General features: G+C 44.7%; 2 protein-coding genes across 6 annotated transcripts; both read left to right on the top strand.

The window, feature by feature from the left end:
* The first annotated feature begins 15906 nt into the window (after window positions 1-15906).
* Window positions 15907-36513, top strand: LOC123608006 (myosin regulatory light chain interacting protein). Its single transcript, XM_045497325.1, has 7 exons — window positions 15907-16162; window positions 17296-17486; window positions 28885-29070; window positions 30800-30997; window positions 31499-31663; window positions 32595-33015; window positions 34961-36513. The coding sequence occupies exons 1-7, from the start codon at window positions 16076-16078 to the stop codon at window positions 35048-35050; spliced, it is 1338 nt and encodes a 445-aa protein (XP_045353281.1). The 5' UTR covers window positions 15907-16075; the 3' UTR covers window positions 35051-36513.
* A 1075-nt stretch (window positions 36514-37588) lies between these two features.
* On the top strand, window positions 37589-42349 carry LOC123608005. 5 transcript variants are annotated; one of them, XR_006717033.1, is made up of 4 exons: window positions 37589-39843; window positions 40140-40164; window positions 40436-40497; window positions 40697-41180. XR_006717033.1 is itself a non-coding variant. In XM_045497324.1 (4 exons), exons 1-4 carry the CDS (start codon window positions 39969-39971, stop codon window positions 42192-42194), a joined length of 477 nt encoding a protein of 158 aa, XP_045353280.1. In that variant the 5' UTR covers window positions 39856-39968; the 3' UTR covers window positions 42195-42349. The 5 variants fall into 5 exon arrangements, 3 of the variants coding, with proteins under 3 accessions (XP_045353280.1, XP_045353279.1, XP_045353278.1); XM_045497324.1 differs by lacking the exon at window positions 37589-39843 and adding an exon at window positions 42054-42349 and having other exon boundaries at window positions 39856-40164; window positions 40697-40774; XM_045497323.1 differs by lacking the exon at window positions 37589-39843 and adding an exon at window positions 42054-42349 and having other exon boundaries at window positions 39856-40164; window positions 40697-40834.
* The last annotated feature ends 28453 nt before the right edge of the window (window positions 42350-70802 follow it).

Genomic DNA, 70802 nt, shown 5'->3' with positions numbered 1-70802 from the left:
CTATGGTGTGATGCCAAAAACATTTTAAAATATTGTCTTTGGAAAAGCAGAGGATAATTATACATATCCACTAAATTATTGCAACTGAAGTGACTTGCTATAGTCTGGGCATTCTTAATATGTTTCTTCAACATTATCGTGAAGGTGATTTGACATTTTTATTTGTATGAAGTTTTTTACTTTAATATGGAAAAGGAAACGCAGAAATAATCTTAATGCACATTCTCATGCAGTCTCTGCACAGACATTTTAAGATAAGTAATACATTTAATAATTCATTTAAAGGAGAGAAGGAAATATCACTGAAATAAGGGCGCAGCGTTATCTGAATGTTTTATGCAATTATTGTAATTAATATTTAATTCTTTGTATGTGTGAAGTTCATGCTGGCAAATATGTAACTTTGCTATCTCTGGAGTCTGTGTTGATAGTTTTATTTTTTTTCCATTAAAAATAATTACATTAACTTGGTATACATGATCATAGTCAAGGGATTAAGGTTATCAGTAAGCCACGTTGGTATCTTGTATCTCCTGATGTGATACAATGAGACTGGCACTTCACCTCTGTACATCAGACAAACTCCCACTGAGGGGCATTCGACAAAATACCCAACCAGCACCCTTCAAAACTGTCAAGGTCATGAAAAATGAAGAGAGTCAGAAAAACTCTCACAGATCAGGGGAGACTAAGGGTACATGACAACTAAATGCAATGTGGCATTGTGAAGGCATTCCTGGCAGAGAAAAAGAACATTAGTGGGAAAACTGGTGAAAAAAAAAATGTCTACAGTTTCATGAATAGAAACGTACCAATGTCAGTTTCTTAGTTGTGACAAACATACCATGCTAACATTCGGGGGAATGGGTAAAGGGTATACGGAAACTCTCTGTACTATCTTTGCAAATTATTCTAAAATAACAAGTTTATTTTAAAATGATTCCATTAGTAGGAATCTATTCATGAGGTTGCTAGAATATAACTTGCTTTGCAAATTGAACATTTAATAACTCAAAAATAATTTAATGTGCCCCTACTATTTGTCGAATAGTTCTGAAAGGACTAATTTAGCCTGCTGAATGCATTACGAAACAATGAGAACTCAGATTACATTAGCCCAGATGACATCCCATTCTCTACATTCTAGACCAGAGGAGAAAAATTTTTGTAAGCTTTGGTTAGAGGTGGAGGAAACCGGATAATGAAACTACAGATGTAAAATAACAATCAGTAATGATTCTATTCACTAAGAGTTTTGAAGAATATCAACTATTCAGAGTTGGATTGGTGGCCCAGAAAATAACCTCTGATTGAGGGGGAAAAGGCCAGGCTATTAGATTCTTTTTCACAAAGAGAGGGGAAAGCTGTTCTTTTTTTTAACCACACGTAAAGGTCACAAAGATAAGATGCTCTGCTTCCTCACATCTGTATAACTTTAGAATGTGCATCGGCTCACCCTTTAGAAAACCTGTATAATGTACAATTTAAGTCACAATCAGGACTGAAAAAGGAATGACGGGCTTTTACTGATAGGAAAAGATAAAATAGGAGGGGAAAATTCTGGGAATGGAATAAGTTTAAAGAATTATGTAATTATAGAACCCTGCGTTTACCCTTAAGGTCCGTAGTGCTAGCTCAAAGAAACCATTTAGCCTACGTCCGTCTTGCTATAGGTCCTTTTTTTGTTTGTTAAAGTTAAAAGTCTAGCTGAGTCCCCAAATAATGAGACTGCCATCATAACGGTTTAGTGATTTCTTTTAAGTAATTATATAGTAGAAATAGCCTTGATATAGAACTACAGTCCATGTTTGATCATCTAGATTTATCTAGATTGAGTTATAGTTTCTACATATGGCCTGAAAGTGCTTTTCTGCTGTTTAGCTAACATGCCACCTACTTGGATTACATTAGTAGCCGTGACTTTGCTGAATGAACTGGGGTCCCCATGGAGGATACCTTTGACAGACCCCCTTTCCAAGAGCCCAAGGCAGAAGTTCTTTAGGACAGATGCATCACATTCAATCAAATGACAAATCAAATCCAATAAGAACAAATGTAGCCCAGGTTTAATGTTGTCTCACATGGTAATAAAAAATGAAACGAAAATATGACAACACCACAGCCCCAAACCTCTGGGACGCAGCAAAGGCGGTCATAAGAGGAAAGTATATAGCAATCCAGGCCTTCCTAAAGAAGGAAGAAAGGTCTCAGATACACAACCTAACCTTACACCTTAAAGAGCTGGAAAAAGAACAGCAAATAAAACCCCACACCAGCAGAAGACAGGAAATAATAAAGATTAGAGCAGAAATCAATGCTACTGAAAAAAAAAAAAACCAAAACCAAAACAAAACAAAACAAAACAAAATGGTAGAACAGATCAATGACACCAGGAGCTGGTTCTTTGAAAGAATTAACAAAATTGATCAACCCCTAGTCAGTTTGATCAAAAAGAAAAAGGAAAGGACCCAAATAAATAAAATCAAGAATGAAAGAGGAGAGATCACCACCAACACTGCAGAAACACAAACAACAATGAGGGAATATTATGAGCAATTATATGTCAATAAATTGGGCAATCTGGAAGAAATGGGTAAATTCCTAGAAACATATAAACTACAAAAACTGAAGCAGGAAGAAAGCTGGATGGCTCTCCAAGGGAATTCTACCAAACAGATAAGGAAGAGTTAACACTCATTCTTTCGAAGCTGTTTCAAAAACTAGAAATGGAAGGAAAATGGGCTAAACGGGCAAGGGGCATTAAGGAGGACACTTGCTGGGATGCGCACTGGGCATGATATACAGGGGATGAATCACTGGATTGTACTCCTGAAAGCATTATTGCACCATACATTAACTAACTTGGATATAAATTTAAAAATAAGTAAATATATAAATGATTTTTAAAAACGAAAGGAAAATATAAATGTGAAACCAGCAGAGTTCAAGGGAAGGGAACACAGAGTGAGATCGGAAGATTATGGTCTACCCATAGCCCGCTGGGAAGACGGGCCTGAAGATCCCCGACGTCTAGAAAGATCTGCTGTGGTCTGGAGTAGCTCCTTTCTTGAAAAGAAGCCACTGCTGTGTGCTTACCCCACTCTGCGAGCAGGCCAGATGTTGGCTGTAATGAAATGTAGGAAGACTTGGGACCTTGGCCTTGGTTAGGGAAGAAATTAGCGCTCCACTGGTGACTTCTAGCAAACATTTAGGGAAGAACTAATACCAATTCTACCAAGGGGAGGGGACAATACTCATCTCATTCTATGAGGCCAGTGTCATCCTGATGCCAAAACCAGACAAAGATATTACAAGAAAAGACAACTGTAAACCAATCTTCCTGATGAGCATAGACGCAAAAATCTTTTACGTGACATTATAAAATCAAATCCAGCAATATGGCAAAGAGAATTAGGTCTGTTTGTAATTTCTTTAAAATTAAAAAAAAAAAAAAGATGGTAATTTATTGCCAACATCAAAACAAGTCTTATTTATGCCTCGTACATTGTTATGTAATTCATTCTTCTGAAAGGAAATATTGTCACTTTTCCTTTGTGCGGGATGGTGGAGCTTCCTTTAAAGGCCACCGATGCCTCTATGGTGGTCACTCAGAGACTTGGCAGAAAGAACCTGGCATCCTTTATGACGCTTGAAGAGGATATGCGCATGGCATATGATATCATCCAGAGCATATTTTATAATTTTATATCATTTTATCACATTCCGTTATGTACTTTAATCCTCTGAACTTTTAGTGGGTGCCTGGGTGGCTCAGTCGGTGAAGCATCCAACTCTGGATCTCGGCTCAGGTTATGATCTCATGGTTCGTGAGTTTGAGCCCTGCGTCCGGCCCCTCGCTGACAGCATGGAGCCTGCTTGGGACTCTCTCTCCCTCTCTCCCTGACCCTTCCCTGCTTGCGCTCTTACTCTCTCTCTCTCTCTCAAAATAAATAAATACACTTAAAAATAAAAGAAACAGAATCTTAAGTATATCTTCTGCTGTACCTTAAGGAAAACATGTCTGCTTTATATGTCAATAGCGCTTTCATGTAACTTATCTCATTTAAATCTTATAACAACCCAGTATCAACAGAGGACAGGTATGACTCCATTTACAGCTCTGAAAACTGAGCTTCAGGTTGTGACACTGGTACCTCTTGCAAGGTCAGCACTAAAATCCACATGAGTGCATCTTCCTCGCCCATCAAGCTGAAAGTTAGCAATCTACACTGAACATGTTTCCATTTTACCTGTGTGGGTGTTGCATAAAAGACTCTAAGTGAGAACTTGCCGCAGAATGATCTTCCAGTCAAGGAACAGGAACTATAGCAGGCTAGATTACAAATGACCTACTGCTTATCTTAGCTCGTAAGTCCTTAGAGAAAGCATCATTTTATTTCTCTCCGAAGAAATGGGAGGCATTGCCATATTAAGATATATACTTGGCGTATGTGTATATATAACGACACATCCTTCAACGTGAAAGTCTCTTTGGCCTGATCGAGCTTGGTCCTGCCTTTTTAGCTGAAACTACATGTGGGTGTTATAGGAGTAACCCCCAAATGTCCTGCTTTAATATCTGTCCTGGGGCACTGAGATGATATTATTATAATTAACAGGGTTCAAAGGATTTTCAGGTAATTAGAATGTATAGTGGTTAAAAAAAAAAAAAAAAGAAACCTGAGTTTAGTAGAGTTTAAAGACTGTAAGAACTCCCTAGTACTTTTTCAGTAACCTACTTGTCCAAGTATAAATACCTGTTAGGCATTATTTGGGGAAATAACCTGAATACTTAATTAGTACCTTTAGTTGACAGATCAGGTAGAATAATATTAATATTTATCCTTTGAAGTGCAAGTAATGGAGTTTGAGTCTATGCATAGTGGAGGCCCATATCCAAGTTTTATTTCTTTGGTTCGTTTAAAATACCTCATTAAGAGGCACCTGGACGGCTCAGTCGGCTGGGCGTCCAGCTTCGGCTCAGGTCATGGCCTGGCTCTTCGTGAGTTCTAGCCCCGCATCGGGCTCTGTGCTGACAGCTCGGAGCCTGGAGCCTGCTTGGGATTCTGTGTCTCCCTCTCTCGGCCCCTCCCCTGCTCACACTCTGTCTCTCTCTTTCTCCGTGTGTGTGTCTCTCTCAAAGATAAATAAACATTAAAAAGAAAACAAATTTTTATTTTTATTTTTATTTTTTCAACATTTATTTATTTTTGGGACAGAGAGAGACAGAGCATGAACGGGGGAGGGGCAGAGAGAGAGGGAGACACAGAATCGGAAACAGGCTCCAGGCTCTGAGCCATCAGCCCAGAGCCCGACGCGGGGCTCGAACTCACGGACCGCGAGATCGTGACCTGGCTGAAGTCGGACGCTTAACCGACTGCGCCACCCAGGCGCCCCGAAAACAAATTTTTAAAACCTCATTAATTATTTAAGTAATGCTATGGAAGTATAACACTCCACTATCTTTAAGTATTATTTCTAGATAACAGAAGCAATGGCCACTCATTTAAATCAAGTTCTAAAATAAAGACTATTAGGTAGCTCTTTTCTATTATAATTTCTTCTTATAAATTCCTGCCAGTCAAGACAATCACAGCCCACATTTGGGTGTATTTCCTCCCGGGTTATGTTCCTGCGTGGATTTGGTGTGTGTTTTACATTCTACTGATATTATTGGTTCTTGACCTTGGATGCGCAGTGAAGAAAGGAGGGAGAAAGGAGCATCCTAAAGAAAGAGTCCTAAAGAGAAAGGTCATCCTAAAAGTCTCTGTCAGCTCCATTGGCAACTCGGAGCCAGTCCTGTCTGGGCATCCTGTCTGTTCTCTTCTTACGTTACTCTGGTTGACTCTGGAGGTTGCTGAGCCCCCCACCCCGTACTGTTGACTCTCGAGAGGCTTGCAGGAGAATCTTCGTCTTTGTGCAACATGGAAGCAAAGGCTGAGAGCGCCTGCGAGTCAGCCCGGGCTGAGGTTTTCAAAACCACCTACACAGGACTTGCCTACTCTGGGCCAGTGATGCTGGCAAACTTTTCCTGCTTCTGAGGCAGACGTGACACTTCCTTTTCCATGGCCACAATGAGGGGAAGGAGAGCTGAAAACAGGAATGCAAGCAGATTGCCGAGGGGCAGCAAAGCATTGCTTTCAACTGGCCACAGTCTTGTGAGCAGGGAAGGTGGAAAAGTTCCTGAGACCACAGGATCTGTATAGTCCCAGTGATGAGAGAAGCAACGGTGAGCAATGAAGTCTTTTCCTGGTTTGATTTCTTTTTTTTTTTCTTTAATTTTTTTTAAATGCTTATTTATTTTTGAGAGAGAGAGAGACAGACAGACAGAATGTGAGCAGGGGAGGGGCAGAGAGAGAGAGAGAGGGAGACACAGAATCGGAAGCAGGCTCCAGGCTCTGAGCTGTCAGCACAGAGCCCAACGCAAGGGCTGGAACTCACAAACCTTGAGATCTGACTCGAGCGGAAGTCGGATGCTTAACCCACTGAGCCACCCAGGCGCTCCTGGTTGGATTTCGTTTAATCACAGTATCCGGTGAGGGCTTGTGTAGCTCTGAAAATGCTGTGTCTTGAAGGTTAGGCCAGTGAGGAATGGCCAACCCCTAACAACGTTGACTTTCAACCCATCTGATTGGAATTTGATCACAGCCATCAAATTGTCACTGCAATTAAAGGCACAAATCTTAATCTCTTTCCTTAGGGACTCCAAGTAAGAGTCCAAGCCTGAAAGCCTCTTACATGACAAGTGATTTAGAAAACATCAAAAGCATGTAAAACACCATGGGCTTTTATAAAATGTTTACCCTTCTTTTGAATGCATGTTATATGGTGTTACATACGTTACATGGTGTTATATGGTTACATGCTGGGTTTTGTTGTTGTTTGTTTGTTCTTTGGAATTTTTTTTTTCTTTTTTTTTGCTTTTACCTAAAAAATGATCATTCTTAAATTGAGGGATATTCTACAAGATCTGTACTCTTCACAATGCCCATGAGACACTGACAAACTGTTCCAGGTCAGAGGAAGGTAAGGAGACTTGACATCTGAACCCAATGCATTATCCGGAGTTTTTCTTTTGCCAGAAAAGACAGTAATGGAACAATTGCTGAAATATGAATAAGGTCTGGGTGTTAAACCATAGATATGCACCCATGTGAACTTCCTGGTTAGGATAATCACATGTGATTCTGTAAGATAATATCCTTATTTGGGGATATAGATAAAATTTTTTCAGGAATAAAACCTAATTTTTAAAACCTTAAAAAATGTGTTAAAGGGTCTTGTTAACATTACCTATGAATTGCAAGGCACCGCTGCGAATACTAAAGATAGTTTTAATTATTGATAATATATGTTTTGCTATCCATGACATACACCAAAATCCTAATGGCAAAACAATTTTACATTTTTAATATGTAACAATCTAACTCGTCTGACTCTATGAATGTCTCCAATCTGCTCAGTGATCCGGTAGCAGGAATTATACCCCAAGAGAACTGATTTACACATCAGGACACCAAATGGATGCTAAAGACACACAACATAGGTGAGAATTTAAAGGGATATCATTTTCCCACTGTACATTTGAATATCACTTTTTCTCTTCTGAGTATTTTTGCCTATATTATTTCATTTTATACCTTGCATTCATGTTCTATCTTAGGCTTGCAGTTTTTCCAGTAAGTGTTTTTACAGCTGGATGAAATTTAAAAAATAAAATAAAATATATAGATATAGATATATGAAGCTGCTTAAGAATAACTACAGATGAGATTATACACACACACACACACACACACACACTCACACACACATATGTATATTTAAAGTTGGTTAAAAATAACTACAATCTGAGAAAGACCTCTGACTGATGGGGGCTGGCAAAGGGAGAGGAGAATTGTATGATTCTCAAAGCACCCAGAAGTACTCCTGATTCTTCATCTATCACAATCCTCAGATCTGACACCTGCCTTGGGCAATCTGTCTATGATAAATCAAAATGTCTTTTAGCCACAACAAGAACAGTGATATCAACCCAAGTGGAATCTTGTTTTTATGAGTACTATTTGCCCTAATCTATTACAATGAAGCTAATTAGAGTTTTGTATTACAAGTCTCCATCTAAACTATACCCTGAGATAAAGAGATTTGGTGTTTAAACATTTTCTTCCTTGTATTTACCATTGGTGGCCAGATTCTGAGAAAAAGATGGGGAAAAAAAGGGTTTTTTAGGTTGATAGAAAAGAAAGAAAGTAACAATGGATTTTAATTTTCAGTATATGGAAGGGAAAATGGTTCATATGTAAGGGTTTCGAACTGAGATAATCTGACAATTATTTGTATGTTTAAGTCTACTGGACTTTATTTTTAAAATCTGAGGGAAATACGTGCAGTGATTTTTAACAATGGATGTAATTCAGATTCCGATGTCACTTGTCTGGTTAACTCCCTCCTTACCCCCAAGTTCATCTCCTCTCCCCCTGCTGTGTCCACACCCCCTTCAAAGGCTTTTGTGCTGACACTTCCTTTCCCCACAGATATTTGTCCATCTGACCATCCCTGGGATTCTTTTTTTTTTTTTCAAGTAATCTCTACAACCCAAAGTGGGGCTCAAACTCACAACCCCCAGATCAAGAGATGAACCCACTATACTGACTAAGCCAGCCAGGCACCCCTTGCATTCTTTAAGTTTTGCTTCTGTAACTTTCTCCATGAGCCTTTCATGGCCAATCTATCCACAATTGCAAACCATACCCCATCCTTCACCTTCCTGCTTCCTGTCTCCCTTCCCTGCTTCACTTTTTTATTCAGCATTTACAGTTTACTTGCTTATCCTGTTTATGGCCTGTTTCCTGGAATGTAAGTTTCATGAGGTAGCTTTGTTCTTTGCTCTATCATCAATGCCTGGCATATCATTCATTTGTTGAATACATGAGTGAATGTTGAAGACCAAATGAAGATTTGTAGCAATGAGTAGTAATAATAATGATAATAATAAGCAAATTTATGAACCTGGCACTGCCCAAGCTATCAGTTATAGGTATCTTGTTGGCCGGTTTGCTTATCTTGACCCTTTTACTGCTCTTAGTGTGGACAAATACAATTCACAGTAGTGAATTCCAGAGCATACTTGCCCCTCGACACTTGCATATCCTGTAAACATGTGCTAGAAAGAATTGTACTTTAGCTCACAAGTTACTACACTGCTCAGTGAAAATCTGAACCAAACCTCCATTGATGAGCTCTTCATAGCTGGTTCCCCAAGTCAACATTAATAGACGTATATTTGAGTTTACTCATTATATGCAAATAGATTAAGGTGGGAAATGCATGTGGGGATAAACAGAGTTGCTGTATTTCTGAATGCTATGGATTTTATTCCACAGTAGTTATAGTGCCCCCCAAATTTCACACGTTGAAGCCCTACACCTCAATGTGACGGTATTTGGAGGTGAGGCCTTTGGAGGTGATTAGATTTACATGAGGTCAGATGGGTGCGACCTTCATCATGGGATTAGTGTCTTTATGAGAAGACACATCAGAAAGCTTGCTTCTCTCTCTCTCTCTCTCTCTCTCTCTCTCTCTCTCTACCATGTGGATACAGGAAGAGAGCAAACCAGAAACTGACCATGCTGTCACCTTGACCTTGGACTTCCCAGCCTCCAGAACTGTGAGAGGATGCATTTCTGTCACTTAAACCACCCAATCTACAGTGTGTTGTTATGGCCTGAGGGGACTAAGACATTGACCAAAATTACAAACAACACCGTGCAAGATGAGAAATAAGGAGTAAACATCCCACGTAGTGAGGGCAGCTGGAATTTTCACCTTTGTCTAGAATTATTCCCTTATAATTACTATTATTGCCACCACACTGGCCCTGTGGGCGTTCTATTTACTTTAGAACTCAGACCCAAGTGAAGTCCTGAGGCCATTCTCACCATAATCTGCATAAAGCTAGCACAGGGCTGGGCTGGCTGTTTGGGCAAGTTTTACAAATGAGCAAGAGATAACCAAGCGTGACTACGCAAAAACTAGGTAGGTCAGTTCAAGGCCTGGTTTGCTCTCTGGGCCTCACGGTACCCATTAGGCATAGCTCTTGGTGACACCAAGCATCAGACCAACCACTGAGGAGCACACGCGTGGATGCCTCTTCTCCCAGAAGCCTGGAAGCAAGGAAGGGCAGGATCTCCAGCTTGTGCCGGTCTGGGCAATGCTTACAACTCCCGCCTAATCACTGCTGGGTTTCGGAGCTCCTGTACTGAAATGTCTGTTGGGGAGGGAAACGTAGGGCGAGGGACTGAAGTCCAGATCCCTTGTGGGAGAAACGGGACTTCTTCCCCTCACTCTGGCCGGCCATGGCTTCCCGTTCCCAGGAATTCTGAACAGAGAAGAGAGGAGAAGGCAATGCTGGAGCGTGCTTGTTATAGCCACTGAGGGGCCGCCAGGGAGGAATTAGACCTGTTTTCAAGTCATTTTCAAAGAATCACCATCTCTGAGGACACCGCAAGAACAAAATATTGAATAACTGAAAGGGGGGGGGGGGAAGATTTGGATATCAAGCGATATAAACAATGCAAATGTCCTGGGAGGAGCTGGTGGAATTGAGGTTTCCTAAGAAGTTGCCTCTTTCCAAAGCACTCATCGTTTTCATTACCTTGTTTTCAATATTGTTGGTTCCTCCGACAGATGTAGGTGATTTTCCTGTTCTTCTGGAGTTCCTATAGCATTTCTAACAGTCGTCACTTTTTCTCTGGAAAGTTGGTGCTCTCTAAACGTGCCACCGAATCTTGGGAATGGCCACCCCCACCAAGTTCTGTGTCACATCCACGCACACAATGCATCATGGTGACCCCTCTGTCTTTTACAGCAAGGCATGCCCAGATGGTACGAGGGACAGAGGAGAGGTGTCATTACGGATCAGCTGGTTAGAACGCCACCAGTTGGGATAGCTTTGCGAGTTTGAGCCTTGGGCTGATTGGGTCTGTTCTGTTTCCTGGCTCCCAACTGTGTCCCCAGTATCCACCCAGTTTCATTCAAGGTCAGAATGATGGCGAACCCTCCTGTTGTGGGAGAACCAGCACCTGCGTGTCACCGGACTTGAGAGGCAACCGTAAAAGCGCACTTCTGACCATTGACCGTCCCCATAAATAAGAGTTAGGTATTAAAATATTAAACATTTTTGTGGTTACCCAAATTGTACCGGGTTGGAAACGATTTCCCAGCTCTGAGCATCTCTCAGCTAAATGATCCATGCCACGGAAGTAAGCATGATCACAAAACGTGACATTTCAGGGCACACCAGCAGTGAGAAGGAAAACACATAGAAGAAGGAGGAGTATTTCGGGGGGAAAAAAGACAGCTGAGACACGTTAATAGTTGGAATTTTTTCCACGAAGTTTTTTCTTTCTGTTTATGATTGTCGTGACATTCATAATATTAGCTTTAGATGGGGAACTTCCCATCCCACGCACCCCTTGCTCTCTTGATACACCTCCAGGAGTTCATGGGCAGTATTTGATGACATCATAATCAAGATTTACAGCACATTGCATGCAGAGAATGAAGGTAAAACATCAAGGGGTGGGGGTGCCTGGGTGGCTCAGTCGGTTGAGCGTCGGACTCCGGCTCAGGTCATGATCTCACAGCTCGTGAGTTCGAGCCCCGAGTCGGGCTCTGTGCTGACAGCTCGGAGCCTGGAGCCTGCTTCGGATTCTGTGTCTCCCTCTCTCTCTGCCCCTTCCCTTCTCATGCTCTCTCTCTCTCTCTCTCTCTCTCTCTCTTTCCTTCAAAAATAAACATTAAAAAAAAGAAAGAAAGTGAAACATCAGTACTAACCGGAAATGCCTGACAAAGTTATAGGCGCCTCCTTTCTTTTCTCCCTTCTATTCTTCTGTCTTTTCCAAGTAATCTTCCATGAACATGAACCATTCTCACAACTAAAATAAAATCATGTAAACTGCACGGTAACGAAGACGGAACCATTATATACGTTCCAGATTTTGTAATACAGGGCGTTGCCTCTTCTGTCTCCGGTTTTTCCTCTACTCAAACAGACAGTTTTGGAAACGAGACGCTCCGCTTTGATGGTAGGCCAGGATCAAATTAAACCACTCCTGATTTTACAAGCCTAATATTTCAAATGGGAGAGACTTCAGCTCACTCAACACATTCTAACCCCCTTGTGCTTGACGAAGCATTGCTTATGAGAATACTCAGCTTGAATAATGTGTGAGAGCAGAAAGACAGCTTTTTAGGAAGCCACTAATTGTTCTTCCCTCGACGCTCCCGCAGACGAAGGTGGAAAGGTAAAGAGAAGGGCCTTTCCTCTGACCCAGCGGAGGGTGTCTGCAGCTGCATGGGCAGTGTTGGGGTAGGAATAAGCACAGGTATCCAGTGGGCCAGATCAGACCTCACGCCCAACCAGAAGAAAAATTTTGCAGCCAGTCAACCATCACATCACATCCTTCAAATATTATCTAGTGTTCAGTCTTGAGCCCTAGTGTAGGAGACAGAAAAACTGTAGTGCTTGGGTGTGTTCCAACAGCCAGGGTTCCACTGCCTTAGCCAACTCTACCACTGAGTTACAGTGTCTATTTCAAAATTCTAGGGGCACCTGGGTGGCTCAGTCTGTTAAGCGTCCAACTTCGGCTCAGGGCATGATCTCGCAGTTCATGAGTTCGAGCCCCGCATCGGGCTCTGTGCTGACAGCTCGGAACCTGGAACCTGTTTCAGATTCTGTGTCTCCCTCTCTATCTGTCCCTCCTCTCTGTCTCAAAAATAAATAAACATTAAAAAAAATCAAAATTCTACCTTCGTGCAGATGATCCTTTTACTTTGCTGGTTAATTTTAATCCTTTAAAAGGGGATAGCCAATTGCTAGCAAAAGAAAGCAGACACAGATAAGAGGTAGCACCTCTCTGGGTAATTCGGATCGGCTTCAGTCACTGCATCACCCAATGCAGTTACCACCCCCAGGCCGAGGTATTCAGCGTCTCTTATTTTGCAGTTAGACCCAGCTGGGGCTTGAAACTGGCTCCAGACGTTTAGTAGCATTACCAGATGGTGGGATCCTCTTAGGAAGTAATTCTGTAGGCTTTCTATTCCCTAACCAGGTCTTTGAACATAATGTGCGTTCCCACCCAGTCACCAGCAAACTCCAGGCTTCTTGTTCCCTAACTAACCAGTCTGTCCCTATCTCTACTCTAGGAAGAAATTAGGAAAGAAAGAGAGGGACCAGAGAGAGAGAAAAGAGAAGGGGGGAGGGAGAGAGGAAAAGAGAGAGGGGAAATTATGGTCTCATGTTTTCTGTGTATACTAGTAGACTATATTATTTTTCTTCTCAGTCGTCAGGATTTCTTCCACCTCCTCAAGTACATTTTCATGTTTTTAGCTTTGTTTAGTTCTAAGAAATATTTCTCTTCCTCAGACTTATCTGATGATTCTTTTATTATTATTGAAATATAATTAGCATACAGTGTTATATTTGTTTCAAGAGTACAATATAGTGATTCAACAATTCTATACATTAGGCAGTGCTCATCACAACAAAAGTGCCCTTAATCCCCTTTATCTATTTCACCCATGCCCCCACCCACCTTCCTGATGATTCTTAATTTCAAAAACAATTGGAATCTTTATCAATCATCCATTGCAGGACATAAGCTGGGTTTGGATTAGATATATCCCTGCCAAAACCAAAAATATAAGTTATTTTTAAACTAGTTCCTCAGGGGCGCCTGGGTGGCGCAGTCGGTTAAGCGTCCGACTTCAGCCAGGTCACGATCTCGCGGTCCGTGAGTTCGAGCCCCGCGTCGGGCTCTGGGCTGATGGCTCAGAGCCTGGAGCCTGTTTCCGATTCTGTGTCTCCCTCTCTCTCTGCCCCTCCCCCGTTCATGATCTGTCTCTCTCTGTCCCAAAAATAAATAAACGTTCAAAAAAAAATTTTTTTTTTAAATAAAAATAAAATAAACTAGTTTCTCAACAAAACAAGTATTTGGCTTTGGTTTTCGCTTACTTGGGTTTTGTTTGTTGTTGTTGTTTTTATTTTTTAATTTTTGTTTTTTTTACTTTTTGTTGTTTTGTATCTTTGTTTTCGACCAATATTTCTCCCTTTCTATTCATTTCCGCACCTTGTCCGCATTGATTTTGTGAGCTTCCAAAATCTGTGTACTCGATTGCCTTTTGCTTAAGTGAGCCAACTTTTGGTTAGCTGGCTTTGGGTGAGCCAGCTAATTGCCTATAAATAAAACTATTACCCAATACACCTGGATCCCATCTTGGTCCTCACTCTTCTTCCTGTCCTAAAGTTGGTAGTGATTAAGCATAGATGAGATAACAATGATCCAAATATGGTCTCTCTTATAAATTTCCCAGTCAGTAAACTGGAATTAAGGAAATGAGGAACAGGAGTTGACACAAGAGGAGAATATTTCAACAGCACAGTGGAGCGACGTGTATTCGTAAGACACAAAGAAAGCAGCGTCAGTGCACCTGTCTGCCTGCAGTACTGGTAGGGGTACTGGGGGTAACCTTTGACTCCTTACAGGTTTACCCTTAGTTGGTGTTAGTGAAAGACTGTGATAGGATCCTTCCCTGGAGCCTTCTGCTATGATGCCCTTCCTATTTCTTTAGCAATTAAGGCCACTGGGACAGAGATCATTGAGACTCAGGAAAAGAGGTAAGGACAGAAGCCACTGGCAGGCAATAACAGCTGACATTATAGATCTCCCTGCAAATACAGGGTCATTCAAATGCCCTCCTGGACATGTCTATTGCAGTTCTTCATAGCAATGCTGGGCAGGGGAGGGCAGAGCAGATATTGGGGTTTCTACTTTACTATTGAAAACACTGAACTTCAGAGAGATGAAGTAGGTTTTTCAAGGGTCCAGGGCTGAAACCCCATCTTTTCATTTCTCCTATAAAGAAACCAAAGAGGTAGGCTAACTAATGTACTGGCAAAGAGGAACGAGTGAAGAGCTGTAGGCCTTAAATTGTTAATAGCTACTACTGAGGTTATACCACCTGTTCGGTTCTGAGATAAGTCCCTAACCTTCAAGATGGGGAGAACATCTGGTTGCCTGAGAAAAGGGGCTGGCAGCACAGCAAGTGATCAATTAACGTTTAATGAATGAATAACACACGAGACGAGATGCGCTACCCCGAGAGAGGGCCTTAGAGCCCTGTAAGGTGTTTTGATTGAGCACAACCAGTAAATAGAAGCCTCCAGGGAGGATTTATACGGAAGCACTAGACCAAGTTCCCTGGCTCATTGCTCCACTGCAAAAACTTTCATGCTCAGGTTTTGTTTTTCCACGGACGAGGTCTCAAATGAGAAGCAGCCATTCCGCCTTCCAACAACCCACCGTGGCAAACCCCAGGGGAAGACGGTTTGCTTTTGGCGTTGGGGTTGCTCGCTTTCCTTTTCATGTTCACCTCCCAAAATGCGTTCCGCGATCGACCCAAGCCTTCTGAAAAACAGCGGCAGCTCGGAGGCGGCGCATCGCCATACATTCCAGCCCGAAAGAGAGGCGCCCCCGCCTCCGCGCGCCGGGCGGCCGCCCGCTCCGAGCAGCGTCGCCCAGCGGGCAGAGGCGGCGGGTACGTCCCTTCCCGTCCCGGGGCCGCCCTCCTCCCGCAAGCCCTCGGCGTCCGCAAGCTGCCACCTCCCCAGGCGGCCCGGGGAAACTCGGCCGGCGCTGGCAGGTCGGGCCGCGGCCGAGCGGACGCCGCTATTGGCCGGCGGGGCGGCGGAGGAGGGGCGGGGCCGCCGTGATTGGCGGGAGCCCCAGCCGGAGGGGGCGGGGCCACTATATCAGAGGAGTCCCTGTAGCGCCGCAGGCAGTCGGGCTGCTGGAGTGCGGCGCCGCCGCGGAGACCCGGGCAGCCGGCGGGCGGGCGGGCTGGCGAGGGGGTGGCGGGGAGGGCGCGGGGGGCGCGGAGCACGGGTCTGCGGCGCTGCAGCCTCCCGAGGGCCAGCCTCGCCGAGCCCGGGGCTGGGTCTGAGCGGTGGCGAGGCGGCAGCCCCGCGCACACCAAAGAGGAGGCGGCTGTGGCGGCAGCGGCGGCCCCAGCCATGCTGTGCTATGTGACGAGGCCGGACGCGGTGCTGATGGAGGTGGAGGTGGAGGCGAAAGCCAACGGCGAGGACTGCCTCAACCAGGTGACGACGAGGGGCCAGGCGGGGGCCCCGGCCGGTCCCCCGAGGCGGAGGGGCCTCGCGGCGGCGCCGGGCTCCGGGGCTCGCCGCCTGCCAGGGGGCGGGCGGCGCTGCGGCGGCGGCCGGGGTGGGGGGGGCGGCTTGGTGGGGGAGCGCGCCCCAGGCGCCCGGCCCGCCCCCCGTTCCTCCCCGTGGCCGTGGGGCACGCGGTCCCCGCACGCTGGGAGCGCGTGGTGGGGGGGGGGGGGAGGAAGCTCCCACCCTGCCCCCCACCCCACTCCCAGTCCCGCACTTTCCCGGAAGAAGGCGGTCCAGCCCACCTGCCGCAGGTGTGTGCACGATGCCGCCTTTCGGGTCCCCGCGGGGCCTGGCAGCGCCACCCGAGTCCCGAGATGAGGTGGCTGCTGGCCGGCGCTGGTCCCTGGGGTTGCTTGGCAGACAAGCCCGGCCCTTGTCTCTTGCTGCTTCTGAAATGGACCGTTCACCTGCACCTGCCGGTTTGCGGGGCTCGAGAGGACCTTGGGTTTTTGGTCATCCACCCCTCCGTTGTCTTTAAAGCTCGTGTTTCCTAAGGAGTAAAGAAGAATGGTTCCAAACAGTGCATATGGGTACGACAGACAGCAAATTTGATCTCCAGTGGGACGCCATGCCCTGAAAACCCCCCAGACCTGAGATGTTTGGAAAACCTCTTTTAACAAGCTTCGCTGACACTTGTGGCGTGTTTCCTCGGCGTGTTTGTTTTTTTGGAGTCCAGATGGTTAAAATTGTCCAGATAATCTGCCAGATCAGCTGTGCAGATTGTGCTGGTGGAGGGAATTCCCGTGATGGGAATAAGAGGGAAAATACCCCGTAGATTCCTTTCCTCAGCCTTTCTGGAAGGCTGGTTTTAAGGACTCCTTTTTCTCTACTGCAATCGACCATCTCCTCGGTATTAAGGGAAGCACAAGCCTCAGTATTGGTGTAGGAACACTGGAAGCTTAGAACTTTGTTGTTACAGCTTTAAGGCAGGAATTGTAACACCTTCCTTGAACTTTGCAAAAAGTAGGCAGGGATCTTAGACCCAGATGGAGTCCTTGAGTTTTGCTTTGACTACATGGACTGTTTGCTCATCCATGCTGCATTCATTTTTGTTTTAGGTGTGCAGGCGGTTGGGAATTATAGAAGTTGATTATTTTGGACTGCAGTTTACGGGTAGCAAAGGTGAAAGTTTATGGCTAAATCTGAGAAATCGGATCTCCCAGCAGATGGATGGGCTAGCCCCTTACCGGCTCAAACTGAGAGTCAAGTTCTTCGTGGAACCTCATCTCATCTTACAGGAGCAGACTAGGTAAAGTGATGCTGAACTAAACCAATGTCAACCAGACCTTTGATTCCGTTGAGAAAGGGCCGTTGCACCTCCCCAGAGATGTTCACAGGCAAATTTGTTTGCTGCAAAGTGAGTTGGTTCATAACTGAGAAGTTTTGCACGGCACAGCCCTTTTGTCGAGGTGAACAGGGAGCCGCCTAGTTGGCCTGGGGTACATTTTCTAGCTCTTCCTGTGGTTTTTCTTGTCTTTATAAACAACGAGGGAGCAGGGTTGAAGTCTTACTAACACTCAGGATCAGTGCCACGGCACAGGAGGGAAAAAAATTAGAAACCCAACTGACTTCCTGATAGCAGCATCTAATGCCCGATAGTAACCTCTGTCTCGGCAGTGTTAATACAGGTCATTGTAGACTGTTCTAACAGAAAGCAGGAAACAGTTCCTCTTGGGTTAAACTTAGTCAACTTCAGCCTAGTGTCAGATTACAATATGCAGCAAAGAGCTCTGTCCCACTTAATGCAGATTTCTTTTTTTAACTTTTTACGTTTCTTGAAAACTTAGTAAGAAAACTTTGTAAGGTGTAGCCAATCTCCAGCCCACAAACATGTTTACACGTGATTGTTTAGACTGTTAAATTTATCTTCTAGAAAACCACCAGTAGTGGTGGGCAACTAGGGCATGCGGTTTCCTTTTTCCAACAGAAATGTTTTCTCTCCTGGACTGACTGTAATACTTCTCAAGGATGAGCCAGATTAGGAAAGTAGTGTTCAGTATTTATTGCTGAAATGCAAGAGACCTAAATCTTAGAGTGGCATGTAAACAAACAAACAAACAAACAATGACCAAAAAGAAAAAAAATGACTTTTAAACACAACAAACTCTGGATCTAAATTCTAGTATTTTTCATAATCCTTTGGTTTGGAAAGTTGCCCTTACACATGAGAAATGTGAGTGTGACAATCTTGAGTAATGGTAAGTGAGCAAAACCCTTTAAGAGTTGTTAGCATGTGGTTTGTTTGTTTACTTAAGAACTGATAGAAACATCTTTTGAGATACTATTTGAATTGGAAATCTCTCCTTGTTGCTGCACTTTCAAAGGTGAAGGAGATGTTCAATTTTTTTTTTGTTTTCTGAGACGAGCTAGTATATTGAATTCTCAGTGCTCCTGAAAATGTCTTAAAATATTCACATGATTGCATGTTTAAGGATGTCTTAGCTGTGTATATTAATCAGAATAAGTTGGTTTTGGGGGGGGGTTGTTTGGTTTTGGGTATTTGTCTAACTTAAAGCTGATTTGTGAAAGTTTCCACTGTGCCCTTCAGTGTGATAAATTGGAATAGAGTAAAAGGATACAGAAACACACGTATATATTATAACACATTGGAGTTTTCATTATGTGGTTCTGTCATGATTTGGCAGTAATTTCTGGGCCTCCAGAGGCAAATCCATTTTGATGATACAAATTTATTTTTTAAACCTGCAGAGGCTTAGAGGACCAAATACATCATTTAAACAAAGGCTGCGGTCATAGTAGTATGATACATTTATATTATGAATGGTTACAGACTTTAAAATTTGCCACTAGATGGTCTTTACCTGTGCTTTTTTTGCAAGTGAGTTAATAACCATTATCAAGTCCATTTTATTTATGCAAGATATTCTGTGAATTAGAATTGAAATAAAATTTCCTGTTACATTGACTCAATTGACTTTAACTCCTGAGACTCATGCCTCATAGCACTCTGAGAAGGCACATACCTAGTTAGCCCAGGTAATTTTAATCGATCTTAGTTCCTTTTGAAATCTTATTGAAAAATCAGTGTGATCTAAGCATTTGACTTGCTTTTAAAATATTGGCGAATATTACTTGTTTTCAGGAGGTTTGCCCAAAATGCAGAATTTGAAGAAAATGCCTCCTCAAGTTTATACAGCATTCTGCTTTTAATAGCGAAAGCGATTTGTAATTAGCATTTGTGCCTTTTCATTAGGATGAGAAGTTGTCCTGGGTCCAAAAAAGTCACAATTAGCGTTGTTTTTATGTACATGATACGGCAGAGCACAATTACTTATTTTCCCTAGCGTCATGTTAGCCAGATAAAGCTGGCTGGTAAACTTTTTGATGTTTAACAGTTCATTATAAAATATTTATGTAAGATGCCGTGAAAATAAAATAGATCTGCGTGTGTTGTCCGTAAGCCCAGCTTTGCCAGTTCGGTTATGAGTGGTGATTTTGTACCATCTCAAAGTCAAGCCATGAGGGTACGTTTAGTATACTGAAAAGTGTCTGGACAGTTTATTAAATGGGGCTGAAATATCCTGGCCAAATTGGCCTCTGTGGAGAATTAAAGCAATGTACTCACAGTAGAGCTGGTCTAAGTGGGGGCAGTGAATCTGTTAGTTTGCAAGAGACTAGGGAGGCTGCTGGGGAATAGGCTGGAGGGCCTGTTTGTAACTGGAGACTGGGGGGGAGGGCGGCGGTTGGGGGGGGAGCCGAGGTGGGGGGCGGCAGAGGCCCTGCATTCTCAGTGCAGCCCAGCCCCCAACTACCAGGGTATACAGACTTCCAAGACTGAGTACCCCCCCCCACCCCACTTCATTTCTCTTAAAAGGCCAAGAAGAGCTTGTCTCTAAAATCCCCTCTAGCAGTAATTTTTTTTCCTTTGCTTCTGCTTCCCCTCTATTTTCCTTCATGTTTCCCTAAGTATATTTTTCTGAAAACAAAAAACAAAAAACACCCAACTATATCACATGTCTGCTTAGATTGATACAGTTAATCTGGGCTCTGATTTGGCCTAATTTTAGATTCTTTACCCAGATTATTACGTTTGCCTTTGATTGAGGGTCTGGAAAGTAACCAGAGAGTCTTGTCCAGACTCAGCTGGCACATTTGAGAGACAGAGGCAAGCAGGTATATCCAGCAGATGTTTGCCGTGCTGTGCATTGAAACTAAAAGTGAAACTAATGTATTCTGGAAGTAGATCTGAAATAATAATGATCTTTGAAATTCTTGCCTTTCAAAGGCTCTCAGTTAGTCACAGCAATTCAGACCAGATTTTGTCAACATTGTCACAGCCAGAGGTTAGAGAATTATATGCTTCATCTTCAGAGATGGTGATCATACCATCCACGGCCAATAAAATCTGTGTCTCCAGAACTTTGCCGCATTTTATCAGAGTTCTGTGGTCTTTGCACTCGGGCTTCGTTAAGACTCAACGACACCCGAATTCTTTCCCAGAAATCAGCCTCAATACAAGGGTTCCATGAGTCCTGAACTAACTGTTCAGGGAGATGCTGTCATGCTGAGCGTTGAGTCTCATCAAGATTTCGGTGATGCGAGCGAGGGGTGTTGAGTTTGACTTGTCCCTTGTTAAATCCTGCTGTCTCCCAGGCTCCACTCATTCATCACTCCTTTGAAAAGCATCCGCTGGGCCCTGCTCAGGAGACTGAAGTGTCCCAAGGCATCACGTGGCTTTCCTTTATAGCATCTAATGAGCGTATAATGCTACTGTTTACCTATGTGACAATTTGTTTATTGTCAGCTACTCTAATAATTTAAATTCATGAAGCAGGGGACTGATCAACATCGTATCTCCAGAGTCTAGCAAGTGCCTGGTGCATAAACATTTGGTGAAACAATGAATTAAGAAATTAGAGATAAATAGAGATAGAGTTAACGGACACGGGTAATATAAGTTTTCTTAGTGAACTGATGTTCGCCAGTTTGCTTCTATGAACTGAAAAGTTTAAGACTATCTGAGACACATCTCACCATTAAAAAATGTATTGTAGGGATTATTCTCTGTTAAGGATTTGCTCAGTGCTTGGCATTCTTTTGCTTCCTTCCTTCAGCCTCTCCACTTCACCCCAAGCCATTTGTTTCTTGTGGCTGTTAGTTCTCATCTAAAATAAACCACCACTTGCCTGGACCTTCTGTGAAGTTCAGATAGTTTTCAAGCTAGAGGCTCTCTTAAATCTAATTTTCAACCAATTTACAGGTTCTAAGTACTTCCTAAACCCAATTTTTCCCTTTCTCGCAACAAAAATCACTTAGGTGTCAAGATCTAGAGAAGATAGCACCGTTGAAATCCACAGAGCAAATGCCACATGCAACCATGGGCAGGTTTGAGGTGGTAATCTTGAATGTGTTCCAACCGAATCATACGGATCTCAGCCAGGGCCTGCAATGATGTTCGAGATCTTTCAACACGTTGTCACTGTTGGTAAAGGTTGCTTAACATAATTTACCTGTTAGGATTCACGATGGGTAGGATGTCACAACAATATTTATCCGCTATAAAGGTGTCACTGTGTTTTACATATCCACTCTGTGCCTAAGAGTAGAATGGCACATTCCCATTGTTTTTTTTTGTTTTGTTTTGTTTTGTTTTTTTTAATGACCAAACTCAAAATAGGCCCCAGAAAAGTAAGACAAACTTGTATATTGTTTCCAGAAAGAATTGATTAGATTTCTGAATTCTAATTTATCTATTAACTCTTTCTTTTTGCTCAGAGTGTAGGCTGTTTGCATTATTGTCTGTTTATTTTAGCCACAGATCTCCCATCTGGGCACATTCAGTATCTTCATCAATGTCTCGTACTTGTATATTTGTATGAAGGATCCAAAGAACATTGTTGATTTTTCATGCAACCCAAGTGAACTTTTAATTTTAAATATGTAGTTTTAAATAAAACTTGACTCTTTAGATGGCACATAGGGTCAGACTCCGGGGGCGCCAGGCACACTTATTCTCTGAGTCCTGCCCCCACTGTAGCCTGCCTCCAGACCTCTCCTCAATCTAGAATGGCACTCACCACAATCTAGACCCTTGGGAGAGATTGTAGCTAACACTTTTAAACTACAGGATTGCTGGATTGTTGCTTGCCTGGGTCAGGTATCTGTTGTGAGCGAGTAATCCTGTTTGTTCCAAGTGCTTCTGGTGTGGGTTGTCATCGCTTTTGATGTTGGGGATTTCCCTTACCCCCCAGTCCTGTATCTTTTAAATGCTTTGGAACCTTAGGAAAAGCGAATTTGTCCATGGTTCCCATTTTGCATTTTGGGCTTTGAGAAGGATTCCCTTAAGCTGAATAGAGACTTGACTTGGTCATTACTTGGCCATGACTCTTTCTCAGTTGCAAGCCTTCCATGGAGTGGAGGAGATCTGATAGTTCATTTGAGGTGTAAGAAGCTATTCATTTGAATTCTTAACCTTGACCCTAAGGATTTTCACTAGTGTTATTTCCTCAACCTCTTATGAAAATTTCCAAACATGCAGGTAAGTTGAAGATTTTCGCAGTGAACACCAATACCCCCATCTAGATTCTACTGTTAACCACTAATAATCAGGTTAATATACTTGCTTTATCACACGTTTATTTCTGATGCTTTTCAAAATAAGTTGTGGATACATACACTTCCCCCTAAATACTCCAGTATGCATATCATTAAGTAGAGCTCCATATTTGTCTACAGTTTTTTTTTTCTTTTGATAAAATATTTACATATGATGAAATGCACGAATCCTAATTATACCGTTTGATGAGTTTTAACAAACAGATGTGTCTGTTTAAACAAAATCCTTATTAAGATGTGGAATATTACCGGCACTCCAGAAAGTTCCCTCAGGCCCATCTGCAGTCAGTCCTCGCCCCCCCCCCCCCCCCACCTTCCCTCCCGCCCCTCCACAAACAGGGTTTGTTTTTCCAGCATAGATCTACTTCACACACATGGAATCACGCAGTGTCTGGCTTCTTTTGTTCATTATGTATTTTTTAGAGATTCATCATACTGATATATATCGATGGCTTGTTCATTGCTAGATAGTATTTCACCCTACGAATATACTACTGTTTGTTGACCCGTGCTTCTATTGATGAACACCTGTTTTCCAGCTATTGTGAGTACAGCTGCTGTGAACATTGCAAGTACAATCTTTTGTAGACCTGTATCTTCATTCCTCTTGAGTAAATCTAAGAATGCAAAAGCTGGATCGCAGAGGAGGTGGTGGTTTAGTTTTGTTTTTAATTTTTTTTTAATGTTTATTTTTGAGAGAGAGAGTGAGTGCAAGAGTGTGAGTGAGGGAGGAGCAGAGAGAGAGGGAGACACAGGATCCAAAGCAGACTCCAGTCTCTGAGCTGTCAGCACAGAGTCCGACGCAGGGCTCAAACCCATGAACCATGAGATCATGACCTGAGCTGAAGTCAGACGCTTAACCGACTGAGCCACCCAGGTGCCCTGGATTTGTCCCTCTTGATCAATAATGTTAAACACTTTTGTCATGTGCTTATTGACCTTTCCTACATCTTCTTTTGTGAAGTATCTATTCAGGTCATTTACCCATTTTTACCGAGTTGTTACCTTTGTTTTTGAGCCATACCTATTCTTTATATATACCAGTTCTTTGTCAGAGATACGTCTTGTAAATGTATTTTCTCCTGGGGCTTGCCTGTTTTCTTAATGCCTTTTGATGAGTAGAAATGTTTGATGTTGGTCAAGTCTAATGTATCAGTTTTTCTCCCTTATGATTCTTGCTGTGTCCTGAGAAACCTTGGCCTACCTTCCTCCCCCCAAGTCATGGAGCTATTCTCCAATGTGTCCTTCTAAAAGTGTTACGGTTTTAACTTTTACGTTTAGGCCTACAGGCCATCAGGAACTGCTTTTTGTTTTGGTGGAATTTAAGATCCAAAACAAAAACATGTATAGTAATTTTTTCTTATTTGATAGTTTTTTTTTAGGTTTTTATCCAGTAATCTCTACACCCAGTGTAGGGCTCGGATTCATGATCCCAAGATCAAGAGTCACATGCTCTACCAACTGAGCCAGCCAGGTGTCCCCTTTTTTTATTCGATAGTTTTTAAATGTGATTTGGCAGTTAGTTTGGTTTAAAACAAACTGATGTGGTTAAATGGCTCATTGGACTGAGGCAGACACACTCCGGGATGATCTCAGAGGGGGTCTAACTGGGTGGGGAACACACCAGCCATCACCAACGGATGGGATGGCCAGGTTCAGTGAGTCAGGTCTCGGGAAGAAATGCTGTTCATAGATTCTTAGCCATTTGAAAGATGTTTTAGGTTAGTTACTTAAATGCGGAGTCTAATAGTGAATGTGGATATAGTTGATTTACATTTGTGTCACAAGAAAGTTCTTCAAAATGATGTCACTGGGAAGATACTGGAGGGCAGTGATGGGGCATAAGTGCCTATGGTGGACAGGTCAGTGACTCCCGTTGGTTTGCAGAAGGTTCTGCTTTGATTATCAGATGATTTCTTTATGAGACAAATCAGTGTTCAGGGGACAGTTCTCTGCTTACCGTCGTTAAAAGATAAATGACCTAACTGTATTCCTTAAAACTATGGAAAGGAATTAATTTTTACAGTAGAGGAAATTTGAGGTACTCTGAAACAAATGTATTAAGGATATGTGACTTTTTTTTAACGAGACTGGGGCGTTTCCGTCATACTCTGTTTGTTTTCAAATCTTCCATAAGGCTACAACACGTGGGAGTTCATTTCTACCCATGATGCAAAGTTAGCCAGAATGTTTCACTTTGGGCCTCCAACCAATCCACTCGTCGACAGTATCCACTTTCTTAGTAACTGAGTAAAACCTTGAACAACCAGGCAGCCAGAAGAATAGAAAATGCAGTTTGAGCCTATGTCTGCAGGACATATTCACAGACATTTACTTAAGACAAAGAAGTTTTTTTTCCCAAAGGCTTTCTGTTTGTGATTCTAGCATGTAGCCTCAAGTGAATTAGATAGGTCTACCGCTTTTGATCTTTAGATAAAAAAACTAAAAAAAATTCACTGCAGGCAAGACCTCTTTGTCCACATCTGCTTGTTTTGATATTATCAGTAACCTTTAACCCACTTTATAAAAAAAAAAAAAAAAAGGGATGGGGAAGAATCCATGAACCAGACAGTTACAGAGCAGATGGTTCAAGAGAAAATGATTGGGGAAAAAAATACTCGTTTCAAAATCACCCCAGGGGCCCCTGGGTGGCTCAGTCGGTTAAGCGTCCGACTTCAGCTCAGGTCATGATCTCACAGTTCATGAGATTTAGCCCCGCGTCGGGCTCTGTGCTGATGGCTCAGAGCCTGGATCCTGCTTCGGATTCTGTGTCTCCCTCTCTCTCTCTGCCCCCCGCCCCCTGGTGTCTCTGTCTCTCAAAAATAAATAAACATTTTTAAAAAAATCACCCCACTAACTGCTGAGCCATCCCTGGATTCCTTATCGGAACGTGTCCAAGCTATGTCATCTTCCCTGTTAGAAAGAGCACGTTAAATAGAGTCTGCTGATGGCTCACCACAGCTGGTGACCTTTGCCGTCACTGCTCCATGGTGCCGTTCTCCTGGAGAACATAAAAATTCGTCACCCAAAAACCAGTTTGTGTCTGGAGTTAACTGTGATGGGGATATGCACCTTCACACGAAAAAGCTGTAAGTTCCATCTAAAAAAGGATCTATCAGATATGTTCATACTGTAACCCCCGGGTAGGGCTTGGCACAGAGGCAATGAATGACAAATATGTGTTGACTCAAAACGAAAAGGTTGTTTTATAGCCATGAAATTGGCAAAATGCAGGAAGAACCGTATCGGAGAGTTGACGTAAATAGTAAAGGGGAGGATTCTTCCACTCACAGGGTATCGATTGCATTTCGGCCTAGAATGTGGAGTACGTATAAAAGGCCGGTTGTTCTCCTCCGTTTAAAAAATTCCGACCCACAGGCCTAGAAAAGATTGGCGTTCGGTCTCACCCTGCTGACCACCTGTTAATATTCTGTTACTGCTTTTTTGCCTGATTTCGGCAGCTGCCTCTCCAGAAGCGGGTGTGGACAGTTTGGAAAAAGAAATCGGATAGACTTAGCAAGTCTTCTGTTGCAGGCTACACACAACTCTTTCATAAAGCAGAAGACTAGTCTCTAGGTTGATCGTGGGGCAATACGTGAAAAGACCTTTCCACACGAGCAGAGATCAGATTTAGAAGACTTGTTTTTTGGATTCCCCCTTAAAATCCTACAGCACACCATTTTCTTCTTTAAGCACGTATTCAGATTTGTGTCTCCTACAAACACAGCCCCAGCGAAGAGAGACAGATCCGTTCACCAAGATGAAGTTTACCAAATGGTCATCTAAAAAAGGCTTTCGAAGGCCAAAGCCGCATCGTGACGCCAACATCCCGTGGGGAATGCCCGCCCTCCGCTGCTCAGATAGCTGTTTCAGAACGAGTTATTTTCGTGCTTATTTCTTTGCCCCAGTAGGGACCCCCTCCTCAGTTTAGCAGCGTGTCAGAAATACTTTAAAGACTAACAGATGTTTGGGTTAATAAAAACCATGCTTCTCTCCTTTCAGTGCTGTTATGCATTCTTACCGTGATTTCTTCATCGGGGCTCTCGATAAAGACAACCCTGCAGTATTTGGCAGAGTGTGATCATTTTAAATGTTTCTTTATCATTCTAGAACACACAAAACATTGAATTCAAACATCTCTTCAAGGAAGATTAACGGCTCTTGCCTGCCTGACATTGTGAGACTGTCCGTAGAGCCCCTCCTTGTGTGTCTCAGCCCCTCTTCCCTTGGCTTTTCTTTCACTGCTCATGTTGTTCCCTCCACCGGGGACGTCAGACGTAAGACGAGAGTATAAATAAAAGCATAAAAGCAGTGTTAAGGATACCCAGCTCAAGCGGGAAGCTGGGCTTACGAGCCCTATTCAGAGCAGTGTTAGAGCTTTACTGCTGGTCGTAATTCAGTTGTTAGTGGAAGGAATATTGTGGCATTTAAGCAAGTTTGAGAGGCTATAACAAGTCATCAAAGGAAGGTTATACCTGTACGTTTGCCAGAGACCGATTTTATAATCTAGACTGGCCTGTCGCAGTTTGGATACTCCGTTGAGAATCTTGGTGGAGCTGGATTGGCAGGCAACCTACGTGGAGTTTCCTAGGAGTTTCTAAGTCTGACGTACCTCACAGTGAGCGGAGCGTAGTATCATATGCGACTGGGGCAGGCACACAAGGACTGCAACTTAGGTAGGGAAAGAAACTGACCACAGGCAATGTGCAGTTTTACATCCACTCGTAGAGCTCTGTGGTGCCAGGGACACTTAAGACATCCACTTATGTGCAGCTAACTGTGGTAGAAAATCAGAATATGTCAAATACTGTAAGAGAGGAATAAACAGCTTGCAGGTGATGTGGACAAAAAGGTATCTAAATGAGGGGACAAAAAGAATACCCCGCAGGACACAGGGAACAGCCAAGACGAGAGTCGTGGAGACGTGAGCGTGCTTGGCCTTTCCAGGAAGAGGAATTGTCCCTTTCCCAGGGCACAGTGGCTGGAGGGAATGGTGGGTTGAGTGGCTGGACATCGGGGGCCACACCCACAGAAGCTCGGGTACATGCTAACAGCACGCTTCCTCGGCAAACAGTCGGGATCCCTCGAAGGATTTTTTATTTATTTATTTTAATGTTTATTTTTGAGAGAGACGGCACGAGCAGGGGAGGGGCAGAGAGAGGGGGAGACACAGAATCCGAAGCAGGCTTCAGGCTCTGAGCTGTCGGCACAGAGCCCGACGCGGGGCTGGAACTCACGAACCGTGAGATCATGACCTGAGCTGAAGTGGGGTGCTTAACCCAGGCACCCCTCCCTTGAAGGATTTTGAGCGGAGAGATGGCAAGCTTATCCCAGAAGAAAGTAGCTTGGAAGGTAGATTAGCAGAGTCGAGAGAGATCAGCTTTGGGGAGATTGTAAATTCTCTGACAGTTGAGAGCCACAAGTAGGACATCTGAGGTAAAAATGGGAAGAGTGTAACTGGTTTTAAGGAGTTTTCAGAGACAGAAAGTAGGTGATAATAAACGAGTCTGTGGTTTTCACTGGGAGAAAAGTGGGTTTGGGAAGGAAAACAGTGAGTTTGGTTTTGAACAGTGAAATTAGGATACTGAACATCCAAGTGGAGATGTCTGTAAGCAGTTGGACATCTGAATATGATGCTTACAGTGGTTGGGGCAAAGACTAGAGATTTGGGGGTCATTTGAATAAAGGTGAGGATCTAAGATACCAAGTCCATGTCAAGATCAAGTTTATGTGAACAGAATTTCTTTTAAAAAAATGAAATGCGGAAACCTCTGTGAGATTATTTTGTATGTGCTAAATTGAATATTCCTGAGCTTGTCTCAGATTTGTTTTGTCTGAGTTATGCTTTTTATTCCGGAGAAACGAAAGTCCTTAGATTTATTTTGCCTTCGTACTAAAAACAAAACAAAAAAAATGTTATTTAGTGGTGAGCGTTTTCAGGGTGGCTTTTTAAGTGACTGTGTGTTCCTTACCGAAAAGGGATTGTGAGATTGCACATCAAGCTAGTCCCCCGGTTGAGCTTGACATCAGGCTAGTCCCCAGGGTAACCTCATTGTCACATTGCTTTGCAGGCATATCTTTTTCTTGCATATCAAGGAGACCCTCCTGGCCGGCCACCTCCAGTGTTCCCCGGAGCAGGCAGTGGAACTCAGCGCCCTCCTGGCCCAAACCAAGTTCGGAGACTATAATCAGAACACTGCCAAGTACAGCTACGAGGAGCTCTGTGCAAAGGAACTCTCCAGTGCCACCTTGAACAGGTGAGGCTGCTGCGGAGGTGACTGTTTACATTCATAGATCTAGTGAATTTATACATATTTCCCAAAGAATATGAATCTACAGTATATATACAGATATTTGGTAAGGTTAAGACTAGGCCGTTTTCCAGTTTAGCTAAGTTGTGTTCTAAAGAGTCTCAGCCTTCCTTCTGAGAGATTTACAGGCACAAAACAGTCCACCTAAATCTATGCCCTTATATAAAATGCTATGGAACGGGAATTTTTTAAATCTCTGAACTCTTAAGAATGCAAATCTCTGGGTGGCTCAGTCGGTTAAGTGGCCGCCTTCTGCTCAGGTCATGATCTCCCGGTTCGTGGGTTCGAGCCCCAAGTTGGGCTTTGTGCTGACAGCTCAGAGCCTGGAGCCTGCTTCCCATTCTGTGTCTCCCTCTCTCTCTGCCCCTCCCCTGCTCCTGCTCTCTCTCCCAAAAATAAACATTAAAAAAAAATCTAAAAATGCAGGTCTCTTCAAAAGTCTGTCATGTCTATTAGTATTTTCTTCATCCCAGCAAAGACTAACCAAAGAGGCCAAAATAGGTGTTATCTTAGTTATCTGTTCTTGGGGGACAAGTTACCCCAAAACTTAGTGGCTTAATAACTATATATCACACTCCTGTGGGTCAGGAATCTGGCCATGGCTTGACCGGGTTCTCTGGATCAAGACCTTTCACGAGGCTGCAGGCAGGCTGTTGGTAGAGTTCAGTGTCATCTGAAGGCTCAGCCGAAGGAGGGGTCCCCTTCCACGTTGATTCTTGTGGTGTGTTGGCAGGCCTTATTCCCTCACCGCATGGGCCTCTCGAAGGGGCTGTTTCATAACGAGGTGGCTGGCTCCCCCCGGGACCAACAGTCCAAGTCAGAGCAAGAGAGAACAACCAAGACAGAGGTCAATGTCTTTTTAGAACTTAATCACAGAAGTGACATCTCACCACTTTTGCCATATTCTGCTCATTAGAAGCAAGTTATGAATGCAGCCAGTGATCAACACAACAGGCACTCAGCACTCAGGTGAAGGGATTCGCACAAGAGTGTGAATACCAGGAGGTGGGGATCTTCAAGGACTATGTTAGAGGCTGTCTGCCGCAGTAGACAGAATAAATCCTGCTGATGATCTAATCAACCCCTTAGAATGCTATATATATATTTTTTAATGTTTGTTTATTTTTGAGGAGGGTGGGGAGAATGAGTGGGGGAGGGACAGAGAGAAAGAAGGAGACACAGAATTAGAAGCAGGTTCCAGGCTCTGAGCCATCAGCACAGAGCCCAGTGCAGGGCTTGAACTTAAAAACCACGAGATCATGACCTGAACCAAAGCTGGACACTTAACTGACCCGACTGTGCCACCCAGGCACCCCTATAATGCTATATTATAATGAAACTTACAAAGTAGACCCTTGCATGAGAAGTACCTACATACAAAACGTCTCATGTATATTTTTAGAGATTTTCCATAATTCTTCCAATTCACCTCTATCCGGCCTCTCCACTTGCTTTTTTACTAAAATGTCTAATAGTTGAGATCTGGAGCAGTATCTTAGAAGTATATTATTACAAATTTGCTAAACAAATGAAACGTCATTGCTATATCACTTTAAGTGTTACACATAAATGGCAGTGTCTGTATGATTCACTAGGGAAAATGATACAGATTTCCTCTCTAAGGACCACATGCGTTAATCTGCCCACGCCTCTCTGCCCTTTTGGCATCCTGCAGCATTGTGGCAAAGCATAAGGAGCTGGAGGGGACCAGCCAGGCTTCTGCCGAATACCAGGTGTTACAAATCGTGTCCACGATGGAAAACTATGGCATAGAGTGGCATTCCGTGAGGGACAGTGAAGGGCAGAAACTCCTCATCGGGGTTGGACCTGAAGGAATCTCCATTTGCAAAGACGACTTTTGCCCAATTAATAGGTAACGTACCTACATCTTCCATTTTGTTTCAGCCCCGAATGTGCATATATCCCTTTGTAGCTCTGATTATTAAAATAGATAAAACTGGGAAGGGATTTGCTAGACAGTCATCCTTTGGGGATGAAATGTTTCATTTTGGGTATGTATATTAATTTAAGTCAGGCCTCGATAACCATTGAATTACTCTTTAAACTACAAACTCAAGTGTATTGATGTGGCAGAGTTAATACTTTTTAAGTACGTTCACTGCTGTAAAACTCTCATTTCCACCTACACACACGCGTGCACACGCATGCACACACGCGCATCACTCCCAACACTTCTCTCCACAACTGGTTTCCAACGCGCCTCTATGACTAGGGAGCCAAGTGCTTAACTAGGAGTCCTAGAGCGATCTGATTCTCCTGCGGGGTCCTGAGCACAGGAGAGTCCTACGAAAGGGCACACACCCTGACGGGCCTCTCCTTCCGGGCTTGCTCACCTTCTCGTCCCATGTTTCAGGATTGCTTACCCGGTGGTCCAGATGGCCACCCAGTCAGGGAAGAATGTGTACTTGACCGTCACCAAGGAGTCCGGAAACAGCGTCGTGCTCTTGTTCAAGATGATCAGCACCAGGGCCGCCAGCGGGCTCTACCGAGCGATAACGGAGACGCACGCTTTCTACAGGCACGTAGCCCTCTGTCCCCACAGCCCGAGCGTCTGTCTGCAGCTCTAAGTTTTCAGGTGCCACCAAGGGGCCTACGGTTTCTGGTATCGCCGTGTCCACAAATCTTGTTCAGAATTCAAGAAATTCACTGCTCTCGAACATTTTGTTCGTTCTATTCTGCGTGGCGGTGGGGGCCTTCTCAACGTGGTACTGCTTTTACCACAGAACGTGTGTGGGAGTGAGCTGCACAGACCCCTTCCCCCCGCTTCTCTTGCCTTCTTTCCTCACGGCAGCTCCTCTCCCGGGAGCTCTGAGTGGTTGGACCCGTCCCACGACGGCTTTAACGCATCCCCACAGGATGACCTAACCGTCCTTGTGGGAGAGCCGCTATCCTGATTCCTCACTCCGTAGTACAAGGATTTTTTTTTTTTTTTTTTTTTTACTGACAGTAGCAATACCCTCGTTTCAGAAGGTGCTTTAAGGTAGACTTGTGATTTGACCCAAATATTTGAGAAATTGAAGCTAAGAAATTTAATTGCCATCTTAACCTTTTTTTATGTTAAGGTAGACACACAAATCTTGGAGCAGAATGGAAAATTTGTAGAAATTTTTAACATAAAAGCCAGGACTTGAAAGAAGAAAATGTCCTTTTTCCCTCACCACAAGCTGTTTTTGACGACTGCTTGTGTCCCCGGAGGTGAGGGCGCGCGCTCACTGTTTCTGCGTTTATGACTCCTTCGTCAAGGTCCTTTGGGGACACTGGAGAAACCCGGAGGTAGAATCATGAAAATGTTTAGCCCAGATACCACTGGAAGAATTTACTTGCAGGCAGGCACACAAGAATATAAATGTCTGCTGCCAAAGAATATTCTCATTCACGGCAGCATCTGAAGGCCTGAGTCACAGAAGTGCCCGGGCTTGTAGGTATTGACGTGCCGCGTCTCCCTGCAGGTGCGACACGGTGACCAGCGCCGTCATGATGCAGTACAGCCGAGACCTGAAGGGCCACTTGGCGTCTCTGTTTCTGAATGAGAATATCAACCTCGGCAAGAAGTACGTCTTCGATATCAAAAGAACGTCTAAGGAGGTGTACGACCACGCCAGGAGAGCCCTGTACAACGCCGGCGTCGTGGACCTCGTTTCGAGAAGCGACCCCAGCCCTCCGAACTCCCCGCTCAAGTCCTCGGACAGCGGCCTGAACTGCACCAGCTGTGAGGGCCTCAGCTGCCAGCAGACCAGGGCGCTCCAGGAGAAGCTGCGGAAGCTGAAGGAGGCCATGCTGTGCATGGTGTGCTGCGAGGAGGAGATCAACTCCGCCTTCTGCCCCTGCGGCCACACTGTGTGCTGTGAGGGCTGCGCCGCCCAGCTGCAGGTGAGGGGTGCTCGGCGGCCCTCCCCTGGCGGGCGGGCTCTCTCCCCGCTGTGACCGGGGTTCCTGAGCGCCTGCTGTGTGCCAGGTGCAAGCCGGAGGGCCCCGCCACGCCCGGCTAGGGTCCCCGCGTTCGGGGACCCCAGAGGTGTTGCTCTAAGGGGACATTTTGGATCGCCGTAGTATTTGCCACAGTGTAACTGCCGTAAACCGTAGGCTTTTTTCAGGTTCTGGGAACGAGGCTCAGATTCACAGGGCAGCGCGTCTTAGTCAGTGGGGTGACCGGGGGCTAGAACCCAGGCCTCCCGACCACTGGTTCAGGACTTGCAGCTTCCATTTGTGTCTCTTCCCGCTTCCCAACGCTTAGGATGGTTTTTGTTCTGTTTCGTTTTTTAAGTTTGTTTATTCTCATTTTTTTTATTAAAAAAAATTTTTTTAAGTTCATTTATTTATTTCGAGAGAGGGAGAGTTGAGGGGCGGAGAGAGGGAGAGAGAGAATCCCAAGCGGGCTCTGTGCTGTCAGCCCAGGGCCCAACACAGGGCTCCAACCCATAAACTGTGAGATCATGACCTGAGCCGAAATCCAGAGTCAGAAGCTTAACCGACTGGGCCACCCAGCCTCCTCAGGAGGATGGTCTTTATTATTTACTTAAAATACTTGAAAAAGAATACTTAAGAGGTTTTAGTTATAGCTACCTTGTAGTTATCCATGGGTGGATTGTTTGCTCTGTGATTATCTGTGATTAATTTTCTTTGATGGCTCCATATGACTCTAGGGGGCATCTTGGATTGGCCTTTACTAAGTCAAACTAATTTTAATATCAGTACAAAAAATAAAAGTCATGTATGTTTTCCTTTCTTGCACCTTACATTTCCTCTTACAATAATTTTTTCTGTTCGTTTTCATTTCTAAGAACTGTTTGCTTAATGTCAGTGTGGTTTTGTTTAAAAGAAGCCCTCAATACATTTAAAAATTTTTAAATAGTAGGAGGGGAGGCACCTGGGTGGCTCAGTCAGTTAAGCGTCTGACTTCATCTCAGGTCACGATCTCACAGTTCACAGGTTCAAGCCCTGCATCAGGCTCTGTGCTGACAGCTCGGAGCCTGGAGCCTGCTTCGGGTTCTGTGTCTCCCTCTCTCTCTGCCCCCCCCCCCCCCGCCCCGACTCATGCTCTGTCTCCCTCTCAGACATAAATAAAACATTTTTAAAAATAAATTTAAAAAAGCCCTAAATATCCAGTCCTTCAAAAGCTGCTAATTTCAGAACTATTTTTAGGGTCCTATAATGAGCCATCAGGATGCCTTTGTCTTTCTGAAGAGTAGATCGTTCTACTACAAGGAGTTATTTCTCCAGAAGCGGTCACAGATTTGCCTTTTTCCACCTACTCGGTCTGATCCCCATGCCTAAGGCTCCCCTGTGGCGGGGGTGGGGGCGGGAGGTAGGGGGGAAAGGTGGGGGAGGGACAGTGCTTGCTGAGAAGCCAGCCGGGGATGTGGTGCTGTGACCTGCGACTTGGAGCAGAGCCATGTTCACTGGCCACATGGCATTAACCCAGTGACGCTGGTCTGAGTCCGCCAGCTGCCCAGACTCCGGAAGGGTCTCAGATTTCCTGCCTCACTGCCAGAAGGGGTTACAATCGGCCCCTGGAGGGACCACAGCCTTCTTGCACGGCACTAGTTCTTCAGCAGCCACTCGTTGTGCCTGGTTTAGTGCGTGCCTGCAAACCTAACTAATTGCCTGCACTTTATACTTTTCCCCGATATTCTGAGCCCCTTGTAAGGTATAGAATTTCAAGCCCGTTAGAAAACAAAGATCTCTACCAGTGGAGAGCTAGAAATAATTGTGACCACCCCTTACTAGCAAACGGAACAGAGTAGGCGCCACACGTGAAACTGAAGACACATCCTTGAGGGTGTCCTAACAAATACTGTTGGCTTCTCTTTTCCAGTCCTGTCCGGTCTGCAGGTCGCGGGTGGAACACGTGCAACACGTCTACCTACCGACCCACACCAGTCTCCTCAACCTAACCGTGATCTGACGTGTCGTGCACTTAACTGGACAAGCCACGTTTCCGTGAACTGCACTATTACTTAAACTAAAAAACGATCGTGGAGAAAATAAGTACTCTGACACCCATCTGCCATGCAGTGTTTAAAAAAGAAAAAAAAAAAAAAAAGGAAGACTCAAAAGAATATTCCTCCCCATCAAAACCATGCGTAGAATCCGCACCTGCAGTGGTGGGGACCAGGAAGGGTTCCGGGACACAGACATGTTCCTTGGTCTCATTCTTCTTATGATCAAGTAAAGGAATAAGTCAAATCTTTGATGTCAGTTAAGTGGCAGCATAGCCAAAAAGTTGGGTACCCTTTAGGAAAGGATATCGTTAAGTCTCCTTAACGTATCCCAAGGTAAGTTTCCTACTTGCAGCAAATTTTGTAAGAATTCGTTTTAAGAATTTACTTGGTTCTTTTTGTACGGTCGTGGAGCTCTGAACATTTTAATAGGAAATTTTTCTTAAAGAAACCGTCATTTTAATGTCATTTCTGTTTTTATAACTTGGTCGAGAATGATTGGAAGGCAAACAGACGCAAAGATCAGTTCTGCGACTTGTAAAAGGTTGATCACCGGGTTGCCCGATGTAGACCGGTCTGGCTGGTGGAAAACCGGTCACTCAGTGTGCACGGCTTCCTCTTCCCTCCCCGTCTCCTCACCCCCACGTCTTGCGATTTATAAGATGCTACCGGTCTGGTAAGATTTCTGTGGAGCAGTCCTCACTCCTTGGGCTCTTGAGTTGGTGGAGTAGATTATTTAAGTTGAAGAGGGAACCCGCGTTCCTCGGAAAGCCAAGTGTCGCTCGCGGAGATGAAGCTTCCCGTTGTACAAACTGGGGGGTTCTCCACTTCTCCCCAAAACTCCAGCTTCATCCGGTGGGGTCGCTTTTGCTTGAGCCATCAAGCCTTTACAGCCTTATCATAGGTATCTTAGAGATTGTATGCTTTTTGTTTTTGTTCTCTTTTTTTTTTTTTGTATGTGCTTACGTATTAACGTTCAGTTGTCCCCTCCCTACGTCTCAGAGGGGTTTGGAGCTTCTTCGTTTCTTTGTTCTTAATCAAGTTATCCACTCCCACTTGGGCATTTTGGACGCTGGTCAGCTTGTGGGTTTTCTAGGACGTCGGGACACCTAGATGACCTTATTGGGTGCAATACTAGCTAAGTTAAAGCTAGGAACCTACACTGTCACTTTACTGAGATTTCCGAGTATACTTTTCATATTGCCTTAATGTAGCAGTAATGTGTTTATGCATTTGTTTCTTTGCACAGACATTTTGTCAAATATTAAAACTCTACTTTTTTATGGCACATATTAGCATATAAGCCTTTATTCCAAGAGGTATTTATTTTTTCACTTGTAAAAAAAAAACGTTTCCACATAAAGAACTCTGTTATATCCTCAAGGACTTCTGTCTTTTGTATTCAGGACAATAAAGACTTTAAAGCAAACGTGGCTGTTGGAGTCATCACAGTTTTTGTCGTTGAAGCCAGTTGTCTTCACTAAAAAAAAAAGCATTGGTGACATCACGCTTGGTATCTATTGTGGTCCTATGTGGAAAACTTGAAAACGTTGGGGGTATTGGCTCTAATCGAGAACGTTCATCCACTTCTTCACTCCTCTGCTTTCTGGTCTAGGACTGAAATGTAGGCGAAAACGGAGTAATCTATGTAAGCAGATGCAAAGTAAAAATTGGGGATGGGACCAGAAGGTGTTGGAGGAGAGGAATGGCAGAAGTGGGAGGCAACAATTTAATTTTTTAATGTTTATTTTGGAGAGAGAGCACGAGTGGGGGAGGGGCAGAGAGCGAGGGAGACCCAGAATCCGAAGCAGGCTCCAGGCTCTGAGCTGTCAGCACAGAGCCCGAGGCGGGGCTCAAACCCAAGAACTGTGAGATCATGACCTGAGCCAAAGTCGGACGATTAACCGACTGAGCCACCCAGGCGCCCCCGGAAGGTAACGGTTTAGACCCAGATGATGCAGCTAGTCAGTTGCCTAGACAGATGAGTACCTGTCGGGGTCTGAACAGTAACGGTCTCAGGGGACAGACTCTGGGAATATACTTTGTGGGATGCCTCGCTGCTGCTGCTGCTGGGATCTGCTGTAAGTATGCCCGGGTGTGCTCATTTGTGCTGCTGGGTGTCGTCTAGAACGCGGCACGTTATATATGTAACTGATGATTAGCTGTAGCAGTTGAAGGATGTGATTTCAACTGCAACAGAAGTTCAGTCCGGCACAAGTACGATCATTTCCAGAAAATAACCTTTTTTTTTTTTTTTTTTTTTTAATTTTTTTTTTCTCAATGTTTTTATTTATTTTTGGGACAGAGAGAGACAGAGCATGAACGGGGGAGGGGCAGAGAGAGAGGGAGACACAGAATCGGAAACAGGCTCCAGGCTCTGAGCCATCAGCCCAGAGCCTGACGCGGGGCTCGAACCCACGGACCACGAGATCGTGACCTGGCTGAAGTCGGACGCTTAACCGACTGCGCCACCCAGGCGCCCCGAAAATAACCTTTTAAAAATTGAGAGATGGGCATTTATTTTCTACGATTCCTGTACCTGATTCAGTCCTCTGTCGATTTCTAGCAATCCTTCGTTCATTGAGTACGTAAGTCATCCTTGCATGCTGGAAATTTAACGAGGATCAAGACGCGATTCATCTGTCACTGCTTCACATAGAGAGGTTAAATACTCAAAATCATAAGACTATGAGGAGGAGCTGCGGCAGGGTCAAGGAGCTGGAGTAGCTAGAAGGGGGCATAAAACGTGGCAGTCAATAGGAGGTCCAGGGTTCTGGGAAAGAGTGGGTCTATTTTGAGAAGTGAGGAGATGCTACAAGTTCCCAGACCGTAGTGAGCCGTGGACACGTGTGAGACAAGCATGTGGACCTTATAGGTGGAGGCCAACGCACGTTACGTGGCACGTGAAATAACAGGATGGTGCTGGAGGAGGAGGCTGGGTCAGAGAAGCATTGTGGTCTTGTATTTTCAGTGGGAGGGCATGGGTAGGCATAGAGGAGACGGCCATGGAGAGGCTGAGTTAAACAATATGGCAGAAGGGCGTCGCTGTGGTTCAGTTGGTTGAGCGTCCACCTCTTGATTTCGGCTCAGATCACAATCTCACAGTCGTGGGATCGAGTCTCACGTTGGGCTCTGCACTGAGCGTGAAGCCTGCTTAAGATTCTCTCTCTCTTCAAATAAAAATGAAATGGCAGAGAGGAATAAATGGAGAGACTGAAGCCTCAAGAGGCTGTTCTGTCAAAAGACACAAGTTACAAGGGTTACAAGTCCACCCGGTGCTGTCAGTGAGGAGCCCAAGGCAGGCCCCGAACCCACGAACCACGAGATCATGACCTGAGCTGAAACCAAGAGTTAATCACTTAACCGCCTGAGCCACCCAGGCACCTCAGGCCAAAGCTTTAGTACAGTTCTCCCAAGCAGTGGAAGAAAGCCTCGATGGAGTTTGAGTATAATCACCATCTAAGACAAAAGGCAGCCGATTTTGTCTTTCTCCTTGCTCATCACGAGTGCCTTCTCGCAGAACTTCTAAAACACCACAGATGACTTTTATTCATGTTTGCAGAGTCTCTTTGAAATGGGTTTGTTTAAAAACTGCAAGATATTAAAGAGTTAGCCCTATGCCTTTTAAAACCGAAACTGCGTCAGGAGCACCCAAACGACACACATTTAACACACCTGCCCGTGGCTTAAAGAAAAAATTCATTCCAAGCAAATGCTGAACACCCGCTGTTCATAAAGCTTGCACGAACGCTGTGGAGGAGAAAAACCTTCAAGGCGTGAGGACGCTATCAGGGAGTGATTCTTCTAGTTGAGAAGAAAATTCCTACACATGTTTATGAAACAGATGAATGGTTCTAAGACCAAAAATAATAATCCGTAGGCATATGTGTGTATAGACCTCTATTACACGTATATTACATATATATGTATTCTTAACCATTTTTCCTCCCTGATCCTGTTCCTGAATACTCAGATCGTTGTAGGCTGGGTGAGTGGGGGAAGGCTTTTTGAAGTAGGTAAGTTGTTCTTTGTGTTGAAGGGAGTGCAGAATTTAGGTTGGCGGGAAGGAAAATAAAGCTCAAGAATGGGGAAGAGCCCATGGGCGAGAAGCACAGGGTACAAGGAACAGAGAGGGAGAAGTGAGAGCCAGTTCATGAAGAGCCTTGACTTGCTGGAATAAAGGTTTGAAGTTTGATTTGGTAAGTGTGTAAAAGCTGTAGTGAGGTCTTTCTTCCTCTGTTGATTCGCCCAGCTTTTTATTCATTAACTTGGACATTGATTTATCAGCTCGGCAAATATTTATTAAGCACCTAGGATAGATCAAGCTCTCTCTTACAGGCCTGGAGCGGTGGTCCTCAACCAGGGGCCCTGGTTTCTCTCCCCCCAGGAGGCCACGGGCAATGTCTGGAGATGGTTTTAGTTGTCACACTGGGGATGGGGTGCTACTTGCATTTAGGGAGTGGGGGTCAGGGATGATTCCCACAACAAGGAATTTTCCAGCCCCGGATGTCAATGGTGCTGCTGTTGAGAAACCCTGGGCTAGAAGGTACAAATGTCAGAGATAAAGTCCTTGCCCTCTAGGGTTACGAGGGGGAGGGGACACCGTAAACTAATAATTCCAGCACACTAAGGTCCACAGTGAAAAGAGTACTGGGTTATTTTGAAAGGGCAGGACACTATGCCATCAATTCTGTGTGGGGTTGGAAAGATTTCTGGAAGAAAGTCACATTGGAGATGAACCTTCAAAGATGAGTACAAGGTTGGCTTCCCGGACGGGAAAGGTGGGTGGGAGGAGGTTGTTCAAAAAGGTGGCCTGTTTGGGACCTAGTGGGTGGCTTGGTGTAATTGGAATTCCAGGTCTGTGGTGGGATGGATTGAGGCCCAATGGTGAGAGATGACGTTAGGTTGGGGCATAACACATCCAGGAGGGTGCTATGGGCCCCGCCCATCCCTACCCCAGCCCTACTTGATAAGGTCAAAGTCCACAAAGGTCACACAAAGGAACCTAAAAGTAGCTGGGTTCTGGGATTCTGTTCACACCACTCTCGTCTGCAGATTTTATTTCCGCATCTGGGCTCTGGTAAGTGTGCGTCCTCTGAGCTTTGAGTAAAGGTAATAGCAAAATAGAGCTCTCGCTAATAATTTGCCCTAGAGATGGAAGCTGTCAGATAATCATTCAGAATTTAAAACCTCATTTCAATATTCCTTCAGATGAAGAAAATGGTAAGATAAAAATATAGCAGGGCTTATTAGCACCGCCTTACCCATTTTCCCCCTAAATGGTTAGAACATGCTGCCTTTCCCTGCTCTTTACCTCAGCGTTTCCGTTATTAAAGCTGTCTATTTCTCAGTTCTAAATCCTGGGAGGATTTTCCCCCATGAATTTAACATGACTGACGAAGCCTGCTCCAGGGTAAAACTTTACTGCAAATTATCTAACTCAGACGAGGCCTCGTAATAAAGAGACCGAAAAGGAATCACGGCCCTTTTGTGGCTTCAAATGTGGAGTTACCTTTCTCCTTCACCCCCAATTTCATGATTATGCATAATGGAAGTAGGCCGGCTTTGTAAAAAGATTACACGCAACAAATGTCCTTTGTGTTCAAGACCAGGGCTCCGCTGCTGCATATGGCCAGGAGAGCGTGCGAGTGAGCGGTACAGGGTGGAGGAGAGCGACAAGGCTACCATTTGTAAGCTTCTTCAAGGGCCGTTCCTACACGTGTGGAACGATGCTCACGCGCGCTGGGCAGGTACGGCCCTTAGAGTCAAGGCAGCACCTTCCGGAATGGTACTCAGGTTATCTATTCGAGTCCAGCTCCCTACCGTGTCTGACCATGGCCTTCCTGGGTTTTAGGTATTCTATAAGCTCTACCAAAGCAAGTGTAACCTCCACAAATGAACCAGTTACACTGGAAAAGGAAACTGGAAGCAGAATTATAAACCTCAGTGCCTCCTCTTTCCCCTCTCTGTAGGAGAACGCGTAAGGTGTCCGTACGTAAGGTATAGAACATAGTATCTAGTCTGGGGGAGCCATGACCTCCCCTCACCTGGGTTTGGTTCCAGACCACTGCACAAGAAAGGGAATATCACAATCAAGTGAGTCAGATGGATGTTTTGGTTTCCCATATAGAAGTTCTATTAACACCCCACTGTGGTCTATTAAGCGTACAATAGCACATGTCTAAAATAAAACAACGTACCTACCTTCATTTTAAAACACCACTGCGGGGGCGCCTGGGTAGCTCAGTCGGTTAAGCATCCGTCTTCGGCTCAGGTCATGATCTCACGGTCCGTGAGTTCGAGCCCCGCGTCAGGCTCTGTGCTGACCGCTCAGAGCCTGGAGCCTGTTTCAGATTCTGTGTCTCCCTCTCTCTCTGCCCCTCCCCTGTTCATGCTCTGTCTCTCTCTGTCTCAAAAATAAATAAACGTTAAAAAAAAATTAAAAAAAAAATAAAAATAAAACACCACTAGGGGCACCTGGGTGGCTCAGGCTCCAACTCTTGATCTCACCGTTCCCACGCTTGGGCCCTGCGCAGGCAGCATGGAGCCTGCTTGAAATTCTCTCTCTCCCTCTCTCTGTCTGCCCCTTCCCCACTTGCTCTCATGCTCTCTCAAAATACATAAACACTAAAAAAAAATTTACCACTAAAATTTGCTAGCTATTATCTGAGCTTTTGGCGAGATGCCATCTTTTTGCTGGTGGTGGGTCTGGACTTCACATTGATGGCTGCTGACAGATGGGGTGGCTGTGGCCATTTCTTAATATAGCTGTGAAGTTTGCCATGTCGATTCTTTTTTTCAGTAGTGATTTCTCTGTAGCATGCGATGCTATTTGATAGCATTTGACCCACAAGTAGAACTTGGTTCAGAATTGGACTCCATCCCTGCTTTCAAACCCTGACGCCGCTTTCTCAACTACATTTATATAATATTCTAAACCTTTTGTTGCCATTTCAACCGTCTTCACAGCATCGTCACCAGGAGTCGCTCCATCTCCAGAAGCCACTTTCTTTGCTCGTCCCTAACACACACTTCCTCATCTGTTCGAGTTGTATTATGAGATTGCAGCCATTCAAACATAAGAATGATGAGAAGCTGGAAATATTGTGAGACTTGCCAGAATGTGACGGAGACAAAGTGAGCAAATGCTGTGGGCAAGTGATGTCGATAGACTGGTTGCCACAAACGTTCCATTTGTAAAAAAACGCGATACCTGTGATGCGCAATAAAGCAAAGCAAAAAAACCCAAAAAAACCAAAACAAAATGAGGTATGCCTGTAACTGATTCTAGAAAGCCTTTCCTGTCTCCATATCACCGTGATGTTTGAAAGCTCTTTTCCTTTGGAGACGAAGCCAAGCCTCCCGACAGCTTTCTAATATTTACAAACAGAACTTGAGAATCTTCGGTAGGGTCCCGCTCAGCACGCACAAGGGGAATAAAGGCCCAAGGCTAGATGCTAGGCAGTTCCCCTACCCTTCCAGGAATCGGCCTTTTCCATCCCCACCCCATACCTATGAAGCAGGTGCTCTTTGGGACCTTCTTTATACATAAGGACCAGAAAGATGAAGCGACTTCTCAAGGCCACAGAGCTAGGAAAAGGGAGAACCAGGAGTGTAATTGTGAGGCTGTGATTTATCATAAGAAATATATACATATGGTCTTTGTCCTGTTTCTGCCACAGGGCTCCTAAAGCCCTTGGAATTTCCTGAGAGATGAGACTGACCAGGGTGTCTTTTGTTATGTTAATGGAGACCTTTGGAAAGCACCTAAGAATGGGGGGCTGGTTGCCAGGTGACCCAAGCTTGTGATTCCTACACCCTGAACTCCGGGGGGGCGGGAGGGGGTGGAAAAAGAGTAGGACCAGAGGGTGAATCAATCACCAATAGCCAATTTGTTAATCAATGATGCCTATTATAATGAAGTCTCTATAGAATCCCAGAAGGACAGGGTTCACAGAGTTGCTGGGCTGATGAAAACAGGCAGACGTGGGGAGCATGGTGTGCTTGGGAGGGCTTGGAGGCTCTGCGTCCTTCCCCACACCTTGCCCTAAGCATCTGCGTTCTATCCTTTTATCATAAACCACTAATCTAGTAAGTAGAATGCTCCTCTGAGTTCTGTGAGCTGCTGTAGCAAATTAAACCTGAAGAAGGAGTTACAGGAACCACTGGTTTACAGCCAGTCACGCAGAAGCACAGTCACAGCCTGGGCTCGCAACTGGCATCCCTAATTGGAGGGGGTCCTTGGAACCGCCAGTTTGTAGCTGGCCATCAGAAGCACAGGGAACAGCCTGGGCTTATGACTGGCGTCTGAAGGGGTGGGTGAGGGTCGTCTTGCAGGACTGAACCCTCAACCTGTGGGATCTGAGGGTGTCCCCAGGTGGTTAAGTGTCAGAATTGACTCGAATTCCCGGTGTTTTGTGGGAAGCACCCTCCCGCTCAACACCCACGTTGGAATTGGTGCCGGAACCAATTTACAAATGCAGGCCACTGGACGGCTTAAGCCCCACCCAACGCTGTTTCAAAATGACACATGGCCTCGGATGGTTTCACACGGAACATCTGAAGGCACAGAATGGCCATAAACTGTTCAGCTTGTTTCGGTTGGCTTTGTTTTTTTTTTTAAGGAGTGTAACTAACAGCCCCCGTTTTCTCCACCCCCATGAGCTGGAAGGTCTAGTTCTTGAGTGTGATCTTGCTCATTTCTGTCTGGTTCTCACACTTTCCCTTTGAAGCAGCCCAGTGCCGCCCGGGGAAGCAATTTCACAGCCATATTTTGTAGCAACTCCCGTGTTTTTGTAGGGGGAAGAAAATCCTTCGACAGTGAGAAGGCATACAGGTAGAGCCAAATGGGATTAGGATTCTGGGATTTCCAGCCCTGTGTTTTTGAAAGCGTCCTGAAAACAACTGAAGGATTTAAGCCTTGGCAAGCCTTTGCACTTTCAAAGTATCAATGCTAATACCCATTTCTTTGCCAGCCCTCTTCAACTGGCTTCAAATTTCCACCACTAATCCCTGGGGAGAGAACCAGAGCAGGGGCTGGTAGGGCCTTTGAGTCAGAGGGGGGACCCTACGTGCATCACAAGCTCTTTCTGCAACCACAGTGAACCGCCCCCCGCCAAGGGTACCCCCTGTTCCAGTCCCACACCCCCTGGGAAAAAGGCCAAATTATTAGAGCCAACTCCGCAAAACATTCCTGAGAAATGGATACTTCACTCAAGACTTGAAGGAAAGTTGGGGAAAGAGTACATCATACTTACAGCGTGGCCAAAATGTCTAAAATTGCCCACGGAGGCATCTCTGTTCTTCCTTTCATTATAAACACCCACAAAGAGAGGAGAAAAGACAATGAGCCTCAATAAATACAGGGAAGGAAAGGGGCGCCTGGGTGGCTCAGTCAGTTAAGTGTCTGACTCTTGGTTTTGGCTCAGGTCATGATCTCAGGGTTTGTGAGTTCAAGTCCCATGTGGGGCTCTGCACTGACAGTGCAGAGTCTGCTTGGGATTTCTCTCTCTCTCTCTCTCTCTCTCTGCCCCTCCCCAGCTTGCTCTCTCTCTCTCTCTCTCAAAAAACAAGCATAATTTTTTTTTCATAAGGAAAGGAAAATGGGGAAGAATAGAAAGCACAAGGGAATAGAAGACATTTTTCTTTAAATTCAGATGAACCAAATACCTTTGTTGGCTGAGTTAGCAAAAGGGGAGTAAACGGGGGGGATAATAATTAAATGATTTTGTGAAATGGAAGTATTTGCTTCTGTTCTTCTCTGTGGCGCTCTCTATTATAAATCATGATGGCAAATTGCAACGTCAGGGGACTAAAGATGGTAGAATTCATTCCTTTCTGTAGTTCTCTGACCATCTGTAGGCAATTTGTCCAGAGAAGACACAAGCCGCACCTCTCAACGCGAGCGTCCACTGAGGCTTGATGCAAGAAATCCCTACGAGTTGCCAGTAGATCTCAAGCTTTGCAGCTCCCAGGTTGCTCGGCCACAGTGTAAAAGAAGAAGCTGTGAATCTGCCTGTCCTGGCCCCAGTTTACTGCCCTTGCACTTGAATATCCGAGGCTGAGGAATGAAAGATCACGTTTGCATATGAATGTCCACTTTTATCCTGAATCGTCTGAGTAATAAGACCGTGCCACCTGTTGTTTAAGGGAAACCAAAGACTTTTCCTGTCTCGATGCCACTAGGGGTCAGCCACCAGGGCCAGCACCCCTCCAGGTGTGTCCCTGTACCCTGAGGAGACATCCCGCTGGCACACCATCATCTGTAAACACGTCTGCTGAGGGCACTGCCCGGCATAAAACACTCAGTACACCCCCTGCCCCCACTGCATGCAGAGCTCAACCCATAGCCCTTTGCTATCAAAACCGCCCATCACTTGGCCTCTCTATATCTTTCCAGACTGTTCCTGTTCTACCTGTTATCCCAGCCCACTGTTGAGACTGGAGCAAGCTTACACCCCCTCTTTCCTCACTCCTGGACCTCTAATGTCTCCTAATGCCCAAGGAACTTCGTGTCCCCACAGTGTGGCTGGTCCGTTCACCTGGCCTCACTTCTCTCCAGGACCAGATTAACGCTCGCCACTTGTTTTCCACGAATCTCTCCTCCTCTGTTAAAAAGAATTTCTTCTCGGGGCGCCGGGGTGGCTCAATCAGTTAAGTGTCCGACTCTTGATTTCAGCTCAGGTCATGATCCCAGGGCCATGAGACTGACCCCTGTGTCACACTCTACACCGGGCATGGAGCCTGCTTAAGGTTCTCTCTCCCTCTCGGGGCGCCTGGGTGGCTCAGTCGGTTGAGGGGCCGACTCAGTTTTGGCTCTCGTGATCTCACAGTTTGTGAGTTTGAGTCCTGTGTTTGGTCGGCTCTGTGCTGACAGCCTAGAGCCTACTTGGGACTCTCTCTCTCCCCCTCTCTCTGTCCCTCTTCCACTCACGCTCTCTCTCTCAAAATAAATAAACGTAAAAATAATTCTCCGTCCCTCTCTCTCTGCCCTTCCCCTGCTCATACTTGCACTCTCACTCTCTCTCTCTCCTCAAAAAAAAAAAAAAAAAAAAAAAAAAAATTCTTCTTCCGTAGTAAACCCAGAGCACTTTGGACCAACACACAGCACCAGAAAGGTTTCGTCCTTTAGTACACATGCCTAGATCACAAGAGCTGCTCTGTCGTGCCCTTATGTAGCACACCGCACATTTGCTTATTTACTTCTTTATCGTCTGTCTCCCCCACCAGAAAGTACAGACATTTTGTCTCATCTCTTTACTGCTGTATCTCCAATGCCTAGGACAGTGCCTGGCAGATAGTAAGTGTTCCATCAGCATTTGGTGACTGAACGCGTGAATGACTCACGGGAGCCCTGCGGCCCCAGTCTGTCCTCATCCCTCCGTTGCCCGGGAGGGGCCAGCACAGGGCTTTGCCCACGCTTCTTGGATCCCACCGGATTGAAGAGCCAGCCACCTGCACCTGGCCGTGAACATCTCCTCGGCTTGCAAGAGGGGACGTGGGTTTAACTGCAAGTACAAAGCTGGGGTGCAGCGAGGCGGGCAGGTGCAATGGAGGGCGAGGCTTCCGCCGGAAAACTTGGGGTTCATGGGGAGCCCTAACCGCCAGCTCTCACCGGGAAGGGGAAGCCAGTCACGCGAAGAACCCCCTCATGTAAGAGAACCACGGAAGAAGGTGCTGGACAACATTTTCCTTCCTCGTTCACTTCAATCAGCTCCCTCAGAGACGGTGGCAAGGCGGCCAGACCCAGCACCCGTGCGCTGTCGGACCAGCGGCTGTGCTCCCACGCCCACGGAACCCAGAAAGAAAGAGAAACCTGGTCTCCGGCCACGAGGCTCCTCTCCGGCATGGGCCACCACGTCGCCTCTCCGAGGATCTTCAGGATTATCGCTTAGGAACGCTCGGCGTCGCAGGCCTGACTCCTGGCCAACGCTCCCAATTTGGAAGGCTGATCCTCCTGATGGAGCAAACGTACAGCCACTCCCCCCACCTCGGAGCGAGGGCCACGGAAGAGCCAAGCAATTTCACCTCCACCGCCGCCTGGCTGCTTGTGTCCAATTCAGCCACTTGATCCGGAGAAGACAGACCTTTCCCCCTACACACTTGCAACTTTCAGGGTGGTTACATCATCGTCTCCTGCCACACCTCAGGTAGTGTGGGGGGCCCCCTCCTTTCTTCCTGAGGAATCCAGCAAAAATATATTCAAATAGAGAGCATGTTTATAAGAATCACCAACATCACTTCCAACAGAATTGTCCTATTTAAATGTATATGTTTACTATCTATTTATATATGTCAACTCCCTTCTAGTTACAGGACTATTTAAATTATCCCTGAGATGCTCTTCCTCTCCTCCTCCTGTCTCTTTTTCTCTTCTTTCTTCTTCTCCCTCTTCCTCTTCCCCCTCCACACCCCCTCTCCCTCCCCACCCCCGTCCTCCTCCTCCTCCTCGTCTGCAGTTATTCTGCAAAGATTAAATGAGATAACACTCGTACGGCCCTTAGCACAGCACCTAGAATATAATATTCTGTCCATGCCCAGTGAATAAATTCATAAACTGACATCTCTCCTCCAAACCATTGGTCTAGACCTGCTGCATTTCTGAGGCAGTGGGTCTTCTTCTTCTTCTTTTCTTCTTCTTCTTTTAATGTTTATTTATTTATTTTGAGAGACAGAGGGAGGGGCAGAGAGAGAGAGGGAGAGAGAACCCCAAGCCTGACCCGGAGTTCGAACTCCAGAACCGTGAGATCACCACCTGAGCCAAAATCGAGAGTCGGGTGCTTAACCGACTGAGCCACCCAGGCGCCCCGTCATGCTTCAAGGGCTTGTACATTGCCTGTTACGATTTTCCTGCACATTCCTGTGATTCTCCAACCGACGGAAGTAAAGCATCATGAGGCAGGAGAGCTGTTTGCTACTTTTCCCGAAGGCACTCTGCGGGCAAGCACCGGTCCCCGGCGGCAAAGACAAGCGCTTGGAGCCCAGCTCCCTGGGAGAAAGCGATCCGGGATAGATGACAGTGGCTGTAGCCAGAGCTGGGCTCATTCCTGGGACTCTAAACACTCTTGAGTATTGTTGCACAAGACTGAAAAGCTGCTCTCGCCAGGCAGTCTTGGTGTGTCAAATTTAGCTACTGTGTTTGCTGTCGTACTGTAATCAGGTGATCTTACAATTGTATTTACTGTGTTCGAACTCATCACAGAGGCCCCGCCTGTCTCCTAAAACAGTTGCATCCGCCTGCTGTGATAAAGATCAAAAAGCAAACCCCAGCTAGCCCCGTGCCATCCTGAGGCCAGCTCGTCCTCTCTGGAACACCGTCCCCCTGCAGACTCCGCTTTCCTCTTTGGACTGGAAGCCGGTCCTGAATCTGCAGAGATGACTCAGACGACCCCAGCTGGCTAGCGGAGGGGTGACAAGAAGGAGGGATAAAACAAATCCAGGGTTGTGAGTCCTGGGGAGCAAAGCGAGCCATCAGCTCAACCCCGGGGCAGCAATCAGAAATGGCTCTTTGGGTGACATACACAGTCACAAGGACGAGATCAGCTATGGGTCCAGAGCGGGGGTCCCTCCCTGGTGCAAGCCCCCCAAACCAGCTGTGAACCTCCCACTGCACATTGCCTGGTTGCCCTCCTGGAAGGAGGTTCAGAGAAGGGGAAGGCTGTGAGAACCATGAGTCTCTCCTGCTTGTTTATACCACGAGAGTAAGTCCCTGCTGGCAGATCATAAACCTACCTCCTGCTTTCTAGGTCTTGATGGTAGAGGTGGTGGTTACACATCTCTCTACACCTGCCAAGACCCACAGAACCGCACACCCTGGAGAGTGACTGCTATCATGTGTGAGATAAGAGAGAGGGAGCATGGCACGCACCAGTGTTGCCTAGACAACGCCTTTCTCCCACACCCACCTGGCTTCGTTACTAACAAAATCCTGATTTTATTCAGGCATCTATTTGGTTTGGGGGAGACTGGACCCTCCTTGCCTCTTAAAGATACATCTTGATTACTCTAAACCAATTGGTAAGCCAATTCCTCTTGTCACTGATTGGCTAAGAATGGCATTTCAAAAAATGTTGTTAATGTCTATTTACTTTTGAGAGAGAGAGAGACAGAGTGCGAGCGGGGGAGGGGCAGAGAGAGAGAGAGAGAGAGAGACCCAGAAGCCGAAGCAGGCTCCAGGCTCTGAGCGGGTCAGCACAGAGCCCGACGCGGGGCTCAAACTCACGAGCCGTGAGATCATGACCCGAGCCAAGGTCGGACGCTTAACCCGAGCCCAAGTTGGACTGAGCCCCCCGGGGGGCCCCGGCTAAGAATGGCATTTGATAGAATTCTTGGTAATCCAAAATGGGAAGGTCTGGAAGTTTCTGCCCAGATTCTGTTTCCTCTTTAAGTAGGGGCTGAAGGGACAGCCGTGTGCCTTTTGGTACTTACTGTCCTTTTCTGGCTTTTGACATGGTGGAAAAATGTGATGCTCCGAGCAGCTACAGCAATTTCGTGACGATCGGGGGAGCAGGACGTACAGAGTCTGGCAGACCACACGGCTGGAAAGAATCTAGGTCAGCCTGACAGCACCGGGCAGCTGAGCTCACTGATCCCGAGACCAGCCTCGCCTACCACCTCCGGACTTCCTGTCACCGGTGATGATCCGTTTTTTTCTTATTCTTGAAGCTGCTTTATTTGGTTTTCCCATTCCCTACAGCCCAACGCATCATGACTAACACCCTGGTCCCATGCTGTGAGAAATGGCTCAGGCGTCCTCCTGTAAGAGTGTATCCAACAACCAACACATGGAACACAGGGCAGGAACCTGTTAAACCATTGCCAAGATAGACTGTGTTTGTTTCGCTGTAGACACGGTCTCTCACTTACAAGTTGGCTTTTGCTACCTGTGGAACCACTGGTACCTCATTCAGCCCATAATAAATGCTAGAAACTTCAGCCAACAATACCTTTAAAGCGGAGAATTTTATCTTGGTTTCTACTTAGACAATTTGTTGTGATCTTCTGACAAATGTCCTTTTTCTCTTCTTTTTTTTTGGCCTCTTTCCTGTTGGATGCGGAACACCCTATGTTAGTTCCTCGGACGATCAGCCTCTCATGAGGCCGCTCTCAGCGGGCCCTTCGGATTCTGCCTTTGTGTTGTGTTCACCTGTCTGGAGCTTCGTCTTTCTTTGGTATTTGTTTTTTTTTTTTTTTTTTTTTTTTCAACGTTTATTTATTTTTGGGACAGAGAGAGAGCATGAACGGGGGAGGGTCAGAGAGAGGGAGACACAGAATCGGAAACAGGCTCCAGGCTCTGAGCCATCAGCCCAGAGCCCGACGCGGGGCTCGAACTCACGGACCGCGAGATCGTGACCTGGCTGAAGTCGGACGCTTAACCGACTGCGCCACCCAGGCGCCCCTTTGGTATTTGTTTTCATCTGAAAACTCTATATTCTTCCTTTCCTTCTCGGCTTGACCTTACATGAAACCAAGGTTGTTCACCGAAAGCTGTGTTTAAGAATAAATGTTAAGAAAGGGCGCCTGGGTGGCTTCGTCAGTTAAGCGTCTGTTGGGCTCCGGTCGTGACCTTGAAGTTCGTGAGTTCCAGCCCTGTATTGGGATCTCTGCTGTCGGCGCTGGGCCCTCTGGGATCCTCTGTTCCCCTCAGAGCCGGCTTCACATCCTCTCTCTCCCTCTCTCTGCACCTCCTCCACTCTCGCATATGTGCTCTCTCTCTCAAAAATAAACATTTATTTTGCAAAAGAATAAATGTTAAAAAAAATAATCTTTACATTTTTTTTTACCTTTAAAAAAGCCATTTCATTCATTGCCTGATCATTTCATTTTTATTTTTCATGGTTTTCTCTTGACTGAAAACGTTTCTTACCTAGGGTCATTGGAAGTCTCTTTATTGCCATTGAACTTATTTCAGATTAGACATCTTTGTCCTCAGATGTGATTATCTCCTTATTAATCTGGCAGGACAGGCTCCTCCCCTGGCCTTCCTTCCTAACTGTAAGATGAACAATCATCTGCCACCCGAGTCCTGCAGGCAATGTGCCAAGCGGGCAATACATCAAGCAGCCACCGTTTTGCAGAACCGGACCTTTTCCCTAATCTCTCCCCCAAAGGCCTCCTGTAATAATTTGTTGCGTAGATGCTCAATAATTGAAATTGTTTTGAATTAAATCAAACTGGATTTTTATAGTCACGACGAGATAGCAGGTGACATGGGGCTGTTTTGAAACACACGGATAAAGGACATCAACGCTAGCCACACCTTGAGACCCCAAGAGCTATACTCAAGCAACTTGGGATGGTCAAGGGCTGAACGTTTATTATGTGGGTCACCTAGTTCTAGTTCACTGCTTCACCCTTGTCTTGCTGACACCACTGGTGCTTTTCATTGCGATATCTGAAATGTCATTGTAAAATATCTAGCCGGCATAAATTAATTAGTTAAACGCCAGGCGTTTGACCCTAATGAGTAAAGGTTTGGCGATGTTGAAAAGATTTGCAATATCCAGTGTCTTCTTAGCCTTCCTGGGGCAGGAGGGAGGATGGAATTTGTAGGGAAATTCTCACAAGGTCCGCTCAGTATATTATTACCTTTTAAATTTGTTTGATATTTATTTATTTTTGAGAGACAGACAAAGCATGAGGGGGGAGGGGCAGAGAGCGAGGGAGACACAGAATCCGAAGCGGGCTCCAGGCTCCGAGCTGTCGGCACAGAGCCTGATGCGGGGCTCGAACTCAGGGACCGTGAGATCACAGCCTCAGCTGAAGTCGGCCTCTCAACCAACTGAGCCACCCAGGTGCCCCTGTTAATTATTAGTTTTTGACTGCAGTATGAGAACATTATAACACTTTGTGAAAGTCATTGGCACTTTATAATATTAATATATGATGATTATATTATAATAATATGTTTTTAGAACTTTATAATGTTTAATAACATTACAAAATGTTATTATGAGAACACGTGTTCTACAGAATGCACATCAGAAATCCTTCTAGCTGTGATTTGACTTTTCCAACCGTTCACTTTTTTTTTTCTTACTTTCAGCAAGCCAGGTGGTCAATACTCCTTTGTAATGAATTTGTCCCTTGGATCGCTTTGTTTTGTAAATTCTCTAAAGAGGAATTGGTAGGATCCTAGCATTTCTATGAATCAGGGAACACGATTCAGGCATGTTGACAACGTATAAAATAACTGAAGATCTGTCTTGCGTCGGGTTTTGGATCGTCCACAGCTTAAACCGGAGAGGCGTCTAAAGGGATGCTGGTCTTGTCAATCTCTCCTCTTTTGTTTTAAGGAGTGAAACGTTCAGGGTGGTCAGGAGAGAAATACGTAAGGGAATAAATACCACCACCTCTCACGGCAGGTGGGCCTGACCAGGAAAAACAAGCATTAAAATGCTCCGTCAGGGCAAAGGGGACGCAGAGAACAGTCTCGATAGTTCCAGACCTCTGGTGCTTGGTTCACCTGGGGGAACTTCACGGACAGAAGATGCGGGTTCTCACAACGGTGAGGGCTGCCTGGTTAAGAGTCAGGTCTCGTGATCTCGTGCGTAGCAATTCCTGTTTTAAAACGGAAGACCCAGACGCCAATGTGATCCTGTCTTCAGGCTCGAAGAGAAGTAAACTGCTAGTTTAATCTAATACATAAGTAAAAGGAAGAAAATCCTCTCCAGAGAGTAGGAGATGTTCATGGCTCCATTGTACTTCCCGACTGTAAATGTGTGAAAGAAACTTCCAGGGGAAAAGCCTGCCCCAGAGTAGCCTTTTAAAAATGTTAAACCACTCTACTTTGGAAACCCAGATAAAAGGCTCTGTACCCCAAGCTATTTCTCTGTTCCTTTTTCCTGAGCTAAACCCCCTGGGTAATAGTTTCTTCCGTCCGCTTTGTCTAACAGAACGTTTCATGTGGCTACTGCCTCGTCACGGTAATCAGAAGGGCACGGAGTCAAATTTGGCCTTTGGAAAACAACCCGGATGATGACTGCCTGTAATTGCATAAATGTTTAAATCACAACTGGATTTTAATTTACTCTAAGGGAAGTGAAACTTAGCACAGCGTTTACCCAATGCCTCTCCTTGTAAGTGGCCGCCCTGTCCTCCAGACAACCTCGGATCCTGCAAGCATGATCAGGAACATAGCAGGTGCTTTAAAAAATATTTAATAGATGAATGAATGAATGAATGAATGAATAAGAATGTGCTTGGTCTGATCCTAAAACAACTTTATTTTTTTTCCTGTTTAGAAAGTCACCCTTTTAAGTCGGCTTCTTTTTGAAGTGTTTATTTGAAAAGCATGTTAATACTGAAGAATAATTAATAACAGAAAATAATGAGCGATGTGACTTCTTTAACACTGCTCTCCTTCCTCAAATAAATGCCTGGTATATGGCTCTCCAGAGACGGATAGAACAAAGCCGGCTGCCATGAAAGTATCTGGTGACTTTTTTTCCTCCTTAAACTGCCTTGGATTCAGAGCGAGGCCACAGTTTTCATGGCCTCAGGGTCCACACGCCAGTGTCCATGGAGAATCTTTCCTCCTGAGTCTAGATTCCTTGGCCAAAGCCTGAAGTCCCAGCTCACCTTTCTAGCCTTCATGATAAATCCCTTCCTCCTCATCCCCCCACAGTCCCCAGGTTTATCTCCAATCCCGTTTATCAAAATAAAAAAGTGTGCTTGGTCTTACCACTTGACGCAAAATGTTTTAACTATATGCTTTGCACTGCCTCCAGGAATATAACCTCTGCACACTTCACCAGATCTTACTTTGAAGTGCTCTCTGGAGTCAGCCAAGCAAATAGGAAAAGTCTAAGTAAACCGGGATTCAAGAACTTGAGCCAGTCAATGACTGGCTGACCCTCAGGGCTAGAATTTGCCTGACCCAGGGGAGAAGGCGGCTCTGAGAGATAGGCTTTTAGGTCAAGGCAGGGGGAGGTTGCTGACCACCATTGTGGGTGGGGGGGGGGGGGTGGGGGTTGGAAAGGAGTGTCTTAGGCACCCACTGAAGGAGAGGAGGAAACCCTTAACCCCTGAGGTAGCACTTCCTCATATTTATTTGTTTATTGGCCATGTGGAGGGCCCCTGCACATTCTGGGGAGGCTCAGAGTCTGGGAAGGTGTGCAGTGGGGTGCAGGGGTGCGGGAGGACCCCATTCCCCACTCACCACCTCCCTGTCTTTTCCCATCCACTTCTCACTGTTACAAAATCACACTCTGTTCTAACCTTTGGTCTTCTGGACCTCCTTCTTCCCGCATGGAGAATCTGGAATCCCCAAATGGCAAGAACGCTAGAATTCAAATATAATATAATTATTCATAGGCTTTATCCCAGAAAACACACACAACCAGTTCAGAATAATCATGCCAACACAGTCCCCAACAATATGACTCTTGCAAACAGTTTAAGATACTTTGTTCGTTGGCATGTTTGTTTGTGGGCTTTGGAAGATCTTATTTTTCTTAGCGTGTATTTCACTAGGGACGTACTATCAAACTCTCGCGTGCAAAATCCCTAAGAGTAATTTCCACCGTGTAATTTTGCCACCACATGAATGGATATACATTCGTGCTTATTTTTTTTTTATTTCAACTCTTAGGGATTGTTACTTTCAATTTAAAAGTTTTCAATTACTTTCAGATTTTGCAATCGTGTAAAATACTTACAGGGTTCCGAAGTCTGTTGTTTCGGAGAAATCTAGCGTCTATCCTTCTATCCCTTCCCTAGTAAAAATGCCATGATGTTTTTAATGTTTCACCCTCCATTTTGTGTTTGTGTTTAAATATCAACAGATGATGTGTACATGCGTCTGTGTGTGGATGTGTGTCCTAGTTCTTAGCTAAACAATATCAGACCCTACATCATTCGTCCATCTGGATTTTCTCACCTAAAATGCGTCCTGGAGATTACTCCCTACTGGCATAGAGAGGTGTACCTCTGTACTTTGTAAAGCTGCATAGTACTCTGTTACGTGGGCACGCCCTGGCTTATTCAACCACTTTCCTAATGATCAACCTTTGGTTTCTTTCCAGCCTTTAGCTATTGAAAGTAGCCCAGCAATGACAAGCCTGTCCATATGTCTTTTTATGTTTTCTGGGTAATCTTTGGCCGGGGGTGGGGGGGTGGGAACAATTGCTGGGTCAAAGAATGAATGTGCATGTCATTTTGCCAGACATTACCAATTTCCCCTCTATATGGGTTCTCTCTCTCTCTGTTTTTTACATCTAATCTTCCAGACTCTGCATGCTTCCCCACAGCATTACCGATATAGTATGTTGTTAGGTTTTCGATTTTTGCTAATCTTTTAGGGAACAAGGGATCCCAGCCGACTTGTGATATGCATTCCTCTTTTGGGTAAGTTTGGGCAGTATTTCATACAATTAAAAGCCATTTTCATTTCTTTTTCAGTGAACTATTTCTCTAGTACTTTTGTCCATAGCAGGTTGTCCAGGATAATCACGATGATGGAAACATTCTACACCTGCGTTATCTAATTCAGGAGCCATGAATCTGAGAGTTCGAGTCCCACATCGGGCTCTGAGCTGACAATGTGGAACCTGCTTAGGATTCTCTCTCTCTCTCTCTCTCTCTCTCTCTTTGCCCCTCCCCCACTCGGGCTGTCTCAGTCTCTCTCAAACATAAATAAGTAAACTTAAAAAAAAAAAAAGAGGCTCTTGGTCTATTAGTGGGTGTTAGCTCCCAGCATCTGAGAAGTAGCCTGCACAGCTGGACCTCAGCACTGCCCGAAGTTTGCCCAGTACTGACGGCTAGACCTGACTGTTCTGTTGGCCATTAACAAGCTCAAAGAGCACCAACATCAGACAAGGCCACTCTGCAGCCATGATGAAGTGAGACCCAGCCAAACAAAACACCAGCTGAGGATTTTGTCTAAGCACAGATAAAAAGAAGTTTACCGTGCAAACCACAAAAACGCCACACATCTTCGTGTCCTGGCTGACAATAGTCCCTGCTGCTCTCCTACCAATTGTAGCTTTTGCCTTGATTCATTTTCCCATCTTAAAGGTAAGGTTTATAAAAAAAAAAATTCCAGTGATAGATTTGCTCCTTTTTTTCCTGAAAACGTCTAGTGCAGAGCAAAACCCCACTTCCTCAAACCCCTCCCAAGGTGCTTCACCAAGGCTCAATCCTATCCTCTGCTTTCCTCTCACCTCAGTGTCGGGTTTTGTTGCAAGGAGCCTAACTTTTTTTTTTAATGTTTATTTATTTTTGAGAGAGAGAGACAGAGACAGAGAGAGACAGAGCATGAGCAGGGGAGGGGCAGAGGGAGGGGGAGACAGAATCCAAAGCAGGCTCCAGGCTCTGAGCTGTCAGCACAGAGCCAAACGCGGGGCTCGAACCCACGAACCGTGAGATCATGGCCTGAGCCGAAGTTGGATGCTTAACCGACAGAGCCACCCAGGCGTCCCACAAGAAGCCTAAAGTATCCACAGACGTGAATTTGGTGGTCTTTGGGTAGGAGGCACTGACAGTGCTTTGTGATGTAAGGTGCTGATAATCTTTCCCAGCTCGTCATTTTCTGCTTTACTTTATGGAAGGGGTCTTTTACTATGCACATTTGTATTTTGAAGACACTTTTAAATTTTTAAAATTGTTCTGGATTCTGAATCACAGTAAAAGAAATGTCTCCCCCTCCCAGGCTATAAAGAAATGCATTCCTATTTAGTACCTGTATGGTTTCATTTTTTAAAATTTTGATCTTTGATTCATTTGGAATATACACAGATTTACAGGGTGAAAAAGACATAACTTTTTCTATATGGTCACTTAATTATCCCAACACCACTGATAAAAATCTGGGGTGCCTGGGTTGGCTCAGTCAGTTAAGCATTAGACTTCAGCTCAGGTCATGATCTCACGCTTCGTGGGTTCAAGCCCCCGTCAGGCTCTGTGCTGACCGCTCAGAGCCTGGAGCCTGCTTCAGATTCTGTGTCTCTCTCTCTCTCTCTACCCATTCCCCTCTCTCTCTCTCTCTCTCAAAAATAAATAAACATTAAAAAGTTTTTTTTAAATCCAACTTTTCCTCTCTGATTTGAGATTCCCCTTTCATTGCATCCTACATTTGTGTATTAATTAAGTCTATTTCTGTATTTTCTCTTTTCTTCCATTAGTCTCTCTGCCCGTTCATGTGCAGCACCACACTGTTTCAATGTAGAAGCTTCATGATATGTTACTTCTGGAAGGGCTTAGCCCTCATCTGCTTTTTTGTTGGGTTGGGAGCGGGGTCCTGACTTTTTTTTTTTTTTTTTGCCTTTCTAGATGAATGTACAATCAAATTGTCTTGCTCTAGTGCAAGCTCCAATGTTAATTTTATTGGGGTTGCATTGAATTTATAAAGCAACTTAGTGAGAATGGCATATTTCTAATGCTGAGTCCTTTTACCCAAGAACACAGTATGCCTTTACACTCGTTCAGGCCCTCCTTTGTATATTTAACAATATTTTATAGTTGGCCTCATATAAATTCAAAGTATTTAGGCTCATGCCTGGGTTTTTGTTTTTGATTTTGTTCTCTTGCTCTCGAAAACAGTGTCTTCTCTTTTATTATATCTCCTGTATGAGTTTAGTTAATATATAAGAAGGTTAGTGGTTTTTATATGTTAATTTTAGAGTCCAAAACTCTATTAAATTTGTATCATTTAAAGGAGTTTTTCATTAGTTCTTGGGATGCGTCTGTGCAAAATCATGTGCCTGCAGAGTTTTGCCTCCTCCTTCTCCTTTCCAATTTTTATCCTTCTAATCACTTTTTCTTGTCTAAGTGTATTGGCCAGTACCTCCAGCTCGGTATTAAACAGTAGTCAGGATAATGGGCATCCTTGTCTTGTTCCTTACTATACTGGAAAATTCTTGGTGTTACCACATTAATTAAGGGGCTGGTTTTTGAGCTAAAGCATGCACACACACACACACACACACACACACGCACACACACGCGCACACACACAAAATCATATAAAGGAAGTAGTCATCAATTTCTATTTTATTAAATATTTTTAACCTGAATAAAAGTTAACTTTATCAAATGCCATCTTTCTGGAGATGACATGAGAAGATACAATCTTTCTCATTAGCTCTCTCTCTCTCTTTTTAATGTTTATTTGTTTATTTTGAGGGGCAGAGAGAGAGAGAGAGTGGGAGAGGAACTGAGAGAGAGAGAGAGAGAGAGAGAGAGAGAGAGAGAGAATCTCAAGCAGGTTCCATGCTGTCAGTGCAGAGCCTGATATGGGGCTCAATCCCACGAACAGCGAGATCATGACCTGAACCAAAATCAAGCGTCTGATGCTTCACTGACTGAAGCACCCAGGCGCTCCTCCTTAGTTCTCTTATATTAATTATATTATATTAAATATATATTAAATATATAGAATTATATTAAATTTTCCAGTGATGAAAGAATTTTCCAATGATGAATTTTCCAATGATGGCTTCCTTAGAAGAAATCCCGCTGGTCTGTGATGTTATTTTTCATGAGCTGCTATACTATGTGTTTTACTATTGTACTTAAGATTTATGCAATGATATTCAATAGTGATATTGGTCGAGGGTTCTCTTTCTGATGCAGCCTAGTGTACTTTTTAGTACAGTCTTTCCAAATTTCAGTTCTGCTGGAAGGTATGGAAACAGCACCATATTAAAGATGAACATGATCCCTGTAGCAACTACAATTAAAAATAGAAAGGGCACAAATTATTTCAGGGAAAAAAAAAACCCAACAGATCCCCTGTTTCACAGGGAAAGAGAATTTATATGCCATTCGTGTTTGTGACTAAAATAATCTGCTGCTATTGTTTAATGTCTTAACTCTGCACAGCAGCTATAATTAGAAGTGAGTTCTACACACACCTTTCCTTCCAGCAGATAGTGCCGAGCACATCTGCAGCGTCTAAAAACGCTTTTATTCTTTTGCAGAGTAAACAGCAAAAGGTGCTTGAAGGCAAATAATAATAACCGTGCGGGGCACGGGAGCGACACGTGCCCAGAGAGAGTTTCTTGCTGCCTAAAGCCATGTACTTGACTTTGAAGAGAGCTAAAGATAGGACTATCTGATGTTCAGAAGTTAAGATGAAACAGTTAAGGAGCTTCCTCCTCATAATCCATAACCCTAGTCGAATCTTGAGGAAAACACCCGCTGAATCCTAACTGAAGAACATTCTGCAGGATTCCTGACCAGTCCCCCTCAAAAACCGTCAAGGTCATCGAAAACGTGGAAGGCCTGAGAAGCTCTCACAGCCAAGAGAGATAAAGAGTAAACGTAACGTGGTTTCCTGGACGACTTACTGGAACAGAAAAAGGACTTTAGATAAAAACTGAGAAAATACCAATAAATGATGGGCTCTAGTTAATAAGAAGAACACTGGTTCATTAATTGGGCCAAACGTGCCCTACAAATGTGTGATGTTAATAATAGAGGAAAATGGGTAGGGGGCATATGGCGATTCTCTGTACCATCTTCACAATTTTTCTGTAAACTTAAAACTGTTCTAAAATTAAGAGTCTATGTTTAAAAATTAAGGAAGCGTACAATACAATATGGGCACACTTTTCCTCTAGATGCCAAAAAAAATGGGGAACCGGGCCAACAGGCGTGTGAAAAGGTGCCCAACGTCACTCATCATCGGGGAAATGCCAATCAAAGCCATGATGGGCTATCGCTGCCCACCTGTCCGAACCCTGCTGTCAAAAACACGAGGGACAACAGTGGTGAGGAAGATGTGGGGGGAAAAGAACCGTTGAGCACTGTCGGTGGGGACGTCAGCGGGGGCAACCACTGTGGAAACCAGTATGGAGTTTCCTCAAAAACCTGAAACTAGAGCTCACGTATGATCCAACAGTTCTGTTTCCGGGCAGACAGTCAGAGGAAATTAAAACAGGATTTCCAGTTAATATCTGCACCCAACCCCCCTTCACTGCAGCATTATTCGCCACAGCCAAGACGTGGAAACAACCTCAGGGTGTGTCAGTGGATGCGTGGGTAAAGAAGACGTGCGTGTGTGTATATGCACAATGCAATATTATCGGGCCACGAGAAAGAAGGGAATTCTGCCATTTGCCAAAACACGGTTGGACCTTCGGGGCAATAGGCTGACAGAGAAAGACAAAATGCCATGTGGAATCTTAGAACACCGAACAGCGGGGAAACAGAGAACAGATCGGTGCTTGCCAGAGGCAGGAGATGGGCGGAGGGGCGAACGGGTGAAGGTGGTCAAAAGGTACAAACTTCCAGTCGTACGTGAAATAAATCCTGGGTCTACAACGGACGGCATGGTGACCCTAGGTACCAATGCTGGGTGTCCTTTGAAAGTTACCGAGGCGGTAGATCTTAGAAGTTGTCACCGCACAAAAAAGTGGGCAAGTATGTGAGGCGGGGGGGTTCAGTAAAGTTATGATAGTAATCGTTTTGCGGTATACGCATATATCAAATCCTTGTGTTGTATAACCTTAAGCTAATGCAAAGTTACAGGTCCGTTATACCTCAATAAAACTGGAAAGATGTAAAATTATGTTCTTGAATTCCCCATCGGTGTTTGCAAACCACCCACTAGTGTCAGCTCCGGGAGCAGTCTGGTTTGCATTTACAGGTACATTTAGGGTTCTTTTGGAGAAGGAGAGTAGTAGGGGGAGTGAAATGGGGAAGCAGCTTGGAAGAAAACCAGGACGCAGAATCAGAGTCCCAGGAGCGACAGAGCCACGAGGGTCCTGTCCTGAGCACTCGCCGTGCTCTTTGTGCTTCTCTGTTCCTTTTCTGTCTCTCCTTTTCTTTATTATCTTGGGGACTTGCTGGGTCAAGCGTGCTAGGCAGAAGTCTGCGGGAGGCTGCCTTCTGGTCCGTCTGTGGCGGCCCTAGGTCATGACCACACTCCTCAGGTTCCTGTTTATCATTGGCCCCTGTTTTCCAGTCTGTCCCAGAAAACATCTCGGTTCAAACCTGCCCCCTGGCTTCTGAGCCGGTATTTTCCAAGAGCCTTAGCTTTTATTGCCCTGTTGGTCTGCTGGCCCGACGACACCGAGATAAAGCCCTCTTGTCCTTCCATGAGCAGCCTGGAGTCACCACCCAGAAGATGTCCCTGACACGTCCCCAAGATGTCTTTAAAGAGAAAGCAGGCCCAAATCCTCACATGGGTCTCAAAACGTGTTTGCCCTGTTCTCGGGGGCCTTTTCCGGATGTGGTGCTTGTTCAGAAAAACCACAACAAAATCCATTGCAGAAGAAATACTCATTTCAACCAGGAAGCAAAACTATCCTGAGTTTTGTGACATGTCAATGGCACTCAAGTCAAAAGACCCCAACGTCATCAGGGCCTAGACGTCTCGAACAGTAGCTATTGTCACAACTGCTGCGGGGCCTGGGGCGTAGAGATTCCTGGTGCCGGCTGAATGTTTCAGTTCACCAGACACCTTCACCTTGGCTGTGGAATGTCCTCATGACCCTTGAGTGCCCTTTCACTGTGCCTTCTGATTCCATTCAGTGCTTTCCTGTCACATTTTTGGTGAGTTGAGTGAAAAAAGGACAGTCTGTGGTTTGATGCTGTGCAAGACCATGAGTCTGTGTGGATAACACAAAAATGATTTAAAACAATTTTTTTTCATGTTTATTTATTTGTGAGAGAGACAGCGTGTGAGTGGGGGAGGGACAGAGAGAGAGGGAGACACAGAATCCGAAGCAGGCTCCAGGCTCTGAGCTGTCAGCACAGAGCCCAACGCAGGGTTCGAACCCACGAACCGCGAGATCATGACCGGAGCTGAAGTCAGACGCTTCACCGACTGAACCACCCAGGCGCCCCGAAAATGTTTTTAAAAGGAGGAAATTCTCTCAGTCTTTTGGGGATACTGACCCAGGGCTGCCAGGCTTTTACAGAGAGTAACTCTCTCCGGTGTTCAAACGGTCACAGCATGACCTAATGGGTTTTTGCCGTTAACATTTTATTAAGGAATATTTCAAATTTGCCTATACGAAAGTAGAAAGAATAGTCTAATGGACCTCTGGCCACAACAATTGTCCCCTTGAGGACAGTTGCACTGGACATGTTCTTCCAACCACTCCCTGCACACTCCCACCCCCCCTTATTCTGAAACAGATCCAAGAATCTAACCTCATCTAGAAATATTTCATACGCATCTCTAAAGGATTAGGATTCTTTTTTTAAAAAATAAGGTACAAACAGAGAGGGAGGCAAACCAGAGGAGACTCTTAAATACAGGGAACACACTGAGGGTTGCTGGAGGGGAGGAGGGTGGGGGATGGGCTAGATGGGGGGTGGGCCTTAAGGAGGGCACTTGTGGGGATGAGCGCTGGGTGTCCTAGGTCAGAGACGAATCACTGGGTTCTACTCCTGAAGCCCAGACCACACTGTATGTTAACCCACTTGAATTTCAATACATAAATTAAAAAAAAAAATACGACCACTGTTCTGTTATCACATCTAACCGGGAGACAGAAAATCCTTAATATGTTCAAATACTCAGTCAGTGTGCAAATTTGCCCATTACCTCATAACTATTTTTCTTTGTCGTATTTAACATACATTTTGTTTTAGTCTGGATCAAAATTAGACCCATACATTACAACAGCTTGTCATGTCTCTTAAGTCTCTTTGTAAAGTTCTCTTTATCTCTCCGGCAGGCGTGTGTGAGGTGTTTTTGGTTTTTTTTTTTTGTTTTGTTTTTTTAAGGGAAACTATTTTCTCCACTGTCTGGAAAGACTGGAAGTTTTCCACAGTCTAGATTCTGCCGTCTATGTCCTCTTGACGTTGTTCAACATTTTATTCCATCGCCCTACTTTCGTCCCTCCTTGGAAAAGGAGGTAGATGAGGTGAAGGAAAGATCTAGAACTGGCCCTCAAGGACAGCAGATTATATTGAATATGTTCTCCCTTTGAAAAGACAACTGTCCCTGGTGTTGGGAGGTGTTTCACTTCTTTTTTTTTTTTTTTTTCACCACAGACTCTGGCAGCCTACCGGGTCACTCCCTGATTTGCCTGGACGGTTGGAAGGATGGCAGTAAATTCCAGAACACAAGCAAACCTGCCTATTTATTTTCCAGAGTGTTAAATATCAACACTCAGACCTTGAGTTTCAAGCAATCAGCATTTGCCCATACAATGTGCACTTTTTTTTGCAATGCCATTTGTTTATTTTAAATAATCTATTCGGACTCGCTCACCCGACCCCCACCCCTGCTGGCCATTAACCCAGCCACAGGAAAAAAAAAAAAAAAAGGACAAGAAAAACTGAGATACTTAGTCCATTGCCACCTGAGTCCGTTTAGGCTACTTTGCAGAATCTCAACGCAAACAACCTGCAAGTTGACCCTGAAATGACACAACACAGAAGGCACACCCTCCTGTACCAGGCGTCCCCTCAATTTCCCCTCAATTTCCAAATGGTTTCATTAAAAAGAAATGGACCAGAATTGTTGAGAAGGAGATGCTGGTCTGTTTCCGTATTTGGGATTTGGTTCAGACCCGTGGGCCACACCCTTTAACAATGAGCCGATAGAACATTGAAGTCGAAAAATTCGGACTGTTGTCCAAACACCCTAGATTTCCTATCCTATTGTGGACCTGTTATCAGGTCAGTTCTATAAAGTTCTAGGGAGTTATTTTTTTTTCCTCTCTCCTTAAGCGAGGTCTGGCCGTTGAGAGCCTGAAGCGGCATCTGGAAGAGGAGCTTCTCGGAGCACTTTCTAGAAGCTTTTGTTCTGCCCACATCGTGCAGGCTCAACTGAGTCCTCTCCAAGGACCCCATCCTGGGGGCTTCTGTGTCGCCCCATGGGACACTGCTCTTTTTCACCGCCTTCCTCAACACACAGGGTCTCTATTCTCTCTCCTCACTGGGTTGCACTTGGGCTATGGAGTCTTGGTTAGTCAAAGGAAAATAATAGCAGGTCAAGGAACCTGCCCTCATTGTGTTACTTCTAAAACACAGGGCATCTCTTGAATTAGAACATGAGAAAGGGGTGCCTGGGTGGCTCAGTCGGTTGGGCGGCCGACTTCAGCTCACGTCATGATCTCACTGGTCGTGGGTTCGAGCCCCGCATCGGGCTCTGTGCTGACCGCTCAGAGCCTGGAGCCTGTTTCAGATTCTGTGTCTCCCTCTCTCTCTCTACCCCTCTCCTGCTCATGCTCTGTCTCTCTCTGTCTCTCAATAATAAATAAACGTTAAAGAATTTTTTTTTTCAAAATTAAAAAAAATAATAATAACGCAAGAGAAATGAAAAGAAATGGATTTCTACCAGGATCCAGCTCCTCAGGGGAAGCTGGTTCTGTGAGGAACGTGAGCCCTACCCCAGCCTACCATTGTGCTGGGGACTCGACCTTTGTGCTCAAGGCCTCCACTCCAGGCAAAATGTACTAATTCAGTACAGTGGTGAATAGCATTCATGTTCTGAGATTTTATTTTTGTAATTTTTTTAATGTTTATGTATTTTTGAGAGAGAGAGAGAGTGTGCGCGTGTGTGAGTGGGGGAGGGGCAGAGAGCGAGGGAGACACAGAATCTGAAGCAGGCTCCAGGCTCTGAGCTGTCAGCACAGAGCCCAACGCGGGGCTCGAACTCACCAACCGCGAGGACCTGACCTGAGCTGAAGTCAGACACTTCACCAACCGAGCCACCCAAACACCCTGATGTTCTGAGATTTTAAAAACCTGGAATGAAATTCTACTTCTGCCATTTATGGCCTTTCCGACTCTGGGCAACGTTGCCTCTCCAAATCTCCATGTTCTCACCTGCAAATAAGGAAATTGAGATGTATATTTTACATATATGTAAAAAAAACACTACAGTTTGGGGGATAAACATGAAATAGCAAATCCAGCCTACATCAGTAATATTAGATCCGAAATTTCCTCCCTTCCCCCACTCCCAAAAGGTAATAAAGAAAACTATTTATGAGTCCGTAAGATGAATTAGTCTGCCATAGCTTTTCCAAGTGTAGCAGAGCAGAAATGCAACAAATAATAGGTTTGTTCAGCAGGGAGAGGCTGGGGCACAGAACTGTAGGATCAACCCTCCCTGAGTCTATGGGGATTTTTAAGTTAGAGGATGACAAGAAGGGACTAAAATGACAAAAACAGAGAGAAAGCCATAGAAAGTGAGGCAGGTAGGGGTGCCTGGGTGGGTCAGTCGGTGAAGCGTCCGACTTCGGCTCAGGTCATGATCTCGCGGTTTGTGGGTTCGAGCCCCGCATCGGGCTCTGTGCTGACAGCTCGGAGCCTGGACCCGGCTTCGGATTCTGTGTCCCCGCGTCTCTCTGCCCCTCCCTCACTCGTGTTCTGTGTTGCTCTGTCTCTCAAAAATAAATAAATGTTAAAAAAAAATTTTTTTTTGAAAAAACAGAAAGTGAGGCAGGTAAACTTCAAAGGCAAACATCCTCTGTGTTTTGCAAGCTACTTGCCCCTGCTAGTCTTGGTTCCGTCCCTCGGGTCTACCTTTTGGGAGACGTTCAAAACTACACATGAGTGAGGAAGAAAAAAATACTCTGGTTGGTGTATTATTGCCATTTTGAAGACAATTTAAGATAGAGGTTTCAAAGCTTTCAGCTAGTTTTCCTAAGCCAATGAATCTTTTATATATAACAAGTGAGAACATCAAAATATTATAGGATGAATTGGAACAGCTAGACCTGGTTTCTCTGGGGAAAACAAGCTAGCTCTTCCAAACGATCCAGCCAAACATCTTCGAGAATGAGTCATTCCACCCTGAGAGTACGTAAAGTTGCACCCCTCAGGCAAGTACAGGAGAGGGGAATTAACCTAAATTTATTTCCGTGGAAGTAGAAGTATGTTGGAATCCAGTTTTACTGAAATGCTTGAAATACGCCACTTAGTGTGGGTAGTCTCCTTAGAGCTATAGATCGGCTTTATAAAACATCCCACTCTTTATTTTTTATTTTATTTTATTTTAAGTTTTTTATTTAGACTCCAGTTAGTTAACATACAGTATAATATTATTTTCAGGGGTACAAGACAGTGACTCAACACTTCCAAACAGCACCGTGTGCCCATCGCAAGTGCCCTCCCTCGTTCCCATCACCTGTTTAACTCATCTCCCTACCCACCTGCCCTGCGGTAACCATCAGTTTATTCTCTATAGTTAAGAGTCTCGTTTCTTGGTTTGCCTCTCCCTCGCTCATTTTTTTCTCACTTGTTTTGTTTCTTAAATTCCACATGTGAGTGAAATCACACGGTATTTGTCTTTCTCTGAGTAACTTATTTCACTTAGCATAGTACTCTCTAGCTTCATCCATGTTGCTGTAAATGGCAAGATTTTGTTCTTTTTTACAGCTGAGTAATATTCCATTATATATTGATATAGATACAGATATAGATGTAGATATAGATATAGATGTAGCTATAGATATAGATATAGATTCTTTTTCCATTCATCACTCAATGGACACTTGGGCTGTTTCCATAACTGGTGAATGTAAATACTACTGCTACGCACATCAGGGTGCGTGTATCCCTTTGAATTAGTATTTCCGTATTCTTTGGGTAAATATCTAGTAGCATGATTCCTGGGTCTAGGGTGGTTTTATTTTTAACTTTTTGAGGAAACTCCGTACTGTTTTCCACAGTGGGTGTACCAGTTTGCACTCCCACCGACAACACATGAAGGTTCCTTTTTCTCCATATCCTCACCAACCCCTATTGTTCCTTGCGTTGTTGATTTTAGCCATTCTGACAGGTGTGAGATGATATGTCATTTTAGTTTTGATTTGCATTTCCGTGATGATGAGTCACGTTGAGCATCTTTTCATGTGTCTCTTGGCCATCTTAATGTCTTCTTTGGACAAATGTCTGCTCAAGTCTTCTGCTCATTTTTCAATGGCATTACTCATCTTTGGGTGTTGGGTCATATCAGTTCTTCATGTATTTTGGATACTAACCTTTTAACAGATAATGTCATTTGCACTTTTTAGCTGAGGACTCTTCTGTCCATCAACAACTTGTTCAAGGTCAATAGGTCAGCAGGTAGCTTAACCACGAGTCCACCTGTAGCCTGCCAGTTCCAAAATCCATGCTCTTTATATTGCTGTGCTCTGCCTGGCCATGACAACCAATGAACAGCATATGAAAAAGTGCTCAGTAGGCACTTCCATTCTTTCGTCACAACTTGTAATGCAGCTCGTCATTTTAGTGACTGGTCCCCACCCTCATTTAAGGGTCAGAGGTTCTAAAAGCATCCCCTGCGAGGGTAGAGTTAGAGAGGGACACGGCAGTTTCTGAAAGTAACGCACACACTCACACACTCACATTTAAATACACAATAAATAGAACACGCATAGGATTCAGGATTCAAGGCTATATGGGAAAGTAAACTATATCTAATAGTTCTACATTAAATGGGGAGATAAGTATTATAGGAGTAAACTACATCTAAAAGGTCTATGTTGAAGAGGGGACCGGGGCACCTGGGTGGCTCAGTCAGTTGAGCATCCAACTTCGGCTCAGGTCATGATCTCACAGTTCATGAGTTCAAGTCCCAAATTGGGTTCTCTGCTCTCAATGCAGAGCTTGCTTTGCATCCTCTGACCCCCTTTCTCTCTGCCCCTCCCCCGCTTGCATTTCTCTCTCTCTCTCTCTCTCTCTCTCTCTTTTTCTCAAAAATAAGCAAAACATTTTAAAAAATAAAGAGGGGACAAGTATTATAGGTCCTCCCTCCCCAAATAGTAAGTAGATGTAGTGAGAGAACTGAAATTACAGAAACAGAAGATTGGGAGAAAGAAGTGAAATCGGGAAGAGTTGTTGTATCTGTAAGCAGGGAACAGAAGCCTCGTTAGCAAATTCCAGCTGAGCGTTTTGCACACAGCAGGTACTCAACAAACCTCTGTAGAATGACTGATTCAACTTGGTCATCCGATTAGCAGTCTTAGTTTACCATGCATGCAATTGACTTGGCAACAGCGGTTGTTTTTTTAGAAGAAAGTTGGCTGACCTGAATGTATACTACTGTGGTCTAGTTAAGGCAACAAGTAAGAATTGTAGGTGGAGCCTGCCTGTCAGTGTAGGGTGTTCCGTGTCCCCATTCCTCAGGTGAACTGGAGTCTTTATCAGAGCCCTGAGCCAAGTCCATCCAAAGACATAGCTCAGGACACATCGAGAAGTGTTTTTCAGAGCCTGGCTGCTCGCACCACCAAAGTAAGGAATGAATGTGAAAAATAATCTGTAGATCTTCAAAATCTATCCAGGGTACGTGTCTGGGAATTGGCATTCTAGGATGGGCTGACCGCCAGAAAGACAAGAGCTAGTACGTCTACTCCTTGGGACACCAGTACTTGTAGACTACTGTTGCCCTCATTTTTTTTCTTTTTTCTTTTGCAGAACTTTTTCTTTAACTTTAGTTTTTCTTTTTTAAAATTTATATCCAAATTAGTTAGTATATGGTGAAGCAATGATTTCAGCAGATTCCTTAATGCCCCTTCCCCATTTAACCCATCCCCCCTCCCACCACCCCTCCAGCAACCCTCAGTTTGTTCTCCATATTTGTGAGTCTCTTTTGTTTTGTCCCCCTCCCTGTTTTTATGTTATTTTTGTTTCCCTTCCCTTATGTTCATCTGTTTTTTCTCGTAGAGTTCTCACATGAGTGAAGTCATATGATTTTTGTCTTTCTCTAATTTCACTTAGCATAATACCCTCCAGTTCCATCCATGTAGCTGCAAATGGCAAGATTTCATTCTTTTTGATTGCTGAGTAATACTCCATTGTATATGTATATACCACATCTTCTTTATCCATTCACCCATCGATGGACATTTGGGCTCTTTCCATACTTTGGCTATTGTGGATAGTGCTGCTATAAACATGGGGGGGGGCATGTGTCCCTTCGAAACAGCACACCTGTATCGCCTTGGATAAATGCCTAGTAGTGCAATTGCTGGGTCATAGGGTAGTTCTATTTTTAGCTTTTTGGGAAACCTTCATCCTGTTTCCTAGAGTGGCTGCACCAGCTTGCATTCCCACCGACAATGCAAAAGAGATCCTCTTTTCCGCATCCTCGCCAACATGTTGTTGCCTGAGTTGTTAATGTTATCCATTCTGACAGGTGTCAGGTGGTAATCTCATTGTGGTTTTGATTTGTATTTCCCTGATGATGAATGATGTTGCGCATTTTTTCATGTGTCAGTTGGCCATCTGGATGTCTTCCTTGGAGAAGTGTCTATTCATGTCTTTTGCCCATTTCTTCACTGGATTATTTGTTTTTTGGGTGTTGAGTTTGATAAGTTCTTTGTAGATTTTGGATACTAACCCTTTATCTGACATGTCATTTGCAAATATCTTCTCCCATTCTGTCGGTTGCCTTTTAGTTTTGCTGATTGTTTCCTTCGCTGTGCAGAAGCTTTTTATTGTGATGAGGTCCCAGTAGTCCATTTTTGCTTTTGTTTCCCTTGCCTCCGGAGATGTGTTGAATAAGAAATTGCTGCACCCAAGATCAAAGAGGTTTTTGCCTGCTTTCTCCTCGAGGATTTTGATGGCTTCCTGTCTTACATTGAGGTCTTTCATCCATTTTGAGTTTATTTTAGGGTCTGGTGTAAGAAAGTGGTCCAGGTTCATTCTTCTGCACGTCGCTGTCCAGTTTTCCCAGCACCACTTGCTGAAGAGATCATCTTTATTCCATTGGATATTCTTTCTTGCTTTGTGAAAGATTAGTTGGCCATACGTTTGTGGGTCCATTTCTGGGTTCTCTATTCTATTCCATCGATCTGAGTTTCTGTTCTTGTGCCAGTACCATACTGTCTTGATGATTACAGCTTTGTAGTGTAGCTTGAAGTCTGGGATTGTGATGTCTTCTGCTTTGGTTTTCTTCTTCAAAATTGCTTTGGCTATTCGGGGTCTTTCCTGGTTCCATACAAATGTTAGGATTATTTGTTCTAGCTCTGTGAAGAATGATGGTGTTACTTTGATAGGGATCGCGTTGAATATGTAGATTGCTTTGGGTAGTATTGACATTTTAACAATATTTTTTCTTCCTATCCAGGAGCATGGAATCTTTTTCCATTACTTTGTGTTTTCTTCAATTTCTTCCATCAGCTTTCTATAGTTTTCAGTGTATAGATTTTTTACCTCTTTGGTTAGATTTATTCCTAGGTATTTTATGGTTTTTTGTGCAACTGTAAATGGGATCGATTCCTTGATTTCTCTTTCTGTCGCTTCATTGTTGGTGTATAGGAATGCAACCGATTTCTGTGCATTGATATTATATCCTGCAACTTTGATGAATTCGTGAATCAGTTCTAGCAGTTTTTTGGCGGAATCTTTTGGGTTTTCCATATAGAGTATCATGTGATCTGCGAAGAGTGAAAGTTTGACCTCCTCCTGGCTGATTTGGATGCCTTTTATTTCTTTGTGTTGTCTGATTACAGAGGCTAAGACTTCCAATACTATGTTGAATAACAGTGGTGAGAGTGGACATCCCTGTCTTGTTCCTGACCTTAGGGGGAAAGCTCTCAGTTTTTCCCCATTGAGGATGATATTAGCATTGGGTTGCTCATATATGGCTTTTATCATCTCGAGGTATGATCCTTCTCTCTCTACTTTCTTGAGGGTTTTTATCAAGAAAGGATGTTGTATTTTGTCAAATGCTTTCTCTACATCTATTGGGAGGATCATATGGTTCTTGTCCTTTCTTTTATTGATGTCATGAATCATGTTAATTGTTTTGCAGTTATTGAACCAGCCCTGCATCCCAGGTATAAATCCCACTTGGTCGTGGTG

This window comes from Leopardus geoffroyi, chromosome B2 (assembly GCF_018350155.1).
Source record: "Leopardus geoffroyi isolate Oge1 chromosome B2, O.geoffroyi_Oge1_pat1.0, whole genome shotgun sequence".
Classification (NCBI taxonomy): Eukaryota; Metazoa; Chordata; class Mammalia; order Carnivora; family Felidae; genus Leopardus; species Leopardus geoffroyi.
This window is presented reverse-complemented; position numbering and strand designations above follow the sequence as displayed.

What these genes read in the sequence shown, in the direction of transcription:
- LOC123608006 (XM_045497325.1), top strand. Translation starts at nt 16,076, where the DNA reads ATGCTGTGCTATGTGACGAGGCCGGACGCGGTGCTGATGGAGGTGGAG. An exon ending in TCCAGTGCCACCTTGAACAG is followed by an intron (nt 29,071 to 30,799) that starts GTGAGGCTGCTG and finishes GGCATCCTGCAG; the next exon opens with CATTGTGGCAAAGCATAAGG. An exon ending in GACTTTTGCCCAATTAATAG is followed by an intron (nt 30,998 to 31,498) that starts GTAACGTACCTA and finishes CCCATGTTTCAG; the next exon opens with GATTGCTTACCCGGTGGTCC.
- LOC123608005 (XM_045497322.1), top strand. Translation starts at nt 39,969, where the DNA reads ATGGTGAGAGATGACGTTAGGTTGGGGCATAACACATCCAGGAGGGTG. An exon ending in ATTTCCGCATCTGGGCTCTG is followed by an intron (nt 40,165 to 40,435) that starts GTAAGTGTGCGT and finishes TCTATTTCTCAG; the next exon opens with TTCTAAATCCTGGGAGGATT. An exon ending in CTGACGAAGCCTGCTCCAGG is followed by an intron (nt 40,498 to 40,696) that starts GTAAAACTTTAC and finishes GTTCAAGACCAG; the next exon opens with GGCTCCGCTGCTGCATATGG.